This window comes from Lathyrus oleraceus, chromosome 2 (assembly GCF_024323335.1).
Source record: "Lathyrus oleraceus cultivar Zhongwan6 chromosome 2, CAAS_Psat_ZW6_1.0, whole genome shotgun sequence".
NCBI classification, from domain to species: domain Eukaryota; kingdom Viridiplantae; phylum Streptophyta; class Magnoliopsida; order Fabales; family Fabaceae; genus Lathyrus; species Lathyrus oleraceus.
Genome location: NC_066580.1, coordinates 59,531,355 through 59,603,443, shown reverse-complemented (window position 1 = coordinate 59,603,443; position 72,089 = coordinate 59,531,355).

Below are 72,089 nucleotides of genomic sequence, written 5' to 3'. Positions count from 1 at the left end.
TTTTTCTTTTATTTATTTATTTATTTTTTTATTATTATTATAATTTATTTATTTTTCGTTTTTCGTTTTTTTTTTTCGTTTTTTTTTTCAAAACACGTGGGCTTCGCCTAGCGAGCATGACAGCTCATGAACAAACCTTTGCTCCTTCAAGATTAACGTTTTGACTGACGAATAGACCCCTGTTGGAAGTAACTCAAGTCTTTCCCTTGTGTTGACTGATCATCCAAATAGAGCCCACAAAGTGTCCTGGATGATGTTCAAGCTTCTTGGATCCGATTTCGAATGCCATGATGAAATGCAAATGCTAAATGACCTAAAAATGAATGCATGCATGAGGTGTAAAGCGTATGCTTCCAGGAAAAATGAAGGGTAAATTTTGGGGTATTACAACCCTCAAGATAACTCATGAAGGTACCTCCAAGGTGAGGATGTCTAAACTTCAGATACTGACCACCAAGTTTGAAAATCTGAGGATGAAAGAAGATGAGACTATTCATGACTTCCACATGAATATTCTTGAAATCGCCAACACTTCTGTGGCTTAGGTGAGAAAATGGATGAAGAGAAGCTTGTAAGGAAGATTCTCAGATCATTGCCAAAGAGATTTGCCATGAAGGTCACAACCATAGAAGAGGCTCAAGATATCAGCAATATGAAGGTTGATGAGCTTATTGGTTCACTCCAAACCTTTGAAATGGGCTTATGTGAGGATTCTGAAAAGAAGAACAAAAGCATAGCTTTTTTGTCAAATACTGAAGAGAATTCAGAAGTAGGAAACATTGGAGGAAATGAAAGCATTTCAGAAGCCATAGCCATGCTTGGAAGACAGTTCAACAAGTTCATAAAGAAGGTTGATCAACAGGGTAGACCTAATGTCAAGAACTCTTCATATGACATCAGTAGAAAGTCAAAATATGAAGAAAAGGTCACTCAAGGCAATGGAATCCAGTGCCATGGATGTGAAGGTTATGGTCATATTAAAGCTGAATGCCCTACCTTTCTCAAGATGCAAAAGAAAGGGCTATCTGTCACATGGTCCGAAGGAGATTCTAAGAGTGAATCTGAAGGAGAATCTGCTAAACATGTCACTGCTCTGACCAGTGTCTGTGCCTCTGATCATGACTCAAGTGGAGATGAACTTACCCTTCATGAACTTGCTGCTTCATATAAAAAACTATGTATTAAAAGTGCAGAAGTTTGCATCCAAGGAGAAAAGCAGAAGAAACTCATTAAAGAGTTGGAAGCTGAGAAACAGAAGCAGCTGACAGTCATAGATGGTCTGAATGGTGAGATATCTGTGCTGACATCTAAGCTAGAACAAATGACTAAATCCATCAGAATGCTGAATAAAGGAACTGACACCTTGGAAGAGATTCTACAGGTGGGGAAGAAGTCAGGAACCATGTCTGGTTTAGGCTATGCTAGGAAATCCTCAATTGAACTCAAGAGATCAAAGGCTGAAGTTCAGAAACTCAAGCAGAAGTCACAACCGGTGTCTCAACATCAGGGAACCAGGATGAGTAACCATCAGAAGAAGAAATTTCAAAGATGGAGATGTCACTACTGTGGTAGATTTGGTCACATAAAACCTTTCTGCTACAGGCTGCATGGTTATCCTACTACTCAAGTCAGACCCAAGCTGAAGGCATATAAGAACAATGCCCCCATTAAGAAACAAAAATGGGTTGCTAATCAGACACCTCAAGTCAGACCTAAGCAGCAGGCATCTAAGCATAATATCCCCATTGAGAAACAACAATGGGTTGCTAAACTAGGTCACACATCTCCAAGGGCATCTACCAGACAAGACTGGTATTTTGATAGTGGTTGCTCAAGACATATGACTGGGATGAGCAACTTATTGGTGGATCTACAACCCCATGCCACCAGGTATGTGACATTTGGTGATGGAGCTAAAGGAGAAATCAAGGGTGTTGGTAAGCTGGATTGTCTTGAAGTTCCAAAACTGAGTAATGTGTTGTTAGTAAAAGGACTAACTGCTAATCTCACCAGCATAAGCCAGCTATGTGACCAAGGATTCAATGTGCAATTCACTAGGGGAGGATGTGTGATGTTGAATGGTTGCAATCAGGAAGTGATGAGAGGAGCCAGATCCAAAGATAACTGTTATCTATGGGAATCTAAAGACTCACTCTATTCCTCCAAGTGCCCCTTAGCCAAGGGAGAGCAGGAAGTGAAGCTGGGACATGGAAGACTTGGACAACTTCATTTAAAAGGAATGAAGAAGATCATATCCAAGGAAGCAATTAGAGGAATCCCAAATCTGCTTATGGATAAAAGAACAAACTGTGGAAAATGTCTGATCGAAAGTTATGAGTCATTGTAACCTATTGGTCATCATACAAATGGTGCAGTAGCAAGGGATAAACAAATATGTGTATCATTGTCCACTGCAGAAGCTAAGTACCTAGCTTCTGGAAGCAGGTGTTCACCTCTGGTATGGATGAACCAGATGCAGACTGAGTACAATGTCACTCAGAATGTCATGACATTGGATGCTACTCAGTCTGACGAAGTTAGGGGCAAAGAGGGGATGTGCGCTTCTGAGAAATTATAGCAACTAATGATGTTAGTTATTTATTGTTTAGTAAGTCAACTTATTAAACAATTAATAGTGCACTCTGAGTGGTCAACAAATAATAGACATTGCTCGTGCAACAAGCGTTTCCTATTCCATCGCTTCAACTTTCAGTCTTGCAAACTTTCTCCCAAAGAAACTGTTCAACTCTCCTCCGAGATATTCATCATGTCGCACCAATCCGACTCAACCTCCTACACGACCATGTTTGATTCCTCCAGCTCTAAGTCTTGCAAACCTAGCCGGGAGGATCCTGTGGCTGACGCTGCAACTTCGCCTCATACAAGAAGACCTAAAGAAACGGTCTCCAGATTCTCATCAGCAATCGCACGTGATGAACAACCCAGGGAAGGCTCGAGGTATGTGCATAATGCCATTGCAACTATTGTCACTAATATACTATCTAGCAATCAGAATGTTCCTGGGGTTTCCGTTCCCTTGAACACTATCATACCTGATAATGTTGCATGTCAAGAAAACACAGTCGTCTTAAGAAAGAATGTTTCTGACAATGCTGAGCAACTTGAGGGGTCAAAATTTGACAAACCCTTAGACAATGTGAGAGGTGAGAAGGTCCGTGTCACTCAAGATGTCAGTGACAACCCTAAAGTTGACATAGTGAATCTGGAAGAATTCCATGATAATGAACTGTTGACCTCAGTTGTCCCTAGCATAGCCAAAAGGGTTAGGACTAGGAGAGGAAAGAAGACTGTGAAGGCTGATGTAGCAACTTCTCCCACTCCAAAGGTGACAGAGAGTTCCCTCAAAAGGAAAGGGCATGGGCCTGCAAAATCTTGGAGCAAAGAGGTGCCCAAGAAAATGAAGACCAAGACTGTTGTTTTGGAGTCTGATTCTGATGTCCCTTGTGATGTCACAACATCTCTGTCAAAGAAGAAGCCAACCACTAGCAAGATGGTTGCTAGTGTCCCTGAGGTACCTATTGACAACGTGTCATTCCATTTTGCCTCCAGTGTAAACAGCTGGAAGTACGTCTATCACAAGAGGCTGGCCTTGGAGAGGGAACTGGCTCAGAATGCCCTGGAGTGTAAGGAGATTGTAGACCTGATTCAAGAAGCAGGCTTACTGAAAACTATGACTCAACTCCCAAAGTGCTATGAGACCTTAGTGTCGCCACCGTGCGTTATTCATCCCAGAGGAGGGAAAGGAAACGCTCGAAGTAAACCTGAAAAAGGAAAGGACAAGACGGGGTCTCGCAACCAAATCTTGGGTTCGGGAGTCGGTTATGCGAAGGGAAGGTATTAGCACCCCTACGCATCCGTAGTACTCTACGGGATCCACTTTTGTAGTTTTCGTCTAAAGGGTGTGAGTTTACCTAATGTGTTTATTTACTAAAAAGGTTAAGAGAAGTGACTCGCGCGGATGTCGCATCCACTGCATACGTATCTCATATGAATATGAGAATCAGAGTCTTCGTAGCTCGGCTGACCTATGGGTTGGGGGATGTGTGCTCGCTAAGACATCGCGTCTTATGCCTACGTATCTCATCTGGAATGAGAATCAGAGCAAGTCGTAGTTCGGCTAACTACGGGGTTGTGGATTGGGTTTTGGACGAACGACGTCACTACGCAATCTACCGGATGCTCGACCTTTGGAGACTTACTCGCCTGTAGTAGAAGGAGTAAACGTGTGTTATGGAGAAGAAAAATCAATGAAGGGTTTGTCTGCATTGTAGGAACGCGCATGCAAAAGGGTAATGAGGATAAGACCTCATAGCTCTTAACCCTGGACAAAGGAACCTGCATAAAGTAAACACAAAAACATTGCCTCCTATTGAGGTCTTCCAGCTAGGAAAGCAGTAAAATGCGGGAAAAATGTAAAAGTACCACGCGGATAAAGATCCGAAGTAACAGCAATTAGAGGAATGGGAAACCCTGAGATCCTTCCAAGCTAACATCATCAAAGAAAATGGGTCAGTACAGGTAATCGGAATGAACCTCCAGGGGTTATCCCACAAATAAAGTGGGAAATCACGCAAGTTATCCCTGCAAAAGTCATGTGAGCCCTCACAAAAACTCAACAAAAGGGTTAGTGAAACACCATAAGCATTTTTTTCATGGATAACAATATGGTTTCAGAAACCTCAAACCCTGTGGCATACATTTCAGAAATCATGTGATTAAACATTCAAGGCATAGGTTTCACCCATTCATGCATAATTAAACCCGTGGGAAAAAAATAATGAAATTCATCTATCATACCTCATACATTCAGATGATCCAAATTAAGAGCATAAAATTATGGGAATGAGGCAAACCTGATGGGAGAGACCGGTTGAAATGTTAGGGTTTGCGTGAGATGGGGGTTGCTCTGAGTTCTCTATCAGGTTCCTCTCCAGGTTTTGTCCGGGGTTTTGTTCCAAGGAAACCTCAGAGTATTTTGCTTCTCTTCCTTTTTCTCAAGTGAAGCCTTGGTATTTATAGACTGAATTTCATGGTTTTGTGGGCTCAAATCAGAGAGACCCAAGTCCAAAATTTTTTATTATATTTTATTTATTTTTTTATTATTATTTTTATTTATTTATTTTTTTTGTAAAATTTTTTTTTTATTTTTTTTTCGGATCTAATTCTGATTGACATGATGAAATGCAATATGAAATGCTAAATGAATGCATGAATGAGGAGGGCAAATTTTGGGGTGTTACAGCTGCCCCTATTCAATCATCAGCTAAACCGAGTAGGATGAAAGCGAACAGCTTATCAGACAAACGGGGTGAGCTGTGATTGAATACCAAAGATAGACCGAAAATTTACGCTCCGAGAACACCACAAAATCGCGGAAATACACCGTGCTGTTTATTTTTCTTCCGATCCTCTGGCTTAATCTGGAGTTTCGATCCTCTGGATGGATATTAATTTTGATCCTCGGGCTGGATACGATTTTGATCTTCTGGCTAGATCTTCTTCGATCTTCTGGCTAGATCTCCTTCGTTTCGATTCTCTGGCTGAATCTATTTCCCTTGATTCTCTGGCTGAATCTACTTCGATCTTCTGGCTAGATCTGAATTGTTGCGATTTTCGATCTTCTGGCTAGATCTTCTTTGTTTCGATTCTCTGGCTGAATCTACTTCGATCTTCTGGCTAGATCTGGATTATTTTGATGATAAATTCCCGTCATTAGGATCCCGCATCTGAGGCATGCGCTGGTTGACCCTCTTTTGAAATCTACACCCAACCTTCATATTAGATATGCAGCTTCGAGCATATTCCACTTTTGGGCTTCGTACATATTCTTCGGGCTAGAACATGTTGTAACGACTCCTCAATTAGACTTGGGCTTGCTGGGGAAATAAAGCTTGTAGGCGACTTCACTGGGGAATCTTCAAATTGAGCCTTAGGCTGGCTTACTGGAACACGATTCTCAGGCTGAATCTTCGAAATGACCCTCAGGCTGGATCACTGGAACACGATTCTCAGGCTGAATCTTCGAAATGACCCTCAGGCTAGATCACTGGAACACGATTCTCAGGCTGAATCTTCGAAATGGACCCTCAGGCTGGATCACTCACGCTTGATCCTCTGGCTGGATCTCATGACCTTGGTTGTAAAGTAATTCTTCAGTCTGCTTGGAAGAACCTGTTTATCAGCTTATGTGTATGCTTGATATGATATGCATGCATATGCAAATGTTATGCATGGTGTAAAAAGAAATCTGCTTGGGGAAGCAAACTCCGGTAGGGAACAGATCGCTGTATCAATCCTTGAATGCTCTGTAGGGAATGATCCGTCTGCCGGGACCAATGAGCCACCAAAAATAAATTGGTTGCTTGAAAAGTTGACCTTGCGGGGGGAGTATCAACTATGGAAACTTTTCTTGGCGAGGCTCTGTGAGGAGAGTCTGTGGGGAAAACACTTGGGGAAATGTCGTAGGAAACGGCCTTTGCTGGGGATATGAACTTGCTAATCGCCCTCAAGCTGGGGATTAGAACAAATCTGTTAGAAATAATCTGCTGGGGATGAGATGAACACTGGGAACACCACCCTCTTGTCCGTTGGGTATGCAACCACTCCGCTGTTGCTAGGAAGATACAGTCTGGCACTGTCGACTCCGCTGGGGATATATAGTCTGGATACTGTCAACTCTTCTGGGGATAGACAGTCTGGATACTGTCAACTCTGTTGGGGAACATGCTCTGCTGAGGAGAGACTTTGTCAACCGCTTAGGGATGAGGATTCATGACTTGGCATCCGGTTCCTGTGACCTGCAACCAAAAATACACGTATGCCTCGGGGGAATTACTCGGTTTGAATTCACCGTTTGGGATTAAACACATTCAAAGCAATTTTAAATGTTTTCCTGTGCAAATCATCTGCAAAAGCCACCATTATGTTCATATGCAATATGTTTTATAAAAAATTCGGACATTTTTGCAAACAAACTGATAAATGAAAAATAAAGAGGCTCTTTAACTGAATTATTCGACTCTTAATGGGGAGAAAATTTGTGCCAGGAATAGGCGAGGGCATCAGGAAGCTGATCCCTGAAAAGAGGTGATCGCTATAAAAAGAGAACTATCCTAATGGCAATGGGGATACGGGGTCCCACTGAGTTTTGACTTTGCTATGACTCGTATGTCCTCAAGACGCTCTGCTCATCTTGCTTTCTGAAGTGGATGATTAGTCGATCTTTAACCTTCGAAGATTGCCGGATTGAATGAAACGGTGATATAACACAGATGAACTCAGATCATAGTCATTCGCTTATTCCCTAACTTTTGCCTGGATCGCCCCCTTTTCGGGTTTTCAATCCATCGGGATACCCATTTTTGCCTGAGCCGCCCTTTTGGGTTTTCGACTCACCGAGTGTACTCTTTTTTATATCCCTAATTTTTGCCCGAACCTCTTTATTCTCTTTTTTTTTGGTTCATCGGGATGCCCTTTTTTTTCCTGGACTATTCTTTTTATCGTCCAGCGGGTCTATTTTATGCGAAGTATATTTTTTTTTAACCGCGTCTGAGTTAATAGGGGACGGGAATCCTTCGCCATCCATGGTTGTTAGCATCAAAACTCCGCCATAGAAAATCCTTTTAACCACGTACGGACCCTCATAGTTCGGTGTCCATTTGCCCCTGTGATCTGTGTTGGGAGGAAGAAATATTTTGAGTACCAATTCACCGACTTGATACCCCCGAGGGCGCACTTTCTGACCAAATGCTTTCTTCATTCGTCTCTGACCGAGATACGTCAATTCTGGGTACGTAGTTCCAGCATAGCACCTTAATCATCGAAGACAAGGTAAACAAAGCATCAGCAAATTGGTTTTCTTCAAAAGAAAATTAACAATCTTCTCGTGTAGTCTCTGTAAGGAACCAGATGAGGCTGAGGTGTATACCATTTCCCGTTGGTTTGATTGATGACCAAAGCTGAATCCCCGTATACATCCAGGGTTTTAATCTGTATATTGACGGCTTCCTCAAGTCTTAGGATACAAGCTTCGTATTCGGCTTCATTGTTGGTGCAGGGAAAAGTTATTCTGGCACCAAATGGCATATGAACCCCCTTCCGGTGTGATCAACACTATACCAACTCCACGACCATTGACGTGGACCGCCCCATCAAACATCATAACCCATTTGGATTCAGGGTCAGGCCCCTCCTCCGGGAGTGGTTCCTCTCAATCTTTCGATTTGAGAAACATGATGTCCTCATCAGGAAAGTCAAACCTCATAGGTTGGTAATCATCAATCGGTTGCTCTGCAAGATAGTCTGACAAGACACTTCCCTTGATGGCTTTTTGTGAAGTGTATTGGATGTCATACTCTGTCAGTATCATTTGTCACCTAGTAACCTTTCCGGTAAGTGATGGCTTTTCAAAAATATACTTGACTGGATCCATTTTTGATATCAATAGAGTCGTGTGAGTCAACATATACTGTCTTAGTCGGCGAGCAGCCCATGCCAAAGCGCGGCAAGTTTTCTCGAGCAATGAGTATCTTTGTTCACAGTCGGTAAACTTTTGCTAAGGTAGTATATTGCATGCTCTTTTCGACCTGACTCGTCATGCTGACCGAGCACACAACCCATTGACCTTTCTAACACAGTCAAGTACATGATCAACGGTCTTTCCTCTCGGCCTGTAGACTGGCCCCGATCTTGATCTCTTTCTTGTCGTCTTCGGTACCAACATTGATGGTCTCAACCACCTCCTGATAAGGTGTAATAGCTCGGTCCTCCTGTTTCAACAATCTGGCTAACCCTTCAGGCAATTCACAATCTTCCTCAGCCCCTTCTTCGGCTTGATAGATAGGATTGTCGAAGTCATACTTGGCCATAGCAGTGTCGTTAGCAGTGAGATCCGAGTGGTCGGCTCTGCATGATGGAGGATCATGCTTTACCTTAGAATGAGAGATTTTTTTTTGAAAGAAAGGAAAAACGAAAAAAGAAACATTGCCATTTTTTTTGTAAAAGTAGAAAAAAAACTGAAAGAAAGAGAACACAAAATTGTTTGCAAAAGCCGTCCTTTATTGATGATAAAAATAATTGCGAAATGTAACTAAATGGATGGCCCTACAAATGAGCCGTTACACCTTGGGCAAAGTGTAAGACTTTATTATGCATGTAATAAAGGAAAACAATAAAAATCACTCTTTCAGTAGAGTAACCCTGACGGTTTTTTCGGACGACCAATTGTCGAGCTTTTCTCCCGGGACACACGGGCGAATCCAGCTATCTAAGTCACAGTTGCTGTCAGCCTTGTCTTCATCTGCAGCATTGACGATGTGGGGAGAAACCAAACCCCCGCTGGAGAGAGTACCGGTTTCATTCTTCTGAGATCCCGGAGCATACCCCAATCCAAACTTGTCTTCTTTGATGACTGGCTCCACAAATTTGCCCCAGCCTTGGGCATTACCAGCTTTAACCACTTCGACAGCTTGCTTGTATGAAGAGATAGAAGTCCCGACCTTCTTAAACTCAGGTGAAAAGACAGCTTCGGGCGCGACCTCATTGATGTTTGTAGTTTCGAAGCCCTGACACAGTATCTCATGCATCTCGCCATCCATCTCTACATACTTAAATGTAGACAGGTAGCTAACAAAAATATCCTCTTCACCACATACAGCGACGATCTGACCTTCTAGTTCATATTTGAGCTTCTGGTGGAGGGTAGAAGTAACAGCACCGGCAGCATGAATCCAAGGCCGACCTAGCAGACAGCTGTAGGCAGGCTGGATATCCATCACATAAAAGGTGCTCTTGAACACCTGCGGTCCAATCTTAACTGGCAACTCAACTTCGCCAAAAACAGCTCTCTTAGAGCCATCAAAAGCCCTCACAACTAAGTTACTTGGCCTCAGGATGGTGTCATCATAATCCAACTTCGTTAAGGCTTTCTTTGGAAGAACATTCAGAGAAGAGCCTGTATCAACCAAAACATGGGAAAGCATCACCCCTTTGCACTCCATTGTGATATGCAAGGCTTTGTTGTGATTCCTGCCCTCAGGTGTCAGGTCATTATCGGTGAAACCTAGCCCCCGGCTAGCGTTTACATTGGAAACTACCGACTCCAGCTGGTTAACAGTTATCTCCGGTGGAACATAAGCCATATTCAGTACTTTCAACAAGGCTGCTCTGTGCGCCTCAGAGCACAACAATAGTGAGAGAATGGAGATCTTTGAGGGTGTCTGATTTAGCTGGTCGACTACCTTGTAGTCACTTTTCTTGATAATCCTCATAAACTCATCCACTTCCTTCTCGAATGCGGTCTTAGGAGGATCTTCCTCAGTAGTAACCTCTTCGGTGGATACCTGTTTCCCTTTAGCCTTGGCAGCTGCCTCGGCTTCAGTATTCGCGCGTAATGTTGATGGTGCAAATAGGCGTCCACTGCGAGTGAAGCCACCAACCCCTCCAACATTGTCTATAGCGGAGCTACCAATGTCAATGTCTTCTTCGTTAACTTTCTGCCCCTGGCAGTAGATATCAGCCCTATAGTGCCACGGGATAGCACTGTCTTTCTCATACGGAACAGGTCCTAGTACCGTGATGGTGATTGGACCAACCAAAGTCGGTTGAGGGCTGTAAGAGTAAATTGCGACTGGTGCTGAACTTTCGATGTTCACCGCTGTTGGTTCTGTACTTTCTAGGAAATATATTATTGTCGGAGCGAGTCTCTCGGGAACATATATTTCTTCAGGAGTGAAATAAAATGTCACCGTCGATACATCATTCTTCACCGGACGGGCCTGATCGAACTGAAGACAACCTTCATCTATCAGCTGCTGAATACCCCTTCTCAAACTGTCACATCCGTTTTCGGCAGCTTGACAATTTCTGCATTCTTCCCCACAGCCCGGGAAAATCTGTCCTTTCAGAAGTCGGTCTTTAACCACCGATAGCGAAGTCTTCACCTTAGTCACATCAGAAACCAAATTCAAAGTTTCCCCACTATCAACAGCATTAATCCTCTGCCCGCCATGAGCCGGCATCAGGTTCTGGATAACATTAGGCACCGGAGCAAAATTGATAGCCTGGGCATCTCTCAAATCTTGTACCTTTAACTGGAGAGCCTTGCAATTATCTGTAGTATGGCCAGGTGCGTTGGAGTGAAAAGCGCATCTGGCGTTGACATCATAACCTCTAGGCAAATTATTGGGATCGATTGGTGGGGCCAGAGTTCTCAATGTAACCAGATTCATGTCAATCAGCTTGGGAAGTAATACTGAATAAGGCATTGGGATTGGCTCGATGACTCGGTCCGTCTGCCTTGGACGTTGTTGATAGTGTCTCTGCTGACCCGGATTACCTCCTTGTTGTTGATTGTTGTACCTGGGTTGTTGTTGCGGATGATATTGCGGTTGAGGAACAGGTGTTGGAATAGTGACTGCGGCCACTTGATCTTGATAATAATTAGGGCGTCCTTTACTCCTGCCTCTGCCGGCATACACAACCCTTGCCTCGCCTTCTTTTCTTCGCTGACCGTTACCAGCAAACGGTCTCTTGGGACCTGATGGGTTGGAAACACTATTGTCTTGAATTCGGCCCATCTTCAACAGACTCTCGATTCTTTCTCCAACAATTACTATCTCTACAAAGCTGATTGACGGGCAAGCAGCCAATCTCTCAATATAATTGCCTTGAAGAGTGTTCATGAACATGTCCGCCATCTCCCTTTCAGACATAGGGGGTTGGACGGACGCAGTAATCTGTCTCCAACGCTGAGCATATTCTCTAAAGGTCTCCTTGGCAGTCTGGGACATACCTTGCAACAAGGTCCGATTTGGAGCCATGTCCAAGTTGTATTGATATTTCTTGACAAAAGCCTCTGCCAAGTCTTTCCAGCTCTTGATGGTAGTACGAGACAAATGAGAATACCATTCACGAGAAGCTCCAGTTAGACTGTCTTCAAAATAGTACATCCACAGCTTTTCATCTTCCGTGTGAGCTCCCAACCTTCCCAAATAAGATTGGAGATGAGTGCGTGGGCAAGAAGCCCCGTTGTATTTCTCAAAAGTAGGGGGTTTGAACTTGTGAGGAATCCTTACTCCCTGAACCAGACCAAGATTTGTGACATCAAAGCCTAAGGAATTTTGAGACTCCAAAGATTTGAGCTTCTCAGCAAGCTCATCCATACGGCGAGTGGTCTCGAGGGCCTCGTCGTGCAAAGAAAATTGATCATACTGATAATCTTCAGTAACGGGGTGCCCGTTAATCCGAATTCCTTGATTCACATTGTACCTTCCGCCAATACCATTTCCAACATTCCCTGTGTTGCCAACATTACCCGGGTTTCCATCAGCATTTGCGTTACCCGCGTTACCAGTGTTCACAGGGTTATCAGCGTTCCCAGGGTTACCAGGGTTTCCCTCAGCATTTAGTATCTCCACCTCAGGCCTCGGTTGCCCAACCAATTCCCTCAGCTTTTCTTGACCTGCTGCCATACCAGTCATCAATGTCATGAACTGATCCATCCTTTCACGCATATCAGCCAGCTCTTTCTGTACTTGGTCCATCGCTAGTCGTGGACGGTTTTCCTTTGTCGGGTATCTGTGAACTCGCTTGGGACCAATAACTGCCTGATACAGGGAACAAACATTAGACACTGCGGTGACACCTGCAAAACAGACAAGGGTTAATATGCATGGTATGCGATGCACTGCTTGTTCAGTTTTAAGGCACCCCCGTTTTGAAAGGGAATACCCTGCAAATGAATAAGCATGAGATGTTGGATGCAAATATGCAGATGATGTTATGCAATGCAAAGGCATGTCAATCAGAATTGATGGATCCACTTGAACATCTGTCAGGTTGCACTTCCTGGAGAGAAATTCACTAAGGAATATAATACAAGACCAAAACTCTGCTCCAAAAAACCGGGTTGGTTGGAGGTTAAGGTTTCCTGAATTTAGCCCACCCCTCACCGGTAGGTTCTAAGAACAGAAGTTTGTCAGCTTCAGCCCTTCAGTCGCGAATAATACGTTTACCACTGAAGGTTTGGCATTATTACGGGATAAAAGACCTCCATTAACTCCCCTCAACAGGACATCCTAAAGCAAGTTCCCAGTCTCGGGGTCCTCGGATTGATCAGCGAGAATGCACCCACCAGAGCTAACATAATCACGTCTCGGAGGAGAGGCCTCGACTGAGTTCTCGGGAAATGGTCACCAGAGTCGACGATTTCTAAAGGAACACCATGTCGTTAAGGAACATCCGTAGGACATAATATATCCAAAAGAAACCTCGTCTGGGTGTGGTTCTTCACGAACGACTTAACGTAGCAACATGCCACGCAAGCCTCATGATCATCCACTCTAATACCTGTGTGTACACTCAAGCCTGGGTAATGGGCTTATCTCTCATAGAACATCTCATCCCAACAAACAAACAAACAGATCCAATAGATACAACAGATGCATGCAAGCAGGTAAGCAAATAAATGTACAAAAGCATGAACACCCAATAAACAAGAAATCACACAAGCTAGGAGGGACTCGCTTAGGGAAGATGGACCAGCAAGAGGTCAACTTCTTAGTCCCCAGCAGAGTCGCCAGCTGTCGCAACCTGAGAAATACAATGCGCAAAAAAAAACAACCGGCGAAAGAAAAAGACAGAAGAGTCGCCACCGTGCGTTATTCATCCCAAAGGAGGGAAAGGAAACACTCGAAGTAAACCTGAAAAAGGAAAGGACAAGACGGGGTCTCGCAACCAAATCTTGGGTTCGGGAGTCGGTTATGCGAAGGGAAGGTATTAGCACCCCTACGCATCCGTAGTACTCTACGGGATCCACTTTTGTAGTTTTCGTCTAAAGGGTGTGAGTTTACCTAATGTGTTTATTTACTAAAAAGGTTAAGAGAAATGACTCGCGCGGATGTCGCATCCACTGCATACGTATCTCATATGAATATGAGAATCAGAGTCTTCGTAGCTCGGCTGACCTATGGGTTGGGGGATGTGTGCTCGCTAAGACATCGTGTCTTATGCCTACGTATCTCATCTGGAATGAGAATCAGAGCAAGCCGTAGTTCGGCTAACTACTGGGTTGTGGATTGGGTTTTGGACGAACGACGTCACTACGCAATCTACCGGATGCTCGACCTTTGGAGACTTACTCGCCTGTAGTAGAAGGAGTAAACGTGTGTTATGGAGAAGAAAAATCAATGAAGGGTTTGTCTGCATTGTAGGAACGCGCATGCAAAAGGGTAATGAGGATAAGACCTCATAGCTCTTAACCCTGGACAAAGGAACCTGCATAAAGTAAACACAAAAACATTGCCTCCTATCGTGGTCTTCCAGCTAGGAAAGCAGTAAAATGCGGGAAAAATGTAAAAGTACCACGCGGATAAAGATCCGAAGTAACAACAATTAGTGGAATGGGAAACCCTGAGATCCTTCCAAGCTAACATCATCAAAGAAAGTGGGTCAGTACATGTAATCGGAATGAACCTCCAGGGGTTATCCCACAAATAAAGTGGGAAACCACGCAAGTTATCCCTGCAAAAGTCATGTGAGCCCTCACAAAAACTCAACAAAAGGGTTAGTGAAACACCATAAGCATTTTTTTCATGGATAACAGTATGGTTTCAGAAACCTCAAACCCTGTGGCATACATTTCAGAAATCATGTGATTAAACATTCAAGGCATAAGTTTCACCCATTCATGCATAATTAAACCCGTGGGCAAAAACATAATGAAATTCATCTATCATACCTCATACATTTAGATGATCCAAATTAAGAGCATAAAATTATGGGAATGAGGCAAACCTGATGGGAGAGACCGGTTGAAATGTTAGGGTTTGCGTGAGATGGGGGTTGCTCTGAGTTCTCTATCAGGTTGCTCTCCAGGTTTTGTCCGGGGTTTTGTTCCAAGGAAACCTCAGAGTATTTTGCTTCTCTTCCTTTTTCTCAAGTGAAGTCTTGGTATTTATAAACTGAATTTCATGGTTTTGTGGGCTCAAATGAGAGAGACCCAAGTCCAAAAAATTTTATTATATTTTATTTATTTTATTATTATTATTATTTTATTTTTTTTTGTAAAAAATTATTTATTTATTTTTTCGTTTTATTTTTCATTTTTTTTTCCATTTTTTTTTTCGGATCTAATTCTGATTGACATGATGAAATGCAATATGAAATGCTAAATGAATGAATGAATGAGGAGGGCAAATTTTGGGGTGTTACACTTAGTAAAGGAGTTTATTGTCAATGTGTCTGAGGAATGTGCAGATGGAAAGTCAAGTGAATTCAGAAAGGTATATGTGCGAGGCAAGTGTGTGAACTTCTCTTCCTCAGTTATCAACCTGTATTTGGGAAGACCTAATGTAGTTCAACCAGAGCTTGAAGTGACAGACAACAGAATATGTCAAGTCATCACTGCAAATCAAGTCAGGAAGTGGCCTCTTAAAGGTAAGTTGGTGGCCAACAAACTCAGTGTGAAATATGCTATGCTACACAAAGTAGGAGCTGCTAACTGGGTGCCCACAAATCACAAGTCCACTGTGTCTGTGATGCTTGGAAAGTTCATCTATGCTGTTGGAACCAAAGAAAAGTTTGACTATGGAACCTACATTTTTGATCAAACCATGAAACATGTTGGGAGCTTCAGTGTGAAGGGGCCTATAGCCTTTCCTTCCCTCATATGTGGCATTGTGCTAAATCAATTCCTAAACATCTTGACAGACAATGAATTTGTGAAAAGAAGAGAGAGTCCGTTGGCCTTCAATTACAAACTGTTCCTGGGTAAGCATGTCCCTGACATTGCCATGACAACTGGAGAAACATCAAGTGTTGGCAATCAACCAGATAAGGCTGCTGTCGTTGCCGTACTCAGAGAAACTTGCAAAGAGCTAGAGGCAAGGAAGCTCACTTTGGAAAGGTTGATTATCCAATTGGAGATGTCTGATGATGGTGTGCTTGGTCAAGCTGCTGAGGGTACAGAAGGAGCTGCAAGGAAAAGTGCAGAGGGTGAAGAGGAGGTCAGTTCTGATGATGGCACTGATGATGAGGCTGACTCTAAGTCAGATGAATAAATCATTTTCTGTAATTCTGCCATTTATGTGTAATTCTGTTTATTGTGGTATGTAATTTAAAGTGTTGCTTTGGCAACATTTTTGACAAAAAGGGGGAGTAACACCTGTGATGCCCCCGGACAACAGATTTTTTCTAAACAGATATTGAAGATCCTCTAATCCAGAGGTTGTTCTGCAGCTGATGTTCTACTTCCATGAGTGTGAGTGTTTTTTTGTGTGTTGCTATTAGAAGTTTTTATTTAACTTATGTATGTGTGCTGATATGTGAAGTTTTTATTTAACTTTTATGTGTGTGAGTGTGCTGCTACTCTGAGTGTATTAGCTAGGTAAATTTCCCTGCTAGATGTGTGTTTTCCGCTGTTGTGTACTCTGTTGTGAGGCCAAAGTGTTTTAGCCAAAAATTTTCCAAAGGGGGAGTTTGTAGATGTTTGATTGGCGACATTTTATGGTAAAACACTAGCTGGATTCTAATGTCTTGACTGATGTCATGACATGCTGTGGAGATGTTTGTTTGACTGCATTGTATGTTAGATCATCTAACGGTACTCTGATGTCTTGACTGATTCATGACATACCTGAGTAGTATGCTACAGGTTTAGCTAATACAGGACTTACTGAATGTCAAACTAGATGTTATGACATTCATCCCTGTCAGCAGATACTGAGGAATAGAACAGTTGGTGTTCTTCTATAACTCAGTATTTATTTTCAGTCTGTTTATCAAGGGAATAACAGACCTGGCACAAGGCCTATTGTCTGAATGTCAAACTGGATGTTATGACATTCATCATTGACAGCATATACTGAATAATAGGCAGGTTGGTTTTCTGCTACACTTCAGTATGTATCTCTGTCTGTTCTTCAAGAGAACAACAGTCCATGGCATAAGGCCTTATGTGTAAATGTCAAATTGGATATTGTGAAATTTATTAATGTAAGCTGATACTGAAGTATGGACGGATTGGTCCTATACAGCACAACAAATTTGTACAGTCTGTTTTCAGGAAAACAGACTTAGCATATGGTCTATGATGTGGACGTCAAACTGAATGTTGTGACATTCATTCCTGACAGCATATGCTAAATTGTAGGTTGTTTAGTTTTTCTATTTCATCATTTTTCTCAGGCTATTCTTCAGGAAGTCAACAGCTGAGCTAAAATCTAGGAAACTAACAACTAAGCTACAATTAATGAACCTAACAAATAGCCTATTTGTTAGTACCCTAAGATGTGGAAATTAGGTTAACTTGCTTGACGTTAATTTCAGGAAGTACAAGTACAAGGCCCAAGTGCTGCAATATAAAAGGATGGCTATCCTTCATTCAGAACTCGGGGATTTTAGGCGTGAAGATTTTATTGTTTCATATACTTCACTGTTGTATTTTTGTGAGTGTCTTGTATTAGGTGTATCTTGTGAGCCAAGCAATTATCACCTAGATGATTGCATTGGACTAGGGTGTTCATTGAGTTGTAAGTGTTGTGTCACTCTAAGCTTTTAAGCGTGAGTGCTGTGTATCTTGATTAAAGCTGTTAAGCACAATCAAGAGTTGTTTGAAGTGTGACTTCATAATTATCTTTAATCTTAATTAAAGGTTGTAATCACTGAGGTGATTGAGGGGGAGTGAGTAGGAACTCTGATCTTAGTGTAAGATTGAAATTGCATTGGGTAGGGATTAAGTGATAGGGTTAAACAGTTGGTTTAAGGTCTGAATTAATACTACTAATAGTGGATTTCTTCCCTGGCTTGGTAGCCCCCAGACGTAGGTCATGTTGGACCGAACTGGGTAAACAATTCCTTGTGATTATTTACTGCACTTACTTTTTAAGTTCTGCAAAATTCTTGTCTGCGCAGAATTGGATGTCATAACATCCCGTGTGACATCGAAAGTCTGTTAACGAGAATTTCATGGACGAAGGAGTCATTGAGATCCTTCAAAACAGGAACGTTGATGAAAATGATCCTGAGGTCAACGTGATTTCCCCAGTGTTCCGGATACCCGAGCCTGTTATCATCAAGTACAATGGTAGCAAGCAGAAGGCTTCTCCCGCTCTGATCATTAAGCCTGCTAGTCCTGTGCCTTACTCTTCTGAAAAGGAAGTTCCCTATAGCTACAACGCCGTAGCAGTAGAGAATGGGAAAGAGGTGTCCTTGCCCTCTTCTTCTGTTGTGAATATTGCCGATGTTAGCGGTTTGACCCGTAGTGGCCGTGTATTTTCAGCACCGCCGAAGCCTCAAATTAATGCTGATTTTGTTGAATGCCCGATCGGGAACGCTGTGAATTCTCCGAATCTGGCACTTGCTGTTAAGCCCTCCTCTGTACTGAAAACTCCTACTTCTGTTGGCCCGAGTGGCAATATGAAAGAATACTATGATGAGATGTTGAGACTCATCAAAAGGAGCGAGTACAATGTTGTAGACCAACTTCTACAAACGCCATCCAAAATATTTGTATTATCCTTACTCTTAAATTCAGAACCACACCGAGAGGCTCTGCAGAAGGTGTTGGATGTGGCATATGTAGATCACGATGTCACTTTAGAGCAATTCGATAGCATTGTTGCAAACATCACTGCTTGCAACAACCTGAGCTTTTGTGACTCTGATCTCCCTGAGGAGGGAAGAGACCACAACTTGGCTTTACACATATCTATGAATTACAAAGACGACGCCATGTCCAATGTGCTGGTGGACACCGGGTCATCATTGAACGTATTGCCAAAGTCCACTCTCTCAAAGCTATCATATCAAGGGCCTCCCATGAGGCAGAGTGGAGTAGTTGTGAAGGCTTTCGATGGGTCTCGCAAAACTGTGATTGGGGAAGTTGATCTCCCAATCAAGATCAGACCGAGCGATTTCCAGATTACCTTCCAGGTTATGGACATTTACCCATCGTATAGTTGTCTCTTAGGCAGACCATGGATTCACGAGGCAGGCGCCGTGACGTCCACCCTACACCAGAAATTCAAATTCCTGAAAAACAAGAAGCTGGTGGTGGTAGGGGGAGAAAGGGCTCTCCTGGTTAGCCATTTGTCTTCCTTCTCTTATATAGATGCTGAGGTTGAAGTTGGAACTCCTTTCTAAGCGTTATCTATTGCTGAGCCTATTGAGAAGAGAACTCCTTCATTTGCTTCCTACAAAGATGCAAAGCTGGCCATTGAGCGTGGTGCAACCACTGGTTTAGGAAAAATGATTGAGTTAGAAGGCAACGAGTCCCGGGCTGGCATAGGTTTTTCTTCTGGTACTTTCAACAAGCAAGGGTTATTCAAGAGTGGAGGTTTCATCCACACTGGTCTAAATGAGGAGGCTGCTGCCGTTTTAGAAGAAGATACAAAGGATTCTGGCAATTTCATCATCCCTGGTGGGGTCTGCAACAATTGGGTCGCTGTGGATATTCGAACAGTTGTCCATAAGTCAACGTAATGATCACTTTGTTTAAAAACCCTTCTCCCATGCCAAAAGGAGGAGTGATAACATTGTTGGCAACATAAATACAATGATATTTTCATTCAATAGATTCATGTTAAATGTTTGTTTTTCCCATTTATTTTCCCTTTTTGTTTTTGCATGAAATTGGTGATCACATAAAACCTCAAAATGGAATAAAATCAATCTTTTCATCTACATAATGATTTGCCTTGTTTGAATTCTAAATCTTTTCATATCCAAAATCATTATGCAGCTTGATTTCTAAACCCACTGAACATAATGACCCAACACCATCTCCCAATTTTGAATTCCCTGTATTTGAGGCAGAGGAAGATGATGTTGAAGAGATTCCTGATGAGATCACCCGGCAACTTGAGCATGAGGAGAAGATCATTCAGCCGCATCTTGAGAATTTGGAAACAGTCAACTTGGGGTCTGAAGATTGTGTGCGAGAGGTAAAGATTGGGGCACTTCTGGAAGAATTTGTTAAGAAGGGGTTGATTAAGTTGTTACGAGAGTATGTTGACGTCTTTGCCTGGTCATATGAAGACATGCCTGGTCTAGATACTGATATTGTGCAACATTTCCTACCTTTAAAGCCTGAGTGCGTGCCTGTGAAGCAGAAACTCAGAAGAACTCATCCTAATATGGCAGTGAAGATCAAAGAGGAAGTTTAGAAGCAAATTGATGCGGGGTTTCTGGTGACTTCTACATATCCTCAATGGGTGGCCAATATTGTGCCCATGCCTAAGAAAGATGGAAAAGTCCGGATGTGTGTGGACTATAGAGACTTGAATAAAGCTAGTCCGAAAGATGATTTCCCTCTACCACATATTGATATGTTGGTAGACAATACAGCTAAATTCAATGTCTTCTCGTTTATGAACGGATTTTCCGGATATAATAGGATTAAGATGGCACCCGAGGATATGGAGAAGAAAACATTCATCAGACCTTGGGGAACATTCTGTTATCGAGTGATGCCCTTCGGTTTGAAGAACGCCTGAGCCACGTATCAACGAGTTATGACCACCTTGTTTCATGATATGATGCACAAGGAGATTGAGGTATATGTTGACGATATGATTGCTAAGTCAAGAACGGAAGTTGAACATGTAGAGCATTTGTTGAAGCTTTTCCAGCGTTTGAGGAAATATAAGCTTCGTCTGAATCCCAACAAGTGTACATTTGGAGTCCGTTCTGGCAAGTTATTGGGCTTCATTGTTAGTGAAAGAGGTATTGAGGTTGATCCTGCAAAGGTCAAAGCAATACAAGAGATGCTTGCGCCCAAAACTGAGAAGCAAGTCCGAGGTTTTCTTGGCCGCTTGAATTATATCTCCAGATTCATATCCCACATGACTGCCACATGTGCGCCTATATTCAAGCTCCTCCGGAAAGATCAGTCCCATGATTGGACCGAGGATTGCCAGAAAGCTTTCGACAGTATTAAAGAATATCTGTCTGAGCCTCCGATTCTGTCTCCGCCTGTAGAGGGAAGACCTTTGATCATGTATCTGACTGTTCTTGAAGACTCAATGGGTTGTGTCCTTGGTCAGCAAGACGAATCAGGGAAGAAGGAGTATGCTATTTACTACCTGAGTAAGAAGTTCACTGATTGTGAGTCTCGATACTCAATGCTTGAAAAGACATGCTGTGTTTTGGCTTGGGCTGCTAAGCGCTTACGCCAGTATATGATAAATCATACGACTTGGTTGATATCCAGAATGGATCCAATCAAGTACATCTTCGAGAAGTCGGCTTTAACAGGGAGAATTGCCCGTTGGCAGATGTTGTTATCTGAGTATGATATTGAGTATCGAGTTCAGAAGGCTATTAAAGGTATTATCTTGGCTGACCATTTGGCACATCAGCCTATTGAAGATTATCAGTCAGTTCAGTATGACTTCCCGGATGAGGAAATTCTGTATTTGAAAGTGAAAGATTGGGATGAGCCTACACTTGAAGAAGGGCCAGAGCCTGGTTCCAGATGGAGTATGGTGTTTGATGGCGTTGTAAATCAGTATGGAAATGGTATTGGGGCCGTGATTATTACTCCTCAAGGCGCGCATATTCCTTTTACAGCAAGGCTAACTTTCAAGTGCACGAATAATATGGCTAAGTATGAGGCCTGTATTATGGGATTGGAGGAATGCATTGATCTTAGGATCAAGCATCTTGATGTATATGGTGATTCGGCCCTCGTTGTTAATCAGATTAAGGATGAATAGGAAACGAATCAGTCTGGCCTCATTCCATATAGAGATTATGCGAGGAGGATTTCAACGTTCTTTACTGAGGTTGACTTCCATCATATTTCTCGAGATGAGAATCGGATGGCAGATGCTCTTGCTATGCTTGCTTCAATGATTGTGGTTAAATTATGGAATGAAGTCCCCAATATCACCGTGATGCGCTTGGATAGACCAGCTCATGTATTTGCAGTAGAAGAAGTAATAGATGATAAGCCGTGGTATTATGATATCAAGTGTTTCCTTCAGAGCCAGATTTACCTGCCTGGGGCATCTGTAAAAGATAGGAAGACTTTAAGGAGATTGTCAGGCAGTTTCTACCTCAATGGCGAAGTTCTTTACAAAAGAAATTTTGACATGGTTCTGCTCAGATGCGTGGATAGACACGAAGCAGACCTGTTGATGATTGAGGTCCATGAGGGTTCATTTGGTACTCATTCCAATGGACATGCCATGGCTAGAAAGATGTTGAGAGCAGGCTACTATTGGCTGACAATGGAGTCTGACTGCTGCAAATTTGTGAAGAAATGCCACAAGTGTCAGATTTATGCTGATAAGATTCATATTCCCCCGACACTTTTGAATGTGATCTCATCACCATGGCCTTTCTCCATGTGGGGAATTGACATGATTGGCATGATAGAGCCAAAGCGTCCAATGGACACTGATTTATTCTCGTAGCAATTGATTACTTCACCAAGTGGGTTGAAGCGGCGTCGTATGCAAATGTGACCAAGCAGGTGGTCGTGAAGTTTATCAAGAATCAACTCATATGACGATATGGTGTGCCAGATAAGATCATTACTGATAATGGATCTAACTTGAATAATAAGATGATGAAAGAGCTGTGTAGTGAATTCAAGATTGCACATCATAATTCTTCTCCGTACAGACCCAAGATGAATGGGGTTGTTGAAGCTGCTAACAAGAATATCAAGAAAATTATCCAGAAGATGGTTGTCACGTACAAAGATTGGCATGAGATGCTACCATTCGCTTTGCATGGCTATCGTACATCTGTCCGCACTTCAATAGGGGCAACCCCTTTCTCTCTTGTTTATGGCATGGGGCTGTACTCCCAGTAGAGGTGTGTAGCGGTGTATTCGTCACTTTATGATTTATTGACTAAATCAAAAGCAAAGCATACAAAGATAGAGTCGCCACCGCACTTTTATTTATCCAAAGGAATGGCTAAAAAGCGAACAAAAGCCTAAGAAGTTTTACACATAGAAAACTAATGAAAGGTCAGAGATCTGGGTAAGGGGGTAATTATGCAAAGGGAAGGTGTTAGGCACCCAATGCATCCTAGGTACTCCTAGGGAACCTCTTTTCACAACTTGTTGTATCATTATTTGTTTATGAAATATTTTTGTGCAAACATTGATTGAAGAGATGAGAGGAGAATGTACAATTTTTATTATTTTTGTGTTTGAATGGATGAAACCCATTGCCTACGTACCTTTTCATGAAAGATAAGGATCAAAACGCCGTAGTTCGGCTAAAATATTTCCAAAACATGGGTGAATTGATTTTAAAACAAAAGCTCCAAGGTCTTTCGTTATCCACGGGAGAAAACTCAACCTATACAACCACAAGTCCACCATGTGAGAACAACTTCAACTTGCTAGTGAGGGACCATGCCCTATAATAAGCAAGGAAGTCTTACAATTCAATCACTAAGGACAAAAGGTGAGATTAACATCAACCACTAGAATAAATCAAACCTATGGCTAATGTATGAAAACTTATCAAGAAGTGGACTTGAGCCACAAAACAATTGAATGAGTGGAATTAATCAATTAGAATTATTCACAAAAGATGGTCAAAGTATGATTAGAATTCAATTCAAAAGAAGTATTATGAAAATGAAATTTGAAAATCAAAGGCCTAAGGCCTAGGTTTCTAATTTGAAAATAGATGAAAATGTTTGCACAAAGTTTTTGGTTTAGGTTAACATGCAAATGGAGGTTGTAAGAACAAAAAGGTGGGAGGTTAAGGGATGCAAAACTTCTTAATTGTTCACCTCTTGAGATCATATATAGATGATTCAAGTGATTCCTTTGGAAAAGGCAACAAGCAATAAGCAAGTAAAACATGGTATCAGAGATAACCAAAATAAATGGATACCAGATGCCAATCAATGGACTTATACCAGACTCATAAAACAAAGATGGATATCGGATGCCAATCAATGGACTTATACCAATCTCACAAAACAAAGATGGATACCGGATGCCAATCAATGGACTTATACCAATCTCACAAAACAAAGAGAACATGGATACCAGATGCCAATCTATGGACTTACACTAGTCTCACAAAGCAAAGAAAACATGGATACCAGATGCCAATCTATGGACTTACACTAGTCTCCTACCATATCACAGGAAACAACTGCCAATAAATGGACTTACATTTGATTCCTCAATGGACAAAACAAAATGTCACAAAGCAATGAACAATGGTCATGAAATGATGTACAATTAATGAAAACAAATGCACAGAGGCACACACAAACAATTATGCACAAATAGGCAAATAAGCAAACAAGAGGTCAATTATCACACACTATATACAATCAATGGGCTCAAGCAAGGTTAGGCTTTAGAAACAAGCCAACTGGAATGGGGTGTTTTGAGATCTTAACCCTAACATTGAGAGTTAGGGTGAAGCAGATGAAATGGAGATGAGGGTTATGCCTCATAGCTCTTATCCCTGGCTTGGGAGAGCTTTAAACAATAGAAAGTGTGGGAGTTCAGAATGTAGGAACTCTTCTCCACAAATGACTGACTCTATGGACATGATTTTGGGTTTTTATTCACAATGCATCAACACATGGTGTGAGAAAAGTGAATGACACACTGATTAGCAGGGTATGGATTACACATCCCTTTTATCTGCCAATTGCCTTTTAAGAGGACTTTACCTTCTTGGCACAAAATTAAACACACAAAGACATGGCCTCTTAAGGAGGGCTTCAGACAGGTGCCTGCCAATAACAGCAGGTCTTCCAGACTACATAAACATTAGGGATCATACCTAAGTGGTATGCCAACCACAAGCAAAAGCAAAGCAAAGTTCAAATGAACTTAAAGCAACTTAGGTACCTGTGTAAACAACTAAACCAATCAGTACAACTCTCAGACAAACAGACAACAGTTAATAACCAACAGACAATCCTAATGTACAAAACATAAGCCATAAGGCAAACTCAAGTGAGTTATCATCAACCTACAAAACAGCAAATGTTAGCAATCAAAAACAAATATCAACATTCAAATGATGAAGCAACATTAGCCATGGAATTTGGATGCTTGAACCTGAAATCAAAGCTCACATGTAAGCAACAAACCACTAGGTCAAAGCCTAGGGTCAAAGGTGAAGAAAAAGTTCAAAACAGGAGCTGAAATTCAACACAATGCAACTTCAAACACATATTAACATATTCTAAAAAGGATCACAACAAAATCATCAAGCAAGGCCATGTATCAAGCAAGAGAAGCCAAAGACAATTTCAAAGCTCATATATGATCATCATGAATGAAAATTTCAAATCAAAACAGAAATGATTCAAATAATTCTGGAAAAATTCATGAGCATTCAACACATCCAACATGACCAACGTACAAAAAATCAGAAACATCAAAGATCATTTGGTATGGAAATTAAATTGCACAAGTTGAACAATCAAAGGTGTGACACAAATTGTCACACCATCCTAACACATGCATAAAACAGAAATGGTGAATGGGAAAAATACCAAACCAAGCTTAAAACATCCAGCAATGTATGTAGAATCAGCATGTAAAATTTCAAGTCCATTGGATTAAAATCAAGCATTTCACAATAGAAAGATCAAGGCAAGGTCACAAATGCACATGTGTTCAATCAACGTAGAGCCAATAAAATTCCAGCCATGCACAACTTCAGAAAAGATCATCATAAAAAACTAGACATCTCAAGGAACAATTTGCAAAAAATTGGGGATTAATTGATGCATTTTTCAATTTGTTATGGATTTTACAAGTTGGAAAAAATAATTTGAAATGGAAATGATCACATGCATGGCATTTGGAGGGAAAGTATAAAAAATATGATGCAATTTGAATATTTGCCTTCGCCCGGAATCGAAGCAGGTGTGAAATTAAATGTGAGCGTGCGCTGGAGATGAAACGCTGCGTTTCATTCAAAAACCCTAGGCAGCGTAAATTTGGACGGTTCAAACCGTCGCAATTTCCAGAAAACTGACGCAATATTTCCAGAAAATCCAGAAATGCATGCATCTTCATCTTCTTCATGATGAAGATGATGAACAGTGTATGAGCTTCATGCATTTTCCAGAATTTTTCTCAGAAATCAAAAACAAGCATATCATTTCAAAGCATTTTCAATGGAGATCATAGATCCACAAACATTTAATCCTAATTCATCATAACAAGAGAGAATTGATGAGAAACATTTTTGAGTGCAAAACTTTAAACACACATAACTTGCTCAATAATGCACCAATTCACACGATTTTTCTACCAGAATCATCAGCAAACCTAGATCTACAAGAATATGTACATGGACTTCAAGATTAAGAGGATCGAAAATTAACCTCTTGAAGAGCAGAACCTTTGAACTACAAGATCCACAGCTTGTATTGCTCCAAATTCACTCCACAATGCTTGCAATGATGTTTGATGAAGAAAAGGAAGCTTGAACACGTGTAGATCTAGCTTAAACTTGAATTTCCATTTTCAACTTCATGAGCTTCAACCACTTGAATCTTGCACGAATTCCACGAACCAACACTTGATCTACACTAAATCAAAGCTAGGGAACAAGAATATGAAGTAAAATTGCAATGCTATTTGAAGAAAATTTGAATTATGAATGGAAGAAAATTTTGGAGGGAGAGAGAATTTTGGATCTAGAAATGTGAATTGTGATTAACCTCTTTCAATTCTGTTATGATTAGAGTATACATATGCTCTACTAATCACCTCGCTAATCCATGTTTAGTTTGGTTAAGTGAAATAAGGTGTTTTGCAAATTTTTGAAAATGCATGGTGCATGGGATAATTACACGTGAACAGTACCCTTGGCTTGGTCATTTTCACTTAAAATTATCTTTTAAACTCAATGGCAATGGTAGAAAGTCCATACAATGCACCATTTTTGAATTTTGCAATTTCCCTCCAAAAAAGGCATGGATATGCAAGTGATTATGTGATGAGATTTTATGTAATGTGATGCATGATTTGGAAATTAGAGGTCAAGAGAAGAATATTGCAAAAAGAACCACTCAATTTGGAGCTTTTGTTCAAAAGTTATGCTCATTTGAAGCTCCAAGCACACTTGTCAATGATTTGGTCATATCTCCTCAACCACACATCAGATGCTCATGATCTTGGACGTTTTGGAAATGGGAGAGAAAGATCTACAACTTTCATGTTCAACAAAATTTCATTTGAAGCTTTTTTGATGATGTAAGATTGAGTTGAAGTTGGTCCAAAACCCTTCCCTTTTTGGAAACCTCAAATTATGAGTCACTTTCCATTTTGGGAAAATTTTGACTTGACTTCAAATTATTCAATGTGAGTGTTTGAAATGTCAAATGAGACTTGTTTGAACATGAATGAAGTATTTCTAATCACTTCCCACCTCCAAATCCACATTTGACTTTGCAGTTGACTTTCTGGGTCTTCAGATGACCTGGAAATGTCCTGATGAAATTTAAGCCTCTACCACTTGGGATTTTGCTTCAAAATGACATCATAGCTCATATGAACTCTTGATAATGATCATGGGGTCCAAATCTCAAGAATAACCACCATCTATTGCTCAATGAATGCCCTTCATTGCTTGACCTGCAAATGCTTCAGCTACAAGTAACAAGGGTTAATGACATATTTTTGTACATTTTGGTTAGTGATTAAAAGAAAAGCAAAGATATACAAATGCAAGAAATACTTGGTGATCAAGAACCACTCTCTAAGGGATCTCCCACCCACAAGGAAGGAAGCAAGGTGTCCAATGATCCTTGAGGCAATGCAATGTTATGATATGATGCCATGAGGGATCTTAGGGACAAAATTGGGGTCTTACAAGGTGGAGATCCCATCAATGAGAGTCTTGATGGAGGCCAAGTTGACTGATGTTGAATGGGTTCAGAGTCGTTATGACCAGTTGAATTTGATTGAAGAGAAGAGATTGACTGCCATGTGTCATGGTCATTTGTATCAGCAAAGGATGAAGAAAGCTTTTGATAAGAAGGTCAAGCCTCGTGTGTTCCGAGAAGGTGACCTTGTGCTCAAGAAATTCTTATCTTTCGCGCCCGATTCCAGGGGCAAGTGGACTCCAAACTATGAAGGTCCATATGTTGTTAAGAGAGCCTTTTCAGGCGGTGCTTTGATACTTACAACTATGGATGGGGAGGATTTCACTCGTCCTGTTGTCGCGGCGCGAAAAATACCCGAGCATGGGGAACGCTCGAAATATAAACAAAACAGAGTCGCCACCGAACTTTATTTATTCCCAAAAAGGGAAAGGGGAAATATCGATAAAACCCACGAAAAGCAAAAAGAAATGGTCGTCGCAACCAAATCGGGTTCGGGAGTCGGTTATGCAAGGGGAAGGTATTAGCACCCCTCACATCCATCGTACTCGATGGGACCCATTTAGTTAGTTTTGTGTTAGAGTGTTAGCGTGATATCGTTTGTGATCTTCTACTTATCGGGTGAGGAAAGAGAAAGAAAGAAAGGAAAGACTTAGGGTTTTTAATATTAATGTGCCTGACAAGATTTCTCAATCCTGCTCCTACGTATCTCCAGGTGCTATGAAGAACTCAAGGCATACGTAGTTCTACCCAAAGAGAACTACTGGGTGGATTTCTTTTAAAGAGAGTGATGCCTGGGTCACATTTGAGCGATTAAACCTTTACTTGCTGCTCACTCTTGGAGGCTGAAGTCTTTGTTTGTTTCGCATCAAAATGGATGTTGCATACTCTTTCCTGAAAATGTTTTTGGGATCGCACAAGGGCGGAAAATAAGTTTGATGAGTTTGAGTTGATTTTAAGCGGAGACGGGCATCCAAGCAGGGAGCTCTACTGCAGTACTCGAATGCCCGAAAAGGAAGAGGCCTAAGCCCAATCACTCTCTTTTCATCCAAAAGTTTATTATGAAAATGTATGGCAAATTAGGCCAAAGTTCATTAACGGAAGACGATTAGTCAGACAGAGAGCTCTACAGCAGTGTCCAAATAATCGGGAAAGAGAAGGTCGATACCCAATCAATCTTTTTCTTCTATAAGAGAAATGACCTAATTTGGTAATTACTGTATGTTAATATGGAAGATGAATGTTTGAACATTGAGCTCTACAGCAGTATCCTAACATTCGAAACAGAGAAAGTCTAAACTTAATCAGTTTCTTCCATTTTTATTGTGAAAAGCTTTTTAAAATAGCGGGACAACTTGAAATTGGATCAAGCGTCTGAAGTTGACTTTATGAAAATAATTTGGATGTGACGGGGGTGGTGCTCGACTTTGCAATTAATTTGGATTTGATTTGGGAAAAAAGACTCGACGTTGGATCGAGTGTTTGCTTTTGTTCTTTTCTAAAAGGGTTGATTTTAATCTTCTGTTAACAATCACATAGTACAGTAAAGTAAATGAAAGCGGTAAATTTATTACACATGTTTAGGAATGGGGGTACAGTTTGTCGAATGGGGATACAATATAATAATTAAATGATATAAGTTTTAAAAGACAGTTGAAAAAAAATAATAATAAATAAAAGAATCTCGTTGTAAGAAGGCCCAAGAGAAAGCCAAGGGACTCGAAGTAAAATTGGAAGTCAAACTAAAAATAATAATTTAGCGCTGTGTTAAGAAACTATAAGGCGATTTATATAGGAATCACCCTTTCTGAAGTTGGTCAATAAACTCTATGCGTCCAAGCAATTTTCAGAAGCTAAATTGGATTTAAGTTCCAAAATCATTACACAATAATAAACCAAACAACAAACTAGCATATTGTTATTATTATAGCAACATTGCAAAAAAAAAAGAAAATTTACATCAACTCAAAGTAATAGGAAAACAAGAAAGCTAACACAAAACACACATATGTTATCCACAGTGAATTTGCATTGCTACATAATCGAAATAGAACTAAAAATAAATTTTTATTTTAAAAACGTATTAAGACACCGTATATATATGTATATGCATAAAACTCAATATAAACCCACAAATATATATTAATATAAAATTTAATAAACAAAAAGATATATGCATATAAAACTTTAAACGGAAGATAATATATATAATTTAAAAATTTAAAAGATATATATTTTTATAAAAAAACATAAAGCACTATATTATATACGTATATCCCAAAACGAAAGTGTACTGGTATCACTTTAAAACAGAAATCATATATTATAAAACTAAAGTATATATTATATATGATATATATTATATAGTATATGAAACTAACAGAACACAGAAGTATATATATAACTGAAAATAAATAAAGTATATATATATATATATATATATATATATATATATATATATATATATATATATATATATATATATATATATATAAATATATAATTTAAACGGTAGATGAAGAGGAACAATGTTTATGCTACTCCTTTTTTATTTTCTCTTTTTTTTTTATTGTTTTCTTTTATTTTTGAATCTAAGGAATTTATGTGAGGTTGAGGTTTTATGATACAATAAAAGAGTGGATCTTATGATACAGTAAGAGAGTGAATAAATTTAGAAAGAAAACTCACCGAAAGAAGAGAGTAACGATCTTCTTTTTCTATTTGAAGCAAAACAACTCTTTGTCTCTTTGTTATATGTTCACGGATTCAATTCGGAAATGGAAAGCGAGGTCCTCTGAGCAGCCACCGTTTTTTTTTATATTTCATTCATAAGTTAACATATATACTGTGTTTTAGGGTTAACAATTTATTTAAAACCCAAAATGCCCTTGGATATTTTAAAAGACCAAAATGAATTAAACAAATTACAGTAAATAATATTTAAATATTTTAAGATAAAATAAAAGAAAATAAAAGTAAAATGAAAATATAACTAATTCTAAGTATCTTTTCTAAACATTTTAATGATAAAAAAAAACAATAATAAAAAATTTAAAATAAAATAAAATAAATCGGGTGTAAAAATGTCTGAAAAGTTAAACTGAATGCACCAAAATGATCAGCGTGAAATAAACTTCTCGGAAACATACAATTTTCGATCAAATTTTAAAATAAAAATCGACCGGTTAAAAGGCTCAGGCGGATAAAAATGTGAATGAAAAAGTAGTCGAAAAAAAATAAAATGAGCACACCGGATTAAGCTACCCGAACCATAGATTAAGATAACTGGCGTCTACAAGCTTAATTTTGAAAATTTTCGCCCGCTAATCCGACAAACAGTTGAGAAATGGTTCGACTGGTCTGCCTGTAGATCCGAAAAATTATTTCGAGCAATATTTTAAGTGTTATGCGAAACAAAATACATGATGTGACAAGTATAAAAATGCAAGCGTTTTGTAGATATACTGATTTAGTAACTGAATAAATGTGAACAGACAATCAAACACAAATGAATTGTCGTTGGACTCTTTGCTTCTCATTCTCAAACACAAATACAAACAAAGACCCTATATATATATATATATATATATATGTTCAGACGATGACAACACTCTTGATTCTCACCTTCTGAGCCTCTAAAACAAGATGTAACTGAATGAATGACGCACTGAGATCAAGACATCAAGTCTTTCGACTTCTTAATCAACGTATGACTGAATGAATATCATCAAGACCAGAAAAAATGTCATAGCTCCTGACTTTTCATATGAACCTTGATGAATGGTTTTAACTGATTAAATATGCAACAAAATAGATAGATTATGTTATGCTGATGCGAGTGAAAAACTCTCAGGGTAAAATTTAGGGTATGACAGCTGCCCCTATTTAAACATCTTTAACTGGAGGATATGAAGAACTCTTGTCTTCAAATCATCATGGTGAAAGATAGTTTAAATACCAAAACAGACCCAAATTTTGCCCTTTTATGGGAAAGAAAGATATGTTTATGGTTATGACCGAATGCACTTGGATTTAAGAAATACTCTTGATTTCTTAATCAACAGACAATAATGCAAATGAATGCAACGAGATTTAAAAAAAAATACTCTTGATTTCCTCATTGTCGGGCGATATGCATGTAAATGTAGGTTAAGAAGTACTCTTGACTCCTTAAAAATGAATACGAATGAATTGAGAAATACTCTTGATTTCTCAACCGTATGAATGACAAATGATATGGATGTTAAGAAGTACTCTTGACTCCTTAAAAATGAATGAAAATGAATTAAGAAATACTCTTGATTTCTTAATCATCATATGACAAATGATATGCATGCTAAGAAGTACTCTTGACTCCTCAGAGATGAATGAATTAAGAAAAAAATCTTGATCTCTTAATCATCATATGGCTGAATGAAAACGCAGATGAATTGAGAAATGCTCTTGATCTCTTAATCATCGGATGATAAATGATATGAGAAATGCTCTTGATTTCTTAAATTCTATGAAGATGAGTTAAGAAATACTCTTGATTCCTTAATCATGAATGAAAATGAATTGAGAAATGCTCTTGATTTCTCATATGACATGCAGATGAGTTAAGAAATACTCTTGTTTTCTTAATCATAAATATAAATGAAATATGTATGAGTTAAGAAATACTCTTGATTTCTTAATCATGATAATGCATATGAATTGAGAAATACTCTTGATTCCTTAATCATGAATGTAAATGAGAAATTCTCTTGATTTTCTCAGATGAAATGCAAATGAATTAAGAAATACTCTTGATTCCTTAATCATGAATGTGAATGAATTGAGAAATGCTCTTGATTTCTCAAATGACATGCAGATGAGTTAAGAAATACTCTTGATTTCTTAATCATGAATGTAAATGAATTGAGAAATACTCTTGATTTCTCATATGATATGCAGTTGAGTTAAGAAATACTCTTGATTTCTTAATCATGTGAATGCAGATGAGTTAAGAAATACTCTTTATTCCTTAATCATGAAATGTAAATGAAATGAGAAATACTCTGGATTTCTCAAATGATATGCAGATGAATTAAGAAATACTCTTGATTCCTTAACCATGATTGTAAATGAATTGAGAAATACTCTTGATTTCTCAAATGATACGCAGTTGAATTAAGAAATACTCTTGATTCCTTAATCATGAATGTAAATGAATTGAGAAATGCTCTTGATTTCTCAAATGACATGCAAATGACTGGGGATGAGAGAATCATGTTCATTTGCTCTTGACTGACATTAGGTTTCTGGGATGGATTTGTTATAAGGTAACACGCACGAATGGTCTTCAGACGTTCTTCGTTGAAGGCAGACACTCTTGGGGGAATAAATGATCATATTCAGCTGCTTTTGGCTAACGATGTCATATTCAACAACTCTTGGCTGAAACTGATGCATTCAACGACTCTTGGTTGAAGCAAAAACTGTAAAATAAAATAGTGTTCAACTGCTCTTGGCTGAAACTACTACATAAAATAAAATGGTGTCCAGCTGCTCTTGGCTGAAACTAACGCATTCAACTGCTATTGGTTGAAGCAAATTGCTGGGAAATACACAAAATGCTTCCTTTGGGGAATAACCACATGTTCAGCTGCTCTTGGATGACAGAAGACTCTTTTGGGGAATGAGAAGATCTCAGAGACTTGCTGGGGAGTTCAGGAAATTTTGCTAGAGAAAATACAATGTTGGAGAAACTCTGTGTGGAGATATCTATTGGGGAAACCAAGCAGAAATTCCGTTGACACCAGATTTCCAATGGGAGAACATCAATCACCTTGCTGGGGAAGAAAATTGCATTGAGAATCAACACTAACAATGATCAAATTCTGAAAGTACTCACTGAAGAAAATGAATGTTCTACTCCTGAGAACACCCCTTAAATCTTCATTCTGCTGAGGATTACACTGAACTTTCTTGAGAGGTTGCTGAACTCGGCTGAGGTTTATGCATGATCTGTTTTTGTACATGATATGCAAAATGAATGTGAATGCATGAATATATTAGTCTATGCATTTTATGGGTATCAAGCTCGGATTCCCCAACGCCTTTTCTTGGATATTTTGTCACCATGAAGATGATTTTTTGTTGCAAAATATCTTGATTTCTGCTTTTCCGCCAAGCGGGCTTCAATGAGGACTTCTTGCTTCTGGAAGAAAATCCATTTCAAACTTTCTTTAGATTACAATGATCTAGGAAATGTCCCACTTCTTGTGAACCGGATGCATTATTGTAAACCAACAAAAATTCCTTTTATACTTTCAAAATCAAAACAAATTAAAGTTTTCAAAAGCTTTGTCGTTTCCACTATTTTAATGTTTTTATCTTATCAAAAATAAAAAGCGACATTAAGCAGAAAAACAGAAATAATTGGTAAAGCAATGTTCAACTGAACAATTTTATTTGATGAGAAGAATAACTCATACATGGGGTTCATGAAGATGTAAACCCCTATAAGAGGAGATTACAGAGAAAGAAAGCAAGTAAATGGCAACAAAATTTAACTGATTTTCCAACGAAAATACAACTTTGCTACTTTCCCCTATGTCCTCTAGTCCTCATTACTTTGCTTCTGGAGATGGTAATTGGACTGTTTTCTTCCATCTGAGCTTTATTGCAGTGTTGACTTATGTCGCTGTAGTATCATGCTTTTGGATACTCCCTAACTTTTGCGCGAACTTCTCCTTAAGAGTTTCAGTTCACCGGGAGATTTTACCCTTTTTTGCTTAAGTCGCCCTTTCGGGTTTTCGACTTACCGGGCTTAATTTTTTGTTTATCCCTAATTTTTGCCTGAGCCGCCCTTTCGGGTTTTCAACTCACCGGGATGCTCATTTTTTTGCCTAAGTCGCCCTTTCAGGTTTTCAACTTAGCGAGCTTTTATCATCCATCTCTTTTTCTTAGGCATAATACTTTCTGACTGCGTCAGAATTGACGGGGTGTGTCAACTCTTCTCCGTCCATGTTCGTGAGAACTAAAGCTCCACCAGAGAAAGCTTTCTTCACCACAAATGGTCCTTCGTAGTTTGGAATCCACTTGCCACGTGAATCCTTCTGGAGGGAGATTATCTTTTTCAAAACTAGTTCACCTACATTAAACTCTCGAGGTCGGACCTTCTTGTCAAATGCACGCTTGAGTCTCCTCTGATATAACTGACCATGACACAATGCTGTTATCCTCTTTTCTTTGATTAGATTGAGCTGGTCAAACCTGGTTTGAATCCATTCTGCTTCTTCTAATTCTGTCTCCATCAAGACTCTCAACGAGGGGATCTCAACTTCTATCAGTAGCACAACCTCCATGCCATAGACTAATGAGAAAGGGGTTGCCCCTGTTGAAGTACGAACAGCTGTTCGATATCCGTGCAAAGCAAAGGGTAGCATCTCGTGCCAATCTTTATAAGTTTTCACCATCTTCTGAATGATCTTCTTAATATTCTTGTTAGCTGCCTCTACAGCTCCGTTCATCTTTGGCCTATAAGGTGACGAGTTATGATGTTCAATCTTGAAATTCTCGCACAACTCCTTCATCATCTTATTATTCAGATTTGATCCATTATCAGTGATAATCTTGCTAGGAGTTCCGTAGCGACAAATTATCTCTTTCTTGATAAACCGAGTGACTACTTGCTTCGTCACATTGGCATAAGAAGCTGCTTCTACCCACTTAGTGAAGTAGTCAATGGCAACCAGAATGAACCGATGTCCTTTTGTAGCTTTAGGCTCAATCATACCAATCATGTTTATTCCCCACATTGAGAATGGCCATGGAGCTGATAAAACATTCAAAGGAGTAGGTGGCACGTGCACCTTGTCAGCATAAATTTGGCACTTGTAGCATTTCCTGGAATAGTGGTAACAATCTGTTTCCATTGTTAACCAATAGTAACCAGCTCTTAGGATTTTCTTCGCCATCGCATGTCCGTTTGCATGAATGCCGAAAGAACCTTCGTGGATTTCTTTGATGACTAGGTCGGCTTCGTGTCTATCCACGCATCTGAGCAAAACTAAATCAAAGCTTCTTTTGTATAGAACACCACCACTTAGGAAGAAATTGGTTGATAATTTCCTCAAGGTCTTTTTGTCTATGATGGATACATCATTTGGATACTCATGCTTTTCAAGATATCGTTTGATGTCATAAAACCAAGGCTTGCCATCTATTTCTGCTTCAACTGCCAAGCAATGTGCTGGCTCGTCTAGACGTTGAATTGTAATAGCAGGTGATTCGTTAGCCCACTTGACCTTAAACATAGATGATAGAGTAGCCAAGGCATCGGCTAGCTGATTCTCCTCCCTAGGAATATGATGGAAATTAATCTCATCAAAGTAGGGGATTAGCTTCATGACATGCTCTCGGTATGGGATCAAATTGGGGTGGCGGGTCTCCCAATCTCCTTTGATTTGATAGATGACAAGTGCTGAGTCCCCATACACTTCAAGAATCTTGATTCGTAGGTCAATAGCTTCTTCAATTCCCAAGATACATGCTTCATACTCCGCCATGTTATTTGTGCATTGGAAACATAACCTTACCGTGAAGGGAAGATGAAAATCCTTTGGAGAAGTTATAACAGCCCCAATTCCGTTACCCAATGCATTTGAGGCACCATTGAACACGAGCGTCCACCGCGATCCTAGTTCGGGTCCTTCTTCCGGGCCTGGAATCTCATAGTCTCTTATGTACATGACGTCTTCATCTGGGAAGTCGAGTCTCATCGATTGATAGTCCTCCACTGGCTGGTGCGCAAGGTACTCTGATAACACACTACCCTTAATGGCCTTCTGAGTTACATACTGAATGTCATATTCTGATAACAACATTTGCCAACGAGCGATTCTGCCAGTTAATCCAGGTTTCTCGAAGATGTACTTGATGGGATCCATTTTGGATATTAACATTGTTGTATGACAAATCATATACTGTCTCAGACGACGAGCAGCCCATGCTAATGCACAACAAGTCTTTTCTAGCATGGAGTACCTGATTTCACATTCTGTAAACTTCTTGCTCAGGTAGTAGATAGCATGCTCTTTTCTACCCATCTCATCGTGTTGCCCCAGTACACATCCCATGGATTCATCGAGTACTGTCAAATACATAATGAGAGGCCTTCCTGGAACTGGTGGCACTAAGATTGGTGGTTCTTGCAGATACTGTTTGATTTTATCGAATGCACTCTGGCAATCATCGTTCCACCTAACGGCTTGATCTTTTCTTAACAACTTGAATATTGGCTTGCAAGTGGCTGTCAGATGCGAGATGAATCTAGAAATATAGTTCAATCTGCCCAAGAAACCACGAACTTGCTTCTCTGTCCGAGGTGCTGGCATCTCTTGAATAGCTTTGACTTTGTCAGGATCAACTTCTATGCCTCTCTGGCTCACAATGAATCCTAGAAGCTTTCCAGATCTGACTCCAAAAGTGCATTTAGCAGGGTTTAAGCGCAGTCTGTATTTCCTTAATCTTACAAACAACTTCTTCAGATGAATAACATGCTCCTCTTCTGTCTGAGACTTGGCAATCATGTCATCCACATAGACTTCAATCTCCTTATGTATCATATCATGGAAAAGAGTCACCATGGCCCTTTGATAGGTTGCCCCAACATTTTTCAGGCCGAAAGGCATTACCTTATAACAGAAAGTGCCCCATGGTGTAATGAAAGTTGTTTTCTCCATATCTTCGGGAGACATTTTAATCTGATTATATCCTGAAAATCCGTCCATGAAGGAGAATACAGAGAACTGAGCTGTGTTATCTACCAATACATCAATGTAAGGTAACGGAAAATCATCTTTGGGACTAGCTCTATTCAGGTCTCTGTAGTCTACACACATTCGAACTTTTCCATCTTTCTTCGGAACTGGCACAATATTAGCAATCCACTGCGGATAAGTTGCAACAGCTAGAAAACCTGCATCAAACTGCTTCTTGACCTCTTCTCTGATCTTGACAGCCATGTCTGGTCGAGTTCTTCTCAACTTCTGCTTGATGGGCGGGCATTCCGGTTTCAACGGCAGCTTGTGCACAACTATGTCGGTGTCGAGTCCTGGCATATCCTGATATGACCAAGCAAACACATCCACATATTCATGTAGTAGCTTGACTAGTTCCTCCTTCACATTTTTTTTCAAAGAAGTTCCGACCTTGACTTCCTTTCTATCCTCCTCAGTCCCCAGATTGATCACATCCACTGGTTCCTGATGAGGCTGAATCATCTTTTCCTCTTGTTTCAAAAGTCTGGTCAACTCTTCTGGAAGTTCGCAATCTTCCTTACCATCCTCTTCAGCTTGGTTAATCGGGAGGTCGAAGTCATAGGGAATTATAGCATTGTTGTGTTCAATGGATCCAGTTATTAATGATCTGCATGGAAATGATTTTTCTTTTTAGAGGAAGATTTTGAAAAATGAAAGTGATGTGAAATAAAATTGCCATTTTTCTTTTGTTTATTTGTTTGTAAAAAAAATAAATAAATTAAAAAGATGAAAGACAGGGATCTCAAAAAATGTGCTTTGTATTGATGATAAGGCTTAAATATTAACACAAAATGGGCCCTACAAAGCTATCCATATGCCTTGGGCATGGCATTGGATGTTTTAGAAAACAGTAAATTACTTTGAACAAGAAACTATATCTGGAACATCTGTTGCCTTCCAGTTAGTGAGAGCGGCATCCGGAGGTTCACAAAACACCATCTTGGACAAATCTAGATCTTCATCTTTAAGAGCATTCACTTGATCATCACTTCGGAAACCAGCTTTGGAGAATATTTCCTGGATGCTAGGAACCTTCCCTTGATGTATCTTCTGATCTTTGAAAAGTTCAATAGACGGCTGATATCCTAATCCACACTTGTCTTTCTTCTCTGGTAGTTCAATCATTGTGCCCCAACTTCCAGGGCAACCAACTTCAATTGCAGCTTTCACACTCTTCCACGAGGTCATGACCCCCTTGGGTTCTTCAACAAGTTTCGGCTTAGTCTGGACCACATTGACCACTTCAAGGGCTTGGAGAGGAGTTTCAACAATGTCTTCACCTACTTCAATGTATTTGAAAGAAGTCAAATGGCTGACGAAAATATCTTCCTCTCCGGATACTGATACCAGCTTACCAGAAGTAACAAACTTCAGCTTCTGGTGAAGTGTCGAGGTGACAGCTCCAGCAGCATGGATCCAAGGTCTACCTAACAGACAGCTATAGGCAGGCCTAATATCCATTACCTGGAAGGTAATACGGAAAGTTTGAGGGCCAATAAGGATTGGGAGGTCAATCTCCCCAATAACTATTCGCTTAGACCCATCAAAAGCTTTCACTATCAAAGCACTGGGTCTCATCTGCACCCCTTCAATATTCAATTGTGCCAGGGTAATCTTAGGTAATACGTTCAAGGATGAACCTGTATCCACAAGTACTCGAGCCAAAGTAACATCTGTACATTGAATGGAGATATGAAGCGCCATATTATGTTCTCTCCCATTATGGGGTAAATCATCATCAGTGAACATCAAACAACTACTAGCATTGAGATTAGCAACCACATTATCAAACTGAATAACACTGATGTCTTCTACCACATAATCTTCGTTCAAGAACTTCAATAGAGCAGTCCTGTGAGCCTCAGAACTCATAATTAGAGAAAGAATGGATATTTTTGAAGGAGTTTGGTTGAGCTGATCTACGACCTTGTAATCACTCTTCTTGATGATCTTCAAGAATTCTCTATCCTCTTCAGCAGTCACTGCTTTCTTAGATGAGCCTTCTCCTATTTCTGGAGGATTCACCTCTTTCCCCTTTGTTGGTTCAACTGTTGGTGCGCTTTCTTTGTTTGGGATCACTTCAGGAGAGAAAACCCTTCAACTTCGAGTCACACCACTAGCTCCAGGAATGTTAGTCACGTCTGGCTCTTTCAAGATTACTGGTTTGTTACCCACATAAACTACAGGCTCATAGTTCCAAGGCACGACTTTGGTACTGTCAAATGAGAATGGAGCGGGAACATGGATAACCATGGGCTCAATCTTCTTCACTGGCTCTAGGTCAACATTTCTCTGATAAGGGACCACAAAAGGCTTGGGAAGCCTCTCTTGATCAAATATAGGCACAATCACAACAACATCATCATCAATCTTTGCTCTAGTGAACTGAATAACCCGCTGATCCATCAAACGTTGAAGACAAATTTTGAATTCACCACACTGATCAGGGTTGGATGAACACACCACACAATTATCATGTACTCCATTCATCAATTCTGCTTCCATCAATCTAGCATGGACCACTGTTAAAAGAGTCTTCAACTTGAACACATCCTTTATCAATCCATCATCAGTTGAACTTTCTATAGCATTGACACCTGAACTATCATGTTTAGGTAAAGGATTGTTCCCCACATTTGGAACATCAGCAAAAGACAATATTTTCTGATCTATCAACTCTTGGACCCGAAGCTTGAACACCTTGCAATTCTCTGTTGTATGACCCTCTGAATTAGCATGAAAGGCACATCTAGCATTCTCATCATACTAAGGCTTATGCGGCTTTGGCATTGGAGGTAATTCCCTTGGCACGACAGTCCCATTCTGAATCAGATACGGTAGCAATTGAGTGTAAGTCATTGGGATAGGAGTGGTATTCACATTATTGTACTGTTGATATGGCCTCTGTTGATTTGGTCGTTGCTGCTGAACTAGACGTGGTTGATTATTCTGTTGATTTCTCTGTTGATGTTGAGGTGGAGGAGCCTAGAATTGAGGTTGTGGAGCTTGATATTGAGGAACTGGAATTTGATAGTGAGGTACCGGAGCTGGAATAGGAACAGGAGAAATTGGACGGTAAGGCATGGTTGGATATTGAGCAGCCGCTACGTAAGGGTACTGATAATAAGGCACAGAAGAAGGAGCTTTGTATGGTGGTCTCCCCCTCGGAGAAGAAATGGCACTAGTCTCACCCTCCTTCCTCTTGAATCCATTGAAAGGCTTCTTCAAGATTGGTTGACTGCTGGAACCTCCCTGGATTTTACCACTCTTCAGTCCTTCTTCTACTCTTTCTCCCACGATCACCATGTCAGAAAATCCTGTGGACACACTACTGATCAATCTTTCATAATATTGGCCCTGCAAGGTTCCCATGAAAATGTCAATCAATTCACGATCAACCAGCGGCGGGTGCACCCTTGCAGCCAATTCTCTCCAGCGTTGTGCGTATTCTTTAAAAGATTCATTGTCCTTCTGGGCCATACTCTGAAGCTGAGTACGGTTTGGTGCCATGTCAGTATTATATTTGTATTGCTTTGCGAATGCTTCAGCCAACTCATCCCAAGTGTGGATGTTGCTACATTCCAACTGCATGTACCAGTCCAAAGATGCCCCAGTTAGACTGTCCTGAAAGCAATGGATCATGAGCTTATCATCTCTGGCATATGCAGCCATTTTTCTGCAATACATTTTCAAATGTATGTTAGGACATGTGAGTCCTTTGTATTTTTCAAATTCAGGCGCTTTGAATTTTGGAGGAATCACCACGTCTGGGACTAGACACATCTCCAAGGCACTTAAACGGGTTGAGTTATGTCCTTCCAAGATTCTTAGCTTTTCGGCCAGAGCACGACACATCAAGATAGCCTCAGAATCTTGGGCAGCAGTAGGGATGACCACTGGAGTAGCTCCATTGTAATTCTGCATTTCGAACTCGTCCTGGAGCTCCTCATCAGTGCGGGGAATGGCCACTTGATTGACTATCGGAGGTCCTTGCGCAGCGACTCCATCAGCTACTCCAGAAGTATGTGCAGGTGGAGGCACATGAGTTCTTTCAGGCGGTGGAACAAAACCTGGAGGAAGACCATAGATAACGGGATTTGGAATAGGAACTGAAGGTCCTGACTGAAGAGCAACCCCTTGAACTAGAGCATCGTTCCTTGCAGCAGCGGCAACACGAGCCTCTTCTTCCCTTCTAGCTAGAGCTTGTATAGCCTCAAAGATCTGCTCGATCTTGCTTTTGACAGAGTCCATCTCCTCTCTGAATGCAGCTTGTTCTTCTCTAACTACATCCATGATTCTTCTTGTGTTGGAGCGAGTAGCGTATGCACGTTGAGGAATCAACTTGAACTACGGAATACGAGGAAAAATGGAATGAGTTTTTGTTTTGAGAAATGAAATGCATGATGCATATGTTAATGCACGTGGATTTAAAAAATATATTTTATGCTTATGTTCAATTTTATTTTCAGGGAACCGTGTTAGATTCCTTGTAACTTAGCAAGCATTCAAAGAGATCACGGGGAATAAAACAAGAATGGAACCAAACTTTTTTGTACAAAAGAAACTCAAAATCCTTCATTCATTCAATTCAAAATAGAGTACAAGGATTGAGTACAAAATATTCTTTCAAACATAAAGGAAAGTACAACATAAAAAAAAGTCAAACTGCAGGCTTCTGTTTGTTGAGATCTTCCAACTCTCCTTTGAACCTTTTCATCATGTCTTCACAAAGATAAATAAATTCAGTCACTGAATGAGGGATGTTGTCATTGTTTATGTCTTCCAAAGCACATCTTAGCATCAAAGGCACATTCGTAGCCATGCCATTACAGAAGTCTATCAAACTGGCAAACTTGTCTCGATACTCATTTCTTTGTTCATGTAAAAACTGGATGGTTTCCTTGCAGGATGCCAAACTAGCATTCACATTTTCCCTTGCATTCATCCAATCTTCACCTTCTTGTAGCAAAGAGTCATGTCGGCCTCTCCAGTATCGTTCCCACTCATTAGCATTTTCAGCCTCCTGGCACTTTCCATTCCACATTTCAGGTGTAACCTGAGTAGCAACCATAGCACTCTCTTTACTGCGGCGTTCTCGTTCTTCCCTTTCTGTTGATTCAAAGAGTGAAACATTGAGGTTGGCTATCTCAGCCTCAAGCGTCTCTCTTATCTCCTTCTTTTGTTTTGTGGCGAGCTTCCACCATTTCTCTTTCTCACGACAATCCCTCTCAGCCTCTTTCAGTTGGCTTTTGACGGTATTCAAGCAGCTCTCAGCCTGATCTAACCCCTGTTTGACTCTTTTTCTCTTATATTCCTCCTTATCAGTCCTTTCCACATTTGCTTGAAGTTGTGTTTTCTTCCGCCCAAGCTCCCACTTATGATTATCCCTTTCTTCAGTAATTCGGAGAAGGTTCAACCGTAGCTCTTCATTCTCTTTTTCCAAACTTTGGATGACAACTTTGAGCTCTTTAGCTTCCTCCATAGTGACGTGAGTAGGTTCTGGAGGATTTGTATGCATTGGAGGCTCATAAGGGTATGGTAGTTTGTCTTGAGAAGCTCTGGCTTGGACCCAACTTGTATATGGCCCTCTAGCTATACAATTCTTCTTTCCACGCTCCCTTTTTCCTTCTCTACGAACTTTAGTCCAGGCACGACCTATCCTCTTCACCAAATCAAAGTCATTCGCTTCTTCTCCCAGCAAGAAACCTTCTAACAACTTGTCTTCTGGTTTGTCATTCATAGGAAACCCAAGTTGCCGCATAGCAAGCTCAGGATTGTAATTGATGCAACCTCGAGTTCCTATGAGTGGCACATTATGGAAGTTGCCACATTTGACGATTATGTCCACATCATCATAAACACGAGAGTACCAGGTGATGTCATTGGCAGTGAGAGACATGATTTTTTGAGACCACCTGAGGTTATCCTTGTTCTGAACAAAAGGCCCTTCGCTTGGTAAGTGAGATAAGAACCATTTATACAGTAAAGGAGCGCAACACTGGATCATCCCCCCCTTCTTCTCATTTCTCCAATGGATAGAGTGATAAACATCTGCAAGCAAGGTGGGAATGGGATTCTTGAGCAAGAAAATACGTATAGCAGTCATGTCCACGAAGTCATCAATGTTCGGGAACAAGACAATCCCATAGAGTATCAAGGCTAACACAGCATTGAAAGCGACCCAATCTTCTTTACTTTTGAAATCTGAAGCTTTTCCCACTAAGAACTTCAAAGTGAAGCCTAAAGTGCCTCCTTTTGGTCCAATATTAGCTTTCACTTCTGCTTTATCTAGATGTATAGATGAACCTATTTGTTGATGTGTAGGAAATTCCCCTAAACCGGTGTAAGGGACTTCATCCTTGATACCAATGTTTGCTATATGTGAGAACTCTTCCAGTGTTGGCGCCAACTGGAAGTCCTGGAATGTGAAACACCGCAAGGGAGGATCATAGAATTGTGCCAAAGTGAAAATGGCCCAAGCATCCACCTCGGTGTTCATGATAGTCAACAGGTCACCATACTCAACACAAAAGTTGTTCCTTCTGATTTTTTCCACATCTGAGATCAACCCCTTAATCAATCCTAGCTTTGGATTCCTAAACTTGAATGAATAAGTACTTTTTTGATTGCTACCCATGTCTTCTGAATGCCTGCAATCAAACGAGTCTTTAGGTCCCTTGAAAATATGCACATGTCATATGTGTTATGATTATGAAATGTTTTATGTTTATGTATGTACAGTTGGGTAGGTGATCATTGGGACATTCTGATTAATTACTTCATGGAGGAAAGGTTCCAGGAATAGGAAAACCAAATAGGTAGGCTCTAGGGTTAAAAAGGTTCCTAGAGTCATGGACCCTATTTAGGAATATTATCGTCAGAACGACTAATCGTAAGACAATAATATCTTAAAAAGGATCTATTCTAGGTGAGGTCTTTGTATTAACCCAACGAGTCCTAAGTCTCGTAGGTCAATACTACACAACCATCGACTCCACGGTTCTAGACACGGTTCCCAGAGTCATGGATCACACCTGACAATATTATCGTCAGAACGACTACTCGTAAGACAACAATATCCTCAAAAATGATCTATTCTGAGTGAGGTCTTCGTATTAACCCAACGAGTCCTAAGTCTCATAGGTTAACACTACACAACCATCGGTCCTAAAAGCCATAGGTTCAGGGTTCTACAAAAGGTCCTCAGAATCATAGATCGAGGTTGAAAGTATCACCGCCAAAACGACTAATCGTAAGACAGTAATACTTTCAAGGGATCTCATCTGAGTAGGGTTCTCGCATCAACCTAACGAGTCTGATGTCTCGCAGGTCAATACTACACAACCACCATCCTAACTTAAGTTTTTTCTCATAGCTCGGGTATAAAGCTTTTCCTCACACAAATGCCAATAGTCCAGAAAGTTCCAATGATACCATATATCAATAATACAGTAATTGGAAATACAGATAATAAAGGCATATATAGATGAAATAAATAAGAAGCAAACAAACAGATAAAAGCAAAAACTGAAATTCTGGTGTAGTCAGAATTCAGATGTTCTACTCCAAGTCATGACATCTGATCTAACATTGTAACTAATACAGCAAGATAGTTATTAATCACTGTACTGATATGCACACGTTCACAGATGTCACGACATCTCATTGTATGTCACCCTAGAATGTATGAACACCTGGTGCTGTGCATCAGGAATACGGATTCAACAGAAATCAATCCTAACACTCACTTCTGTTGTTTTCTTCCACAGTTATCAACCTGATGTCTTACTGTTGATCAGCAGTTACATTGTTCCAGTGTGTTTGTATTTTACTTGTATTTCCTGAATTAAAGGTTGAACACGTTAATCTAATTTTCACTTATTAGATTGCTAACAACTAGGCTACTTGTTAGGTTCATTAATTGTAGGTTAGTAGTTGGTTTCCTGGTTTTTCTCTAAGCTGTTGAATCCCTGAAGAATAGCCTGAGAAAAATACTGACCCAGAAAAACCAATCATCCTACACTTTAGCTCCTGCTGTTGGGAATGAATGTCATAACATTCAGTCCGACATCCAGAACATATGCTGATTCTGTTATGTTCCTGGAACTGTACTGTGCTAAGTTTGCAGTACTGTAAAAGACTAACTAGTCTCTACTTCAGTATCAACCTTCAGTATCAACTGTCAAAACATCCAGTTTGACAGTTTCACATTGATCCTTCAGCCAGGTCTGTTATCCTTGAAAAGAACAGACTTAAATAAATACTGAACTAAAATTAACCTGCTTATCATTCAGGATCTACTGTCCATGATGAATGTTACAACATTCTGATTGACATTCAAACAGAAGGCTATATGCCAGGTCTGTTATCATCTTGATAAGCTGACTGGAATACCTACTGAGTTATGACAGTAATAAAAACACATGCAGAAGGAAAACAAACACAGGAAATTGTTAACCCAGTTCAGTCCAACATGACCTACATCTGGGGGCTACCAAGCCAGGAAGAAGATCCACTATTAGTAGTATCAATTCAGAGTTAAACTCACCCGTTTACAACTCCTCACTTAATCCCTACCCAATGCAATCTATACCTAGGAACTCCTAGATAGAAACCTCCAGTTTCCATTCCTATCACTACAAATACAATGTAATGTTAACACACCTTGAACTTGCTTCACAGCTTCATTCAAGAACAAAATCACTCTTGCCTACATGCTTTGAGTTACAAAACTCTCAGCTTTTACCACTGAGAAACATATGGTAACCTTCCCACAGATTGGGAGGTTTACCTCACACACACCCCTAAAAATTCATTCTAAGAGGCTTACAAAAACTAGGTTACAATCAGCTATTTATAACCTAATCACCCAACTGGATTTGGGCCTTCAGAAATCGCAGCAGACTTATTCTTTGCTGTTACAACTTCAGTAGAAAAATTCTGCTACAAACAAGGTCTTCAATCCTAGAATCTCTCCATATATATCTCCATATTTTGAGCCTATATATCTTCTGATTGAGTCTTCAAGACCTCCACATGGGAGTTAGGATATTCACCAGATATCCTTGCTGGTCCCAGAATATATACTGAATTAATTAATTCAGTTTTCTACACATGTGCGATGTCACAGACCTGATGTCGTGACATCGTACATGACATGTTGGTCCAGATGTTGAATTTCTTCAACCCAACATATTAAAACAACAGAGATGATTACATTATTTGTTTTCTAAAATTAATGCCAATCCTAAGGAATCAACAATCTCCCCCTTTGGCAAATTTTAGCTAAAACAAATAAACAATACACTGGACAAAACATCCCAATTTGGGAATGCTCTTCATCTCCGTCATTGGCTCCACCACCACAAACACCAAAGTTGGTGTACATGGGGAAGAAGAGGGACACGACTCAGTTGTACCAGCACCCTTCCCCTCAACCGGAGAGCTTCCAGAAGAATATGTAATGCTGAGTACATAGACAATGTAACTCAGATCACAAGGCACAATTGTCTTCTTAACTCAGATCACAAGACACAAGTGGTAACCCCAGTTGGTGGATTTTGTGCCTGATGCCAACTTCTGTTTGCTGCCACATCCACAGTTGGCTTGCTTCTGGTACATTCTCAACCCCAGGATTATATTTCTCTCCCCCTTTTTAGCTAAACATTTGTAAAGGCACCCTTCACAAAACCAGATCCAGGCGCAGCTTGCCCAAACCTTAACATACCCCATGAATCTGATAATGGAGTGTTTTTCTTGTGGGAGGAAGAGGGCTAGTGCATCCTTTAAATAGTCCAGCCCGTGCCTTGGAATTTCAGGAAGAAATAAATGCTTGGTCAAAATGCATTTATTTTTGCTGAGAAACAGTCAGAGAATCACCAACAAAATCTCAGATTATCTTTGAATACCTTTTATAGCTCTTGACTGTTTCTTTTCCAAAACAGCCGTTCCAGTGCATGGAGACTATTCCATATATGCAGTCAGACACGTTGCACGCGATGTCTCAACATTTCCTGCATTCTGCTAGTATTCAACATTTTCCAAGGTTCCTGTCATACCTCCAGAAGAGACTTGACATCTGGCACTGATACAATCAAATTCCCACACTTCAGCAGATGGTTACTCCCCCTGTTCCACATAGCTGTAGCCATCTGGCTTATTCTGATTTGACACATCACCTTCACAATTCCTACTGACTTTAAGTTTTAGAAGGAATTAGCAGCATTGTCCAGGGCAATGTCATGACATTCGGTCAGACATTCTTCAGCTTACTCAGCCTTGACACAGCATCCTGATAACTGGCAAGGTGCCATACCTGGTTATCTGAGTACACATAGACCACAAGCTTGATGATTACTTGCAGCTTCAAGGACAGAACTCCCCCAGTCATGGATGCCCTACTCTCCTCTTGAAGCTTGGAGATCACTCATGAGCATATCCAACACTCCAAAGTTGGAACTTCACATACTTCCTGATTCAAAGAGAATCCAGACCACTTGATGAATGGAAAACATAAGACGCATCTTCATGTCTTCAAGAGCACACCCTCTGTTCAACCCTCTTAGCTGAACACATTCACACTCTGTGTCAATCTCTCTTCTAATCAGAACAGAAGACCACTTCGCAAGATGTTCCAACATCAGCTGGGACATCCTTCACAACGAGGAGCACCATCTGATAGTCTTCATATATCACTGAGTCATCAGCTTGATTAAGAAGACCCCAGACCTAACTTGGGACATATACATTTTCATCCCATTATAAGAGATAATCTTCCATAGATGGCTCAGAACTCCTACCACAAGCTCCAAGGGATGAATAGAAAGCACCTCCTTTAGTCTTCAACTTACTACTTTTCTACTCAAGAGTAATTTGTCTCAGACTTTCCTTAAGAATAATCAGCTGCCATATGTTGATTATCTTGATTCTTCGAACTCACTTCTGAGGTAACCCAATTGCCACTGGTTGATTACCTCCTTCATGAATCCTCATATGAAAAGGTCAAAAGCTGCTTTTTGACCTCCCCAAGTTTATCAGACTTCTCCCAAAGATATTCTGACCTTCCAAGTGAGACTAGAACTTCAAGCTTTTTGAAGTATCCAATCTACAACCCTGTAGACCTTTCTATCTCAAGTTGATGTGCCACCTCACCAACTAAGAATCTGATGTTGAACCAAATGTCACAACATTGTGTTTTGACATCTAGCTGTTGAATTCAACTCCTTCTTCTGCCACTTGAAAGAACTTCCTCCCTTCATAGAACTGAGTTCAATGTTCTCATAGACTTGATTGTGGAACCAAGTTGGAGTAAACAACCTCCATCCTGCAAGTTTGCAGTTAAGTCATCCAAGCTCACACCTTGATGAATCCCTGCTTCTTCTCCAAAGACATCAGACACTCTGATGTATGAGTCTTCAGAAGGACCAGTTAGAAACTAACCCTTCAGCTCTACCAAGGAATCCATATCCTAAGGCAAGGCTGTTTCCATGATGTCAAGACTGCTGCCACTTGATCTTGACTCCACAGTGTGCATAAGCTAATGCACTTCCTTACCTAGATCAGAGATAAACTGATCCAAGTAACCACCATCAAGACTATGATGTCTTCTTCTTCTTGTACATACCAAGGCTGAACATGTTTCTTGCCAGGAAACCTTTTCAGAGATCATATGCTTTTGCTGCCACCAAAGAGATAGATCATAAGCCAATGTACTATCCTTCCTGTGATTCTGCACAGGGTCTTGAAGAAGTGATGTTCCAACATCTTTAATAACATCAGTTATCTTGATATCCAAGGATAATCAATTAAACACTTGTACTTGGCACAAGTAGACATTGATCTTAAATCCTTTCCCAATTATCCTTTCAGATTCTTCCACCATAAGACTACTTTGAAAGTACTCTTCTTGTGTCAACATCTTCTGCTTGCAAGCACCTAGACAATTTTGATAGTCTTCCCAGATTAAATTCACCCTTAGGAATGAGAGAGATGAATTCTTCCTTGCAAATTGTGTCACACACTACCAGAACCCATGTGACACAGGTCAACAGCCAACTAGATCCTAGGCTGACCAAATGTGAGGAGGTTAACCAAAACTCCCCCTCAAATTAACAATCATGGAAACTTCACACCACTATCCATGCATTGTACAGACATACTCCGTCCCTACCTACGCATACTCCTACCACACCAATCAGACTTTAGCTGACCATAAGTACTAGAGGAACACCAGTCAATAGCAGATATGCATTGCCAGAGCATACTTCATCAACCAACCCATGAATCTTCATATTCTCACTCCTTGAAAGAACTGCCACTTCTGATCGTGGTGCTTGAATAACAAGATTCATGGTCTCAATCCTCTGAGTTGAAGCAGCAGTCAGGTTACCCCATTGTTGACTGCTAACATCCAGAGGCCTTGCCTTCCAACACTCCATAGTACTCTAGAGAGCAGCCATCCATCCCTGATCAATCTACAGAAGTAGGACAAGCAGCAGGAAATTGCTCAATGTCACATCTCACCCAGCTCCACTTCTAGAGACCAGACCTCTACATGTGACCTTCTTGAGCATACACACAGTTGACCCTACCCTTGTCAACTTAGCCCACACAGGTGTCTCCTCTTCCCGGTCAGGAGTAGGTTCCAAACAAGAGTATCCCTTTGTTTGACACCTAAAAACATCTGTTCTTCAACCAGCAGCTGCATACTTGTTGAACAATATGTTCTAACATCACATAGAACATTGGTTCCACCTCCTTGGAACACACCCTCCTTGAAAGACTTCAAGGTCTTCATATACACTACCCAAGAGTGTAAAAGAATCAGTGATCAGGTGATTCTTACCATCCTAACGTGAGGACATCATGATGAGTGGACTTGAGGGGACTCAAGTAGCTTTGACATCTTCAGAGGTTCTGATGAACTCTTGAACACAGCAGCCTTTCATCTACATGAGGGGAAACTACATCAGAGTTTGAGTTTTGCCAGGTATTATGCAGCGGAAATCATAATACAACTCAACCTAGGAGCACACTTTTCACCAGATCAGCCTCAAGGACCATACCAAGTTTGAATGTGATTCAATACTGGCACAGCTGTCCCACACACAGGCCAATTGCCAACCTCCAGATACAGGTACACATTATTCCTGTCATGAACAGTCCATCCACCTACTTCAAGGGACCATTCAGGGAAATTACAGACCCTTCCACTGGTTCCAACATAACTTCTTGCAAGATACCAGAAAGTATCACCCATGGATCTCATCCAGAAGCAGAACAGGATGCCTGCTCTGATACCATTTGAAATTCTGGTGTAGTCAGAATTCAGATGTTCTACTCCAAGTCATGACATTTGATCTAACATTGTAACTAATACAGCAAGATAGTTATTCATCACTGTACTGATATGCACACGTTCACAGATGTCACGACATCTCATTCTATGTCACCCTAGAATGTATGAACACCTGGTGATGTGCATCAGGAATACAGATTCAACAGAAATCAATCCTAACACTCACTTCTGTTGTTTCTTCCACAGTTATCAGCCTGATGTCTTACTGTTGATCAGCAGTTACATTGTTCCAGTGTGTTTGTATTTTACTTGTATTTCCTGAATTAAAGGTTGAACACGTTAATCTAATTTTCACTTATTAGATTGCTAACAACTAGGCTACTTGTTAGGTTCATTAATTGTAGGTTAGTAGTTGGTTTCCTGGTTTTTCTCTAAGCTGTTGAATCCCTGAAGAATAGTCTGAGAAAAATACTGACCCAGAAAAACCAATCATCCTACACTTTAGCTCCTGCTGTTGGGAATGAATGTCACAACATTCAGTCCGACATCCAGAACATATGCTGATTCTGTTATGTTCCTGGAACTGTACTGTGCTAAGTTTGCAGTACTGTAAAAGACTAACTAGTCTCTACTTCAGTATCAACCTTCAGTATCAACTGTCAAAACATCCAGTTTGACAGTTTCACATTGATCCTTCAGCCAGGTCTGTTATCCTTGAAAAGAACAGACTTAAATAAATACTGAACTGAAATTAACCTGCTTATCATTCAATATCTACTGTCCATGATGAATGTTACAACATTCTGATTGACATTCAAACAGAAGGCTATATGCCAGGTCTGTTATCATCTTGATAAGCTGACTGGAATACCTACTGAGTTATGACAGTAATAAAAACACATGCAGAAGGAAAACAAACACAGGAAATTGTTAACCCAGTTCAGTCCAACATGACCTACATCTGGGGACTACCAAGCCAGGAAGAAGATCCACTATTAGTAGTATCAATTCAGAGTTAAACTCACCCGTTTACAACTCCTCACTTAATCCCTACCTAATGCAATCTATACCTAGGAACTCCTAGATAGAAACCTCCAGTTTCCATTCCTATCACTACAAATACAATGTAATGTTAACACACCTTGAACTTGCTTCACAACTTCATTCAAGAATAAAATCACTCTTGCCTACATGCTTTGAGTTACAAAACTCTCAGCTTTTACCACTGAGAAACATATGGTAACCTTCCCACAGATTGGGAGGTTTACCTCACACACACCCCTAAAAATTCATTCTAAGAGGCTTACAAAAACTAGGTTACAATCAGCTATTTATAACCTAATCACCCAACTGGATTTGGGCCTTCAGAAATCGCAGCAGACTTGTTTTTTGCTGTTACAACTTCAGCAGAAAAATTCTGCTACAAACAAGGTCTTCAATCCTAGAATCTCTCCATATATATCTCCATATTTTGAGCCTATATATCTTCTGATTGAGTCTTCAAGACCTCCACATGGGAGTTAGGATATTCACCAGATATCCTTGCTGATCCCAGAATATATACTGAATTAATTAATTCAGTTTTCTACACATGTGCGATGTCACAGACCTGATGTCGTGACATCGTACATGACATGTTGGTCCAGATGTTGAATTTCTTCAACCCAACATATTAAAACAACAGAGATGATTACATTATTTGTTTTCTAAAATTAATGCCAATCCTAAGGAATCAACAAAAACTCAAACACAAGACAAACTAAATTAGGGTTGACTCGCTTAGGAGAACTTTCCTTCCCCAGCAGAGTCGCCAGCTGTCGCGGCGCGAAAAATACCCGAGCATGGGGAACGCTCGAAATATAAACAAAACAGAGTCGCCACCGAACTTTATTTATTCCCAAAAAGGGAAAGGGGAAATATCGATAAAACCCACGAAAAGCAAAAAGAAATGGTCGTCGCAACCAAATCGGGTTCGGGAGTCGGTTATGCAAGGGGAAGGTATTAGCACCCCTCACATCCATCGTACTCGATGGGACCCATTTAGTTAGTTTTGTGTTAGAGTGTTAGCGTGATATCGTTTGTGATCTTCTACTTATCGGGTGAGGAAAGAGAAAGAAAGGAAAGACTTAGGGTTTTTAATATTAATGTGCCTGACAAGATTTCGCAATCCTGCTCCTACGTATCTCCAGGTGCTATGAAGAACTCAAGGCATACGTAGTTCTACCCAAAGAGAACTACTGGGTGGATTTCTTTTAAAGAGAGTGATGCTTGGGTCACATTTGAGCGATTAAACCTTTACTTGCTGCTCACTCTTGGAGGCTGAAGTCTTTGTTTGTTTCGCATCAAAATGGATGTTGCATACTCTTTTCTGAAAATGTTTTTGGGATCGCACAAGGGCGGAAAATAAGTTTGATGAGTTTGAGTTGATTTTAAGCGGAGACGGGCATCCAAGCAGGGAGCTCTACTGCAGTACTCGAATGCCCGAAAAGGAAGAGGCCTAAGCCCAATCACTCTCTTTTCATCCAAAAGTTTATTATGAAAATGTATGGCAAATTAGGCCAAAGTTCATTAACGGAAGACGATTAGTCAGACAGAGAGCTCTACAGCAGTGTCCAATAATCGAGAAAGAGAAGGTCAATACCCAATCAATCTTTTTCTTCTATAGGAGAAATGACCTAATTTGGTAATTACTGTATGTTAATATGGAAGATGAATGTTTGAACATTGAGCTCTACAGCAGTATCCTAACATTCGAAACAGAGAAAGTCTAAACTTAATCAGTTTCTTCCATTTTTATTGTGAAAAGCTTTTTAAAATAGCGGGAAAACTTGAAATTGGATCAAGCGTCTGAAGTTGACTTTATGAAAATAATTTGGATGTGGCGGGGGTGGTGCTCGACTTTGCAATTAATTTGGATTTGATTTGGGAAAAAAGACTCGACGTTGGATCGAGTGTTTGCTTTTGTTCTTTTCTAAAAGGGTTGATTTTAATCTTCTGTTAACAATCACATAGTACAGTAAAGTAAATGAAAGCGGTAAATTTATTACACATGTTTAGGAATGGGGGTACAGTTTGTCGAATGGGGATACAATATAATAATTAAATGATATAAGTTTTAAAAGACAGTTGAAAAAAATAATAATAAATAAAAGAATCTCGTTGTAAGAAGGCCCAAGAGAAAGCCAAGGGACTCGAAGTAAAATTGGAAGTCAAACTAAAAAAAATAATTTAGCGCTGTGTTAAGAAACTATAAGGCGATTTATATAGGAATCACCCTTTCTGAAGTTGGTCAATAAACTCTATGCGTCCAAGCAATTTTCAGAAGCTAAATTGGATTTAAGTTCCAAAATCATTACGCAATAATAAACCAAACAACAAACTAGCATATTGTTATTATTATAGCAACATTGCAAAAAAAAAAAATTTACATCAACTCAAAGTAATAGGAAAACAAGAAAGCTAACACAAAACACACATGTTATCCACAGTGAATTTGCATTGCTACATAATCGAAATAGAACTAAAAATAAATTTTTATTTTAAAAACGTATTAAGACACCGTATATATATGTATATGCATAAAACTCAATATAAACCCATAAATATATATTAATATAAAATTTAATAAACAAAAAGATATATGCATATAAAACTTTAAACGGAAGATAATATATATAATTTAAAAATTTAAAAATTTAAAAGATATATATTTTTATAAAAAAACTTAAAGCACTATATTATATACGTATATCCCAAAACAAAAACAAAAGTGTACTGGTATCACTTTAAAACAGAAATCATATATTATAAAACTAAAGTATATATTATATAGTATATGAAACTAACAGAACACAGAAGTATATATATAACTGAAAATAAATAAAGTGTATATATCAAAAAAAAAAAAAAAAATATATATATATATATATATATATATATATATATATATATATATATATATATATATATATATATATATATAATTTAAACGGTAGATGAAGAGGAACAATGTTTATGCTACTCCTTTTTTATTTTCTCTTTTTTTTTTATTGTTTTCTTTTATTTTTGAATCTAAGGAATTTATGTGAGGTTGAGGTTTTATGATACAATAAAAGAGTGGATCTTATGATACAGTAAGAGAGTGAATAAATTTAGAAAGAAAACTCACCGAAAGAAGAGAGTAACGATCTTCTTTTTCTATTTGAAGCAAAACAACTCTTTGTCTCTTTGTTATATGTTCACGGATTCAATTCGGAAATGGAAAGAGAGGTCCTCTGAGCAGCCACCGTTTTTTTTTATATTTCATTCATAAGTTAACATATATACTGTGTTTTAGGGTTAACAATTTATTTAAAACCCAAAATGCCCTTGGATATTTTAAAAGACCAAAATGAATTAAACAAATTACAGTAAATAATATTTAAATATTTTAAGATAAAATAAAAGAAAATAAAAGTAAAATGAAAATATAACTAATTCTAAGTATCTTTTCTAAACATTTTAATGATAAAAAAAAACAATAATAAAAAATTTAAAATAAAATAAAATAAATCGGGTGTAAAAATGTCTGAAAAGTTAAACTGAATGCACCAAAATGATCAGCGTGAAATAAACTTCTCGGAAACATACAATTTTTGATCAAATTTTAAAATAAAAATCGAGCGGTTAAAAGGCTCAGGCGGATAAAAATGTGAATGAAAAAGTAGTCGAAAAAAAATAAAATGAGCACACCGGATTAAGCTACCCGAACCATAGATTAAGATAACTGGCGTCTACAAGCTTAATTTTGAAAAATTTTGCCCGCTAATCCGACAAACAGTTGAGAAATGGTTCGACTGGTCTGCCTGTAGATCCGAAAAATTATTTCGAGCAATATTTTAAGTGTTATGCGAAACAAAATACATGATGTGACAAGTATAAAAATGCAAGCGTTTTGTAGATATACTGATTTAGTAACTGAATAAATGTGAACAGACAATCAAACACAAATGAATTGCCGTTGGACTCTTTGCTTCTCATTCTCAAACACAAATACAAACAAAGACCCTATATATATATATATATATATATATATATATATATATATATATATATATATATGTTCAGACGATGACAACACTCTTGATTCTCACCTTCTGAACCTCTAAAACAAGATGTAACTGAATGAATGATGCACTGAGATCAAGACTTCAAGTCTTTCGACTTCTTAATCAACGTATGACTGAATGAATATCATCAAGACCAGAAAAAATGTCATAGCTCCTGACTTTTCATATGAACCTTGATGAATGCTTTTAACTGATTAAATATGCAACAAAACAGATAGATTATGTTATGCTGATGCGAGTGAAAAACTCTCAGGGTAAAATTTAGGGTATGACACCTGTGAATTCAGATGCAGTCAAGAAATACTTCGCCTAAAAATAAAAACTGAATAGCTCGCTAAGTTGAAAACCCGAAAGGGTGGCTTAGGCAAAAATGAGCGTCTCGGTGGATTGAAAACCCGAAAGGGCGATCCAGGAAAAAGTTAGACACACAAAAAATATATAATAATGATATATGTATCCCGCTAGATTGAGTACCTCATCTTGGGGCAATCTAGGCAAAAATTAGGGATTTGGCAAGTAACTGCATCCTGACAAGACTTTGTTCTACAACTGTCGTTCGTCAGAGATCCTTGCTCATTATCAGCCAAAGCTTCACATACATCGGATTCAGAATTGGTGGAGAAACGGTCATTATGTTAAATGTAGCCCTTTTCCAATATATATCACCAATTTCAAATTTGTAAAGATCTATGGAGTCTTGTCATTCGCAGACTACCATTCTATCAAATAAATTTGAGCTGTTTATCCAATTATTGGCACTCTTATCTGTTTCTATTCAACAAATGTTTTGCATGTTTTGATTAAGAAAATATCATTGTTTTAAACGATCAAATTTTTTATAATTTGTTTTTAAACAAAGTGAACATTCACAATGACAAAAGGATACTTAGGAGATCCTCAGTGCTCTCCCAAGCGTTGTACGATCCCCAACAGGGTAAGATTTTTGTCCATATTCCTGGCATGACTGTATCTCCTCCCTCCGGAACCCCTTGTGGTTTATCCTACCAAGTGGATTGCTTGTTGAGAGTCACCTCTCTTCCCTTCAGCAGAGTAGTAATCTTTCTTCCTCAGCAGCTTGGATCTTCTTTGGGCAAGACCGGTATTTGGTGGTTGATTCCGATAAATCCTTTATCTCCTCGGATAGATTCCCCAGTAGAGTTGTTGGTGTGGTGGACCTTGTCTGTGATAACTCTCGTCCCTAGCTGGAATGATTGATGATTCATCCCCTGCAGAGTTCTTTGCTTCCTGGTATCTCTGATCCCCAGCAGATTGGATACTCTCCGGTGAACTTGGCTTTCTCTCTTGAGATGTAGTACCGAGTGGTTGATTCCTGGACCTGGTTGTGTTAAATATGTCTGTTTGTCAACATACATCATACATAAACCACGCGCATACATGCATAATTATAACATTCAGATATTCATGTTGCATTCTTTGCCATATATCGTTGTCTGCTGTCTCCTGCTATTTGGTGATATACTTCCCCAAGCAGACGTGTGTGTCTGATCTCTCCATATAGAGTCAGCTCCATAGGCAGAAAACGTCTATCCTTTCTTCCATATTCCCCACCGGGTTATATCCTCGTGGATGTTGATTGTTTTTGTTCCTTCCCAACACATATACTGGGATGGTTTTCCCCATTGAGTTATATCCTCACCGGGACAAGTCTTGATTTGGTGTGCCTATCTAGTTTGATCCTAGATCGGTCTCTTGAGACTCTTTTCCTGTTTCCCCGTGGTAAATGAATAATTGCTCAATAATTAGTAATTATTATCCCCGACGGAGTCTGTGTTTCTCTACCCTCATACCGGTAGTTGTAAACCCTATTTATTCCCTTTTTGCAGAGTAACTACTTTTGCTCATCTTTAATTGGTGACAGTTATCTTCATCCAATATTCGGTGATGATATCCCCTTATCTGCTTGGATAATTGCCCTGATTACGCAATTTATCCCCAGCGGGTCATCTCTCGTCTACCTTGTTATTGTTGGTAACGATTGTTTTTCCCCTGAATTGGTCATCATTATATACCTAGTTTCGGTATCCCGATGCCTTTTCTTTTCGGTCGATTTATCCTTTATTAACCCAGTAACCGGTTGTGGATAATCGTCCATGCGAGTATATTATCTACGTTCTGACGGTAATAGATAGTATATCTCATGCACTCTCGGGTCTGAAGCCTTTTGTTCTTCCCCAGTTGAGTAAGATTCGTATCCCCTTTGTGGAGTCGAATATCCATCCTGTAATCGAGTTTGCTTTTAGCCCTCTTTTGGATGATGAGTGTTTTGGGAATATTCCCCAATTCACGCCTTGGTTGGTCACCTATTATATGCCCAGTAACCGGTATCCCTGGTGTTCCTTCCTCTCTGCTCCCTATTATGACTTTTTGTCCCCTGTGGAGTCAGAATCCCTGAGTTGAAGTATACCTTTTAGGTTTTCCTCAGACGTTTTGAAGTTTTGATATCTCTCACCCTTATACCGGTCTTGGATATTCATCTCTTCCTGAGCATGTTGTATCTCTCACCCTCATACCTGGCATTCAGATCACATGTCTCCTTGAGCTTATTACCCAGTAACCGGTAATACCTCGTCCCACTGCTTCCCCAGGAGTGTCCTTGTGGACATCCCTAGCGAAGTCCCTTAGTGGATTGTTTTCATCCGAATTTTATCCGAAGTATCCACTGTGGATAGTTTTTTGCTGTATTGGCATATTCCCCAATACATACATCTTCGAGTCAGCTCGAGTCTTTCCATTGGATCTTTTCCCTTTGGAATTCTGTTCCCCACGTTTTGATTCGTGACCTGCTCGCGCATTTTTATCCCTTTTCTATCCCCAAGAGAGTCCCAGGGTCTTGGTCCAATGGAGTGAATTGCTCATATGGATTATCAATGGCTTCTGATTTCTTTGCTTTTGTGGACACATATCTCCACAGAGTGCTACAATTTTTCATACCTACATTTGCATCATGAGGTCTCTTAGGGACCAAAATTCGTCTCTTTGTTATTATTTAGGCCTATTCTACCCCGTCGAGACGAAGTTTTAACCTTCACTTCTCCGGCTAGAATGACCTTAAATAGGGGCATCTGTAAGACCCCAATTTTGACCCTAAGATCCCTCATGGCATCATAACATTGCATTTGCATTGCCTCAAGGATCTTTAGCATCTTGGTTCCCTTTGCCTTTGGGTGGGACTCCTTGTGATTGGTTTGAGATCACCAAGCATGCTTGAATTATACATCATTGTTTCTCTTACTTTTGTTTACTAACCAAAAGCATAAAAATGTGTCACTAACATCTTTTGTTTGAAGCTTGAGTATCATCCAAGACACTTTGTGGGTTCTATTTAGATGATCAGTCAACACAAGGGAATGACTTGAGATACTTCCAACAGGTTCAAATGGGGTCTATTCGTCAGTCAAAACGTTAATCTTGAAGGAGCAAAAGTTTGTTCATAAGCTGTCATGCTCGCTAGGCGAGCATAATGGGTCGCTTAGCGAGTCCCAAGAAAAGCCACCAGAATCACCTACGCTTAGAGGAATTTCTTGAACTGTCATGCTCGCTAGACGAAGCCCACGTGTTTAAAAAAAATGAAAAACGAATAAATAAATAAATAAATAAATAAATAAATAAATAAATAAATAAATAAATAAATAAATAAATAAATAAATAAATAAATAAATAAATAATAAATAAATAAATAAATAAATAAATAAATAAATAAATAAATAAATAAAAAAAATATAACAGAAAATTTTTGGACTTGGGCCTCTCTCATTTGAGCCCACAGGTCCACAAAAATCAGGTTATAAATTCAGAGTTTCAGTAAAACAAAATTCCATTCCATTCCTATTACCCTGGAAGGGAAAAAGATAGTGAGAGAAGAGCTAACAGAGTTCAGAGCAACCTCCAGAGACTGAAGGGAACTCATCGGCAAAGAACCAATTCCCTATCATATAAACCCTCAGATTGCTTTGCAAACCCAACCGGGCAATTCAATTTCATTCGATCTCTCCAGTCAGGTTTGCCTTATTCCCATTACTTTATGCTTTTAATTTGAATGCTCTGAATGTATGAGGTATTATGGGTGAATTTGATACCCTTTTGATGCATGTGCTTGACAAGAGGTTTAGGCCTCCTACCCTTGGTTGCTTTTTGTGAGCTTTTGTGAATTTTAATGGCATGATTCATGTGGTTACATTTTGATTTGGGGGCAACTCCTGATTACCCTATCTTGTTTCTCTAACCTGTTTGTTGAGTTTTGTTTTGTGAGGGCTCATATGACTCTTGCAGAGATGGCTTGCCTGGTGTTCCACTTTATTTGTGGGATACCACCTGGAGGTCTATTCCGATTACCTGTACTGACTCACTTTCTTTGGTGGTGCTAGCTTGAGAGATCTCTGGGTTTCTTATCTCTTTAATTGTTGTTACTTCGGATCTTTATCCGTACGGTAGATATCTCGATCCCTTTACTTTTACCGCATGTTACCGATTTCTTAGGTTTCGTATAGCCTCTCGTGGCATGTCATTTAAGGTAGCGCGGTTCCTTCTTCTAGGACTGCCTTTTTGCATGAGCATCCCTAAAACCCCAAACTCATTGATTTTTCTTCTCCTAAGAGCACGTTATCTCCTTCTACTACAGGCGAGTAAGTCTCCAAAGGTCGAGCATCCGGTAGATTGTGTAGTAGCGTCGTTCACCCCAAAACACAACCCTTACCCCATAGGTGGTCGAACTACGTTTTGCTCTGATTTTCATCCCAGATGAGATACGTAGGCATAAGACGCGATGTCTTAGCAAGCACACTCCTCTTTAACCCATAGGTAGCCGAGCTACGAAGACTCTGATTCTCAGATTCAGATGAGATACGTATGCAGTGGATGCGACGTCCGTGCGAGTCATTTTCTTTTGACCCTTCTTTTAGTAAGTAGTACATTAGATAAACATACACGCTTTTCTCATCCCTTCAATCATGTTTGCAAAAATAAATTTTCAAAAAAAAACAACAACCTTTGCAACAAATGTGAAAAGGGCTCCCTAGGAGTACCTAGGATGCTTTGGGTGACTAATACCTTCCCATTGCATAACCAACCCCCTTACCCAGATCTCTGACATTTTTACTAGTTTTTGATTCGACAAAACTTTTAGGTTTTTGTTCGCTTTCTAACCATTCCTTTGGATAAATAGAAGTGCGGTGGCGACTTGACTTGTATGATTTACCTTGGATTTAGTCAATATCTCTAATGGTAACGAATACCCGGCTACACTCTTGACCATGTCTTTGTACCAATGACCTCCTAGAAACTTTTGACCTTGTGGTTACTCAAGCTACAAACAAATGATGTTAGTGACATATTTTTGTGCTTTTGGTTAGTCAATAAAAATGAGAAAAGCAATGATATACAATTCAAACATGCTTGGTGGTCTCAAACCACTCACAAGGAGTCCCACCCACAGGCAAGGGGAACCAAGATGCTTATGATCCTTGAGGCTATGCAAATGCAATGTTATGATTCCATGAGGGATCTTAGGGACAAAATTGGGGTCTTACAGATGCCCCTATTTAAGGTCATTCTAGCCGGAGAAGGGAAGGTTAAAATCTTCGTCTCGACGAGGTAGAATGGGCTTAAATAATAACAAAGAGACGAATTTTGGTCCCTAAGAGACCTCATGATGCAGATGTATGTATGCAAAAAAGGTAAAACCCTGTGGGGATATGTGTCCACAACGGTAAAGATTAAGAAGAAATTGACGACTCCCATGAATAATTCATTTTATGGGACAGAGACTCTACTGGGGAGTAAAGAACTGAAACCGCGTGAGCAGGTCACGACTCAAACCTGGGGAAAAAGAGTCTCCAAGAGGAATAAATCCATTGGAAAAACTCGAGCTGACTCAAAGATGCATGTATTGGCGAATATGCCAATACAGCGAAACTATCCGCAATGGATACTACGGATAAAAAAATCTGGACGAAGACAATCTACTAAGGACTCGTTGGGGATACCCAACAGTATCTCCCAGGGAAGCAGGGGGGTGAGGTATTACCGGTCACTGGGTAATAAGCTCAAAGAGACATGTGATCCGAACACCGGTATAAGGGCGAGAGATACAACATGCTCAGGAAGAAATGAATATCTAAGACCGATATAAGGGTGAGAGATATCAAAACTTCAAAACATCTGAGGAAGACCTAAAAAAGGTATATCTCAACTCAGGAATTCTGACTCCACAGGGGACAAAAGTCATAATAGGGAGCAGAAAGGAAGGAACACCAGGGATACCAGTTACTGGGCATATAATAGGTGACCAACCAACGCGTGAATTGGGGAATATTTCCAAGACACTCATCATCCAAAAGAGGGCTAAAAGCAAACTCGATTATAGGATGGATATTCGATTCCGTAAAGGGGATACGAATCTTACTCGACTGGGGAAGAACAAAAGGCTTCAACCGAATAACACATGAGATATATTATCTATTACCGTCAGGACGTAGATAATATACTCGCATGGAGGATTATCCACAACCGGTTACTGGGTTAATAAAGGATAAATCGACCGAAAAGAAAAGGCATCGGGATACCGAAACTAGGTATATAATGATGACCAATTCAGGAGAGAAACAGTCGTTACCAATGACAGGGTATACGAACGATAACTCACTGGGGATAAATTGCGAAATCAGAGCAATTATCCAGGCAAATAAGGGGATATCAACACCGAATATTGAATGAAGATGACCACCAAGGAGGGGATTACACCTACCGGATACTGGATAGGAAACCACAGAAAAGTAACTGTCATCAATTGTGATGAATCAAAGGTTAACTCTGCAAGGGAAAGAGAAATAGGGTTTACAACCACCGATATCAGGGTAGAAGACCACAGGTTCCGCCGGGGTAATATGAATGATCATTAATCATGAGTAATTATTCATTTATACCACAGGGAAGCAAAAGGAAACAGTCATAAGATGCCAATTTAGGATCAAACCAAAGAGGCAAACTGAATCAAGACTCGCTCTAATGAGGATATAACTCAATTGGGGAACCCATCCCAATATATGTGTTTGGAGGAAACGGTAGCAATCTTCATCCACGAGGATATATCTCAGTGGGGAATATGGGAGAAAGGATAAACGCTTTCTGCTTATGGGGCTGACTCTATATGGAGAGATCAGACATACACAATCTGCTTGGGGAGATATATATCACCAAATAGCAGGAGACAACAAACAACGATATATGGAAAAGAATGCAACATGAATACCTGAATGTTATAATTATGCATGTATATGCGTGATTTATGTTTGATGAATGCTGACAAACAAACATATCTAACACAAACAGGTCCAGGAAGTAAGCACACAAACATCCGATACTACATCTCAAGGGAGAAAGCCAAAATCACCAGAGAGTGACTAATCTGCCGGGGATCAGAGACAACAACACCTCTGCAGGGATGAATCATCAGTCTTAGCTGGGGAAAAGAGTTCAGTGCACCGGTAGAATCTGCCATATAAGCAACTCTACTGGGGAATCTATCCGAGGGATAAAGGGATTATGGGGACCAATCGCCAAAAATCGAATCTTCCAGAGAGGACACCTCTGCTGAGGAGGAAAGATTACCGCTCTGCTGAAGGGAATAGAGGTAAATAACCTCAACAAGCACTCCACTTGGTGGGATAAACCACAACAACATCCTGGAGAACGAGGATACAACCATGCCAGGAATATGAACACAAGTCTTACCCTGTTGGAGATCATACCACCCTTGGGAGAGCACTGAGGATCTCTTAAGTATCCTTTTGTCTTTGTGAATGTTCACTTTGTTTTAAAACAATTTATGAAGAAATTTTTTGTTTAAAACAATGATATTTTCTCAATTAAAACCTGCAAAACATTTGTTGAATAGAAACAAATAAGAATGCAAATAATTGGATAAAAGGCTCAAATTTATTTGATGGAATGGTAGTCTGCAAATGGCAAGACTCCATAGATCTTTACAAATTTGAAATTGGTGATATATATTGGAAAAAGGGCTACATTGAACATAATGACCGTTTCTCCACCAATTCTGAATTCGATGTATTCGAAGCTTCGGTTAATGACGAATGGGCGAGAATCTCTGATGGATGACAGTTGTAGAACAAAAGTCTTGTCAGGATGCAGTTACTTGCCAAATCCCTAATTTTTGCCTAGATTTCCCCAGGATGAGGTACTCAATTTAGCGGGATACATATATTTTTCATGTCTCTAACTTTTGCCTGGATCGCCCTTTTGGGTTTTCAATCCACCGAGACGCTCATTTTTGCCTAAGCCGCCCTTTCGGGTTTTCAACTTAGCGAGCTATTCTGTTTTTATCTTAGGCGAAGTATTTCTTGACTGCATCTGAATTCATAGGATGAGTGAAATCCTCCCCATCCATAATTGCAAGTATCAAAGCACCGCCTGAAAAGGCTCTCTTAACAACATATGGACCTTCGTAGTTTGGAGTCCACTTGCCCCTGGAATCGGGCGCGAAAGACAAGACTTTCTTGAGCACAAGGTCACCCTCTCGGAACACACGAGGCTTGACCTTCTTATCAAAAGCTTTCTTCATTCTTTTCTGATACAACTGACCATGGCACATGGCAGTCAATCTCTTCTCTTCTATCAAATTCAGCTGGTCATAACGACTCTGAACCCATTCAGCATCAGTCAACTTGGCCTCCATCAAGATTCTCATTGATGGGATCTCCACCTCTACTGGGAGTACGGCCTCCATGCCATAAACAAGAGAGAAAGGGGTTGTCCCTGTTGAAGTGCGGATAGATGTACGATATCCATGTAAAGCAAATGGCAACATCTTATGCCAATCTTTATACGTGACAACCATCTTTTGGATAATCTTCTTGATGTTTTTGTTAGCAGCTTCAACAGCCCCATTCATCTTTGGTCTGTAAGGAGAAGAATTGTGGTGCGCTATCTTGAACTCACTACACAGTTCTTTCATCATCTTGTTGTTCAAGTTAGATCCATTATCAGTAATGATCTTATCTGGCACACCATAGCGGCATATGAGTTGATTCTTGATAAACTTCACAACCACCTGCCTGGTCACATTTGCGTATGACGCCGCTTCAACCCACTTGGTGAAGTAATCAATTTTTACGAGAATGAATCTGTGTCCATTGGACGCTTTCGGCTCAATCATGCCAATCATGTCAATTCCCCACATGGAGAAGGGCCATGGTGATGAAATCACATTCAGGAGTGTCGGGGGAATATGAATCTTGTCCGCATAAATTTGACACTTATGGCATTTCTTCACATATTTGCAGCAGTCGGACTCCATTGTCAACCAATAGTAGCCTGCTCTCAACATCTTTCTAGCCATGGCATGTCCATTGGAATGAGTACCAAATGAACCCTCATGGACCTCAGTCATCAACAGGTCTGCTTCGTGTCTATCCACGCATCTGAGCAGAACCATGTCAAAATTTCTTTTATAAAGCACATCGCCATTGAGGTAGAAACTACCTGATAATCTCCTCAAAGTCTTCCTATCTTTCACAGATGCCCCAGGTGGGTAAATCTGGCTCTGAAGGAAACACTTGATATCATAATACCAAGGCTTATCATCTTTCACTTCTTCAACTGCAAATACATGAGCTGGTCTATCCAAGTGCATCACAGTGATATTGGGAACTTCATTCCACAGTTTGACCACAATCATCGAAGCAAGTGTAGCAAGAGCATCTGCCATCCGATTCTCATCTCGAGGATCATGGTGAAAGTCAACCTCAGTAAAGAACGTTGAAATCCTCCTCGCATAATCTCTATAGGGAATAAGGCCAGGCTGATTCGTTTCCCATTCACCCTAATCTGATTAACAACAAGGGCCGAATCACCATAAACATCAAGATGCTTGATCCTAAGATCAATGCATTCCTCCAATTCCATAATACAGGCCTCATACTCAGCCATATTATTCGTGCATTTGAAAGTTAGCCTTGCTGTAAAAGGAATATGTGTGCCCTGAGGAGTAATGATTACTGCCCCAATACCATTCCCATACTAATTAATAGCACCATCAAATACCATACTCCACTTGGAACCAAGCTCTGGCCCTTCATCGAGTGTAGGCTCATCGCAATCTTTCATTTTCAAATACAGAATCTCCTCATCTGGGAAGTCATACTGAACTGACTGATAATCCTCAATCGGCTGATGTGCCAAGTGGTCAGCCAAGACACTACCTTTAATAGCCTTCTGAGCTCGATACTCAATATCATACTCAGACAACAACATCTGCCAACGGGCAATCCTCCCAGTTAAAGCAGGCTTCTCAAATATGTACTTGATTGGATCCATTCTGGATATCAACCAAGTCGTATGATTTATCATATACTGGCGTAAGCGCTTAGCAACCCAAGCCAAAGCACAACATGTTTTCTCAAGCATTGAGTATCGAGACTCACAATCAGTAAACTTCTTGCTTAAGTAGTAGATAGCGTACTCTTTCTTTCCTGATTCATCTTGCTGACCAAGGACACAACCCATTGAATCTTCAAGAACCGTCAGATACATGATCAAAGGTCTCCCTTCCACAGGCAGAGACAGAATCGGAGGCTCAGACAGATATTCTTTAATACTGTCAAAAGCTTTCTAGCAATCCTCGGTCCAATCATGGGACTGATCTTTCCGGAGGAGCTTGAATATCGGCGCACATGTGGCAGTCATGTGAGATATGAATCTGGAAATATAATTCAAGCGACCAAGAAAACCTCAGACTTGCTTCTCAGTTTTGGGCGCAGGCATCTCTTGTATTGCTTTGACCTTTGTAGGATCAACCTCAATACCTCTTTCACTAACAATAAAGCCCAATAACTTGTCGGAACGGACTCGAAATGTACACTTGTTGGGATTCATACGAAGCTTATACTTCCTCAAGCGCTGAAAAAGCTTCAACAGGTGCTCTACATGTTTAACTTCCGTTCTTGACTTAGCAATCATATCATCAACATACACCTCGATCTCCTTGTGCATCATATCATGGAACAAGGTAGTCATAGCTCGTTGATACGTGGCTCCGGCGTTCTTCAAACCGAAGGGCATCACTCGATAACAGAATGTTCCCTAAGGTGTGATGAATGTTGTCTTCTCCATATCCTCGGGTGCCATCTTAATCTGATTATATCCGGAAAATCCATCCATAAATGAGAAGACTTTGAATTTAGCTGTATTGTCTACCAACATATCAATATGTGGTAGAGGGAAATCATCTTTTGGACTAGCTTTATTCAAGTCTCTATAGTCAACACACATCCGGACTTTTCCATCTTTCTTAGGCACGGGCACAATATTGGCCACCCATTGAGGATATGTAGAAGTCACCAGAAACCCCGCATCAATTTGCTTCTGAACTTCCTCTTTGATCTTCACTGCCATATCGGGATGAGTTCTTCTGAGCTTCTGCTTCACAGGCACGCACTCAGGCTTCAAAGGCAGGAAATGTTGCACAATATCAGTATCTAGACCAGGCATGTCTTCATATGACCAGGCGAAGACATCGACGTATTCTCGCAGCAATTCGATTAACCCCTTCTTAACAGATTCTTCCAGGAGTGCCCCAATCTTCACTTCTCGCACACAATCTTCAGACCCCAAGTTGACTGTTTCCAGACTCTCCAGGTGCGGCTGAATGATCTTCTCTTCATGCTCAAGCAGACGGGTGATCTCATCAGGAATCTCTTCATCATCATCTTCCTCTGCCTCAAATACAGGGAATTCAAAATTGGGAGATGACGTTGGGTCATTATGTTCAATGGGTCTAGAGATCAACCTGCGTAATGATTTTGGATATGAAAAGCTTTAGAATTCAAACAAGGCAAATCATTATGCAGATGAAAAGATTGATTTTATTCTTTTTTAGGGTTTTATGTGATCACCAATTTCATGCAAAAAGCAAAAAGGGAAAATAATTTGGAAAAATAAACATTTAGCATGAATTTATTGAATGAAAATATCATTGTATTTATGCTGCCAACAATGTCATCACTCCTCCTTTTGGCATGGGAGAAGGGTTTTTAAACAAAGTGATCATTACGTTGACTTGTGGACAATTGTAGGAATATCCACAGCGACCCAATTGTTGCAGACCCCTCCAGGGATGATGAAATTGTCAGAATCCTCGACATCCTCTTCCAAGACAGCAGCGGCTTCCTCATCCTGACCATCGTGGATGAAACCTTCACTCTTGAATAATCCTTTCTCGTTAAAAACCCCAGAAGAAAAGCCAATGCCAGCCCGGGACTTGTTGTCTTCCAACTCAATCATTTTTCCCAAACCAGCAATTGCACCACACTCAATGGCCAACTTCGCATCTTTATAGGAAGTAAATGAAGGAGTTCTCTTCTCAATAGGCTCAGCTATAGATAAAGCTTGGAAAGGAGTTCCAACTTCATCCTCAGCATCTATGTATGAGAAGGAAGACAAGTGGCTAACCAGGAGAGCCTTTTCTCCCCCTACCACTACCAGTTTCTTGTTTTTCACAAATTTCAGCTTCTGGTGTAGGGTGGATGTCACGGCGCCAGCCTCGTGAATCCATGGTCTGCCCAAGAGACAGCTGTACGATGGGTGAATGTCCATTACCTGGAAGGTAATTTGGAAATCACTTGGTCCAATTTTGACTGGGAGATCAACTTCCCCAATCACAGTTTTACGTGACCCATCAAAAGCTTTCACAACAACTCCACTCTGCCTCATGGGAGGCCTTTGATATGACAATTTTGAAAGAGTGGACTTTAGCAATACGTTCAGGGATGACCCAGTGTCCACCAGCACATTGGACATGGCGTCGTCTCTGCAGTTCATGGAGATGTGTAATGCCAAGTTGTGGTCTCTTCCCTCCTCAGGGAGATCAGAGTCACAGAAACTCAGGTTGTTACAAGCGGTAATGTTTGCAACAATGCTATCGAATTGTTCTATTGTGACATCATGATCTACATATGCCACATCCAAAACTTTTTGCAGTGCCTCTCTATGTGGTTCTGAATTCAATAGCAAAGATAATACTGATATCTTGGATGGCGTTTGTAGAAGCTGGTCTACAACATTGTACTCACTCTTCTTGATGAGCCTCAGCATCTCATCATAGTCTTCTTTCACATTGCCGCTAGGGCCAACAGAAGTAGGAGTTTTCAGTACAAAGGAGGGTTTAACAGCAAGTGCCGGATTCGGAGGATTCACCACATTCCCAATCGGGCGTTCAACAAAATCAGCATTAGTTTGAGGCTTCGGTGTTGCTGAAAACACACGACCGCTACGGGTCAGACCACTTACATCGGCGATATTTACAACGGAGGAGGATGGTAAAGACACCTCTTTCCCATCTTCCACAGCAACAGCATTGTAACGGAAGGGAATTGCTTTTTCAGATGAGTACGGTACTGGACCGACAGGTTTAATGATCAAGGAAGGAGAGACCTTCTGCTTGCTACCATCATACTTGATGATAACAGGTTCAGGCATTCGGAACACCGGGGAGATTACATTGACCTCAGGCTCATCTTCGTCGACATTTCTGTTTTGAAGGATCTCAATAACTCCTTCATCCAGCATTTCCTGAAGATCTCTACGCACCTGGCGACAACCCAATCGATTAACAGGGAAGATTCGACATCTATCATGATCGTGCTCATAGTGACTGTACTCGCATAACAAACGGTGCAAATCAACCAGAGACTGTTGAATATGACTAACATATTTGACCTTGTATTTGCCAGGGCAGCCCTGGACCATGTTAACAGATTTCTCATGCTCGGGCAATGGGTTCTTCTTAAAATTAGGACCTACGTCCTCGAAACACAGAATACCACACCTTACAAGGTCTTGAACCTTGGTCTTTAAAGGACAACAATTCTTCATGTCGTGGCTGGGAGCACCAGAATGGTAAACACAATGTAATTCGGGCTTATACCACCAATGGGGGTTAGCAGGTATAGCCGGTGGGTCTCTCGGAGTAATCAGTTTCCTCTCTATCAAAGAGGGATATAATTCTGCGTACGTCATCGGAATAGGATCGAAGGTGACCTTTTTCCTCTTGTAACTCGTGCTGGTTTGATTACTGTTTCGAGGCTGGTAGGCCTGCTGTTGCGGACGGTGCTGTTGTTGCTGGAATTGCTGAGGTGATTGCTGATTGTTGCTATGCTGCTGATACTGCTGATTGTCTCTGAACACAGGTGCTATATGAGCCACCTGGTGATGGTTATCGGCGGGACGCACAGTCTTCCTCCTCACAGAGGGTCTTCTAGATTTCATATGGGAGGTCACAGCATGTGCCTCTCCATCTTTCTTCTTTGCAAACGCCCCATAGCGCTTGGCAGAAGAGCCTTCTTCCTTGGTTAGACGTCCTTCTCTAACCCCCTCTTCTAAACACATCCCCATATTCACCATCTCGGTGAAGTCAGAAGGAGCTCTAACAATCATCCGCTCATAATAGAATGAACTCAAGGTCTTCAGAAAGATCTTGGTCATTTTCTTCTCTTCTAGCGGAGGCACGATATGTGTTGCCACCTCTCGCCACCTCTGGGCGTACTCTTTAAACGTTTCCTTGTCCTTCTGGGACATGGCCCTTAGCTGATCCCTATCGGGAGCCATATCCACGTTATATTTGTATTACTTGACGAAGGCCTCTCCAAGGTCATTGAAGGATCGGATGTTCGCACTGTCTAAACCCATATACCATCTCAGAGCAGCACCGAACAGACTGTCCTGGAAGTAGTGAATGAGCAACTGGTCGTTATCAGTCTGAGTAGACATCTTCCTGGCATACATGACCAGGTCGCTGAGATGACAAGTGTTTCCTTTGTACTTTTCAAAGTCAGGGACCTTGAATTTCACAGGAATCTTCACGTTTGGAACTAAGCAGAGATCGACATCAGACTTGCCGAAGAGATCCTTTCCTCTAAGAGTCTTCAATTCCTTGCGAAGCTCAAGAAAGTGATCATTCATGGCGTCCATCTTCTCAAAGACATTTGGGCCCTCAGACGGCTCAGAATGATAGATGGTGTCGTCTACCCTAGGCATGGTATGCACGACAGGAGGAGGAACAACAAGGACCGGGCTAGATGGCAGCATATAAGCAAAATTCGGAGCAGGACCCTCAGGCATGAAATTGGGAGTCATCCCCCACGGGAATCCGGCTGGCATCGCTGTTGGAGCAAAGTGTGCACTGGCAGCAGGCACAGTTGAGGATACAATCTCTGAGATAACTGTCCTCTGGGGAGGAGTTGAAGGCGTTGGATAAGACTGGCTCTGGGCAGCCAAGAATGATTCCATCAAAGCACTCAGTCTGGCCACTTCCTCCTTGAGTTCACGGTTCTCTTGCTCTAGTTGATCCATCAGTCTTGAAGTGTTGGCTCTAGTGTAGTACCGGTGAGTCAGCTTGTCTTCAAAATAAGTGAAGAGCACAGAGTTAGACCATAAGACCAGAGGCCGGAAACAAAACCTGCTTATGCACATGATGCATGCAATGCTTGTGCACATGATTTGTTTTTTCATTTCAAAGGAACTTCAGGGTTTTACTTGCAAATTTTGGAATCATTTAACATTTTGTCGCATATAAAAATATCTCATAAATTAATATCAGGAAAAAGAAGGACAGCAATGTCAATCATGTACAAGAGGAAAGGAAAATATCAATCCTATGGATCCCTAGAAACAATCATCTAAAGCTCGGGACACAGGAAGATAAGATGCGCGAAGCCTCTTCACTTCCCTTTCATAGGCTGCCTCCATATCCGCCTTCTCTTTGGCGAGTCGATCGTACTTCCTCTTCCAAAACTTGGAAGACTGAGGGAGTAGAGAAGTCCATGCATCGTTAAGATCATCAATAACTTGATGCTCGAGGAACTCAATCAAAGCATCCTTCTCCTTAATCTGCTGAAGCAACTCTTCACGTTCACGGATCCAAGCACGTGAACGGTCTTCGTCTCTCAACTCCTCTACTCCTTGATTAGGGAGGGTTGAAGGCCCAGCCATAATCATAGGTGTAGG